General features: G+C 35.6%; 4 protein-coding genes and 1 long non-coding RNA gene across 11 annotated transcripts; 1 reads left to right on the top strand and 4 right to left on the bottom strand.

Moving 5' to 3' along the window:
• Positions 1-7,678: 7,678 nt before the first annotated feature.
• Positions 7,679-11,936, bottom strand: LOC110648659 (RNA-binding protein 1). Of its 2 annotated transcripts, none has more exons than XM_021802968.2 (7): positions 11,716-11,936; positions 9,693-9,814; positions 9,370-9,604; positions 9,223-9,284; positions 9,011-9,092; positions 8,056-8,176; positions 7,679-7,935 (listed from the first exon to the last, which is right to left on the bottom strand). In XM_021802968.2, the coding sequence occupies exons 1-6, from the start codon at positions 11,807-11,809 to the stop codon at positions 8,073-8,075; spliced, it is 699 nt and encodes a 232-aa protein (XP_021658660.1). In that variant the 5' UTR covers positions 11,810-11,936; the 3' UTR covers positions 7,679-7,935; positions 8,056-8,072. The 2 variants fall into 2 exon arrangements, with proteins under 2 accessions (XP_021658660.1, XP_021658659.1); XM_021802967.2 differs by having other exon boundaries at positions 9,011-9,095; positions 11,716-11,927.
• Positions 11,937-54,214: 42,278 nt separating this feature from the next.
• LOC131183452 (uncharacterized) lies at positions 54,215-54,734 on the bottom strand. Its single transcript, XR_009151524.1, has 2 exons — positions 54,597-54,734; positions 54,215-54,461 (listed from the first exon to the last, which is right to left on the bottom strand). It is a non-coding gene; the product is annotated as an uncharacterized LOC131183452 (long non-coding RNA).
• Positions 54,735-55,554: 820 nt separating this feature from the next.
• Positions 55,555-57,272, top strand: LOC110669182 (protein yippee-like At4g27745). Of its 2 annotated transcripts, none has more exons than XM_058154060.1 (4): positions 55,555-55,689; positions 55,930-56,062; positions 56,172-56,282; positions 56,748-57,272. In XM_058154060.1, the coding sequence occupies exons 3-4, from the start codon at positions 56,190-56,192 to the stop codon at positions 56,973-56,975; spliced, it is 321 nt and encodes a 106-aa protein (XP_058010043.1). In that variant the 5' UTR covers positions 55,555-55,689; positions 55,930-56,062; positions 56,172-56,189; the 3' UTR covers positions 56,976-57,272. The 2 variants fall into 2 exon arrangements, with proteins under 2 accessions (XP_058010043.1, XP_058010044.1); XM_058154061.1 differs by having other exon boundaries at positions 55,676-55,694.
• A 207-nt stretch (positions 57,273-57,479) lies between these two features.
• Positions 57,480-60,334, bottom strand: LOC110669183 (pentatricopeptide repeat-containing protein At2g13600). The gene has a single exon (XM_058154059.1). The coding sequence runs from the start codon at positions 60,262-60,264 to the stop codon at positions 57,709-57,711; it is 2,556 nt and encodes an 851-aa protein (XP_058010042.1). The 5' UTR covers positions 60,265-60,334; the 3' UTR covers positions 57,480-57,708.
• Positions 60,335-60,993: 659 nt separating this feature from the next.
• Positions 60,994-65,993, bottom strand: LOC110669176 (transcription initiation factor TFIID subunit 7). 5 transcript variants are annotated; one of them, XR_002497637.2, is made up of 7 exons: positions 65,789-65,993; positions 65,303-65,418; positions 63,297-63,430; positions 63,087-63,206; positions 62,389-62,458; positions 61,651-61,881; positions 60,994-61,245 (listed from the first exon to the last, which is right to left on the bottom strand). XR_002497637.2 is itself a non-coding variant. In XM_021830685.2 (6 exons), exons 2-6 carry the CDS (start codon positions 65,415-65,417, stop codon positions 61,718-61,720), a joined length of 603 nt encoding a protein of 200 aa, XP_021686377.1. In that variant the 5' UTR covers position 65,418; positions 65,752-65,993; the 3' UTR covers positions 61,426-61,717. The 5 variants fall into 5 exon arrangements, 4 of the variants coding, with proteins under 4 accessions (XP_021686377.1, XP_021686380.1, XP_021686379.1 ...); XM_021830685.2 differs by lacking the exon at positions 60,994-61,245 and having other exon boundaries at positions 61,426-61,881; positions 65,752-65,993; XM_021830688.2 differs by lacking the exon at positions 60,994-61,245 and having other exon boundaries at positions 61,426-61,881; positions 63,297-63,427; positions 65,752-65,993.
• Between the last annotated feature and the right edge of the window lie 6,096 nt (positions 65,994-72,089).

Genomic DNA, 72,089 nt, shown 5'->3' with positions numbered 1-72,089 from the left:
ATCAACTATGCACTTTCCCTGCGCGCATTGCATAGATTATTAATTATTTTATTTTTAATATTTTATAATTTTAAAATCATACTTTTTTATTAAATATAGTAAATATAACTTAAATTAGGAATGATTATGACTTATTATTATTATTTGCTATTGGCCCCATTAAAAACCTACTTTGGTTTAGAAAATAATAAAATTAAATATTAGCAATATTACAATTATTTGATTTTGTTATTATCTACATCAAACTCAAACAATAAATTTGCATTTTTTTTATAATTCATATCATAAAAAAAAAATTAAAAAAAAAAAAAAATCTGAAGCTCATGATATCGAATCAGCTAGTTTGTGAAATTCATCTTTTCCTTGCTTCCATCAATTTTATTAAAAAGGCATCTTAAAATTGTAGGCAAATTCGACCTTTTTGACAACATTCCCACGATTTACTTGAATCTACATTAGATTAGCTTTCTTCTCATTCTTAAGACTTGTGTCCTCCAACTCAATCATGTCACGAAGATAAAGAATAAGGATAAAAGACGAACACAAAATTTAATTTTCAAGTTTACTTGAAAGACTGAAACCGTAAATCTCTCTAAAAAGAGGATAAGAAATCAGATAGTGTTTGCTAGATTTCCTCAACAAATGAGAAATTAAATGTGTAAAAGAAAAATTAGAGCTTAAAAATTTGAAAAGGAGAATACCAGAATGTGCACCAAAATCAAATGACAGAGCAATGCTTCTTTATTTTCTCCAATTGAGATTGAATATCTTTCTTCCAATTTTCAGATTCAAACTTTTTGAAGTACTTGGAGAATGCCTTGAAATTACTCCAGGTACCAAATTTACAGCATACCTCTTCGAATTTGTCTATCAATACGCCTCGGAAGAAACTCAGTACCTGTACCATTAACTAAACCGGATCCAGGTTGCACACATCCCACAGGGACTGCACCAAAGCCTGCTCCTGGTTGAAAAGGAAGAGGCTGCTGTCTGCAGAAATAAATATAATTTGAAATTAAACTAAAAGATGCGGAGTCATGACGTAAACCATTAGAGGAATAGGACAAGATTGATTTATGAAAACTGCAGGACCAGAGCATTGGACCGCATGAGATGATAGCCTACCGGTGCTTGACCTAGTCGAAGAGTCACTGTAGTCCGTCCGAGTTCAAGTAGAAATGCACCGAATGTAACACTTCTAATTTTTTTTAATTTATTATTTTATGAGTAATATTAATATTTTATTTTATTTAAATTTTAAAAAAATATTTAAAATTTTTTAAATTTTAGAAATTAAATTTAATTTTTCAAAAATATAAAACTTTGATAATTTTCAAAAATTAATTTAAAGATAACATAGCAAAACTAAAAATATATTTAGACTCTATGAATTTTTTTTTAGTATTTTAAAATTTTTTCCAAATTTTTGAGTCTCATTTTCGATCTCAAGACAGAGTAAAAATACAAAAATTTTATATTTTAAATCGGACTGGCCGAATCGAACCGGATCGAATCGGACCGGTCGAATCTAACCGGCTTTCTTCTCCTTTTTCTTCTCTCTCACGCGTTCCCGTCGCCCTTTCTCTCTCTCCCATTTTCTCTCTCCTCCCTTCTCTCCACGTCACACCGCCGCCACCCAGCCCTCCCCACCTCGCCGACGCGCCGCCCCAGTGCCTCCCCACGGCCGATCGACGTCCTAGGTGGCCGGAAAACGCGCACGAAAACCCACCAGCGTGCGCGCGCCATTTCGGCCAAAATCCGGCCAATCCGGCCTCTGATTGGGCTGGGTCTTGTGTCAAACACCATCTACACCTCGAGAGCTTTCCATAGACACCAAGAACACCAAAATCCATAGAGCGGTTTGCCCAATTTTTGTCCATGAAGTTTTAGCCCATTTCGACTTTTGGGCTAGATTTCTCGCAAACCATGAACCCCACTAGAAAACCGAAAGTACCAGAGCACTCCACTAGTCGAGAGCTTCGCGACAATATAAATTTCAAAATTTTTCGACACCGTTTTTCGATGGGTCCCACGAAACTTCGTAGTGCTTTTTCGAGCATTAAATAAGCTTAGAAAATTCCGTAAAAATTTTGTACTAACCCCCGTGTTGTGGGCTTCGTATAAGTACCTTCAATTCGCGAAAATTCGACGGTTGCCTGGGTCTACAAATTTTCGGCCAAATAGACAGACTACCAAAAAAGTCTTGGAATTGGATCGAGATTTTGGCTACCCCATCATTGTCAGACGTCCCGAGCACGTCCCCGGAGTCGGTATCGGCATAGGTAAACCCGAACCTTACTTTTTTGTCATTTTCTAGTGCTTGAATTGGATTAAAAATTCATAAAATATTCGTGGTAGCTTAGAAAATTATAATTCCTTTTGCATTAGCTTAATAATGATGCTAAGGACCGCAGGGCAAAGTTTTAGAATTTTTAGAACTCATTTGGGTAGTTTTTGCAAAATGGTTAAATTATGAGGACTAAACTGCAATTTTACATATTGTGATTAATGACTATTTTGATGGGCCCAGGAGGGGCTGTGTGATGTGATTGAGTTGTGGGTGTATAGTTTGTGAATATAGAAGTGCGTTTTAAACCCTTTTGCAGGTTGAGTAGGTGCTAGGTATAGAGGAGATTCTGTCGGATTTTCGACACGACTTAGGACATCTTTGGTCTTTTTTTTAGCTTGTATTGAGTCAAATGTACTAAATAATTGTAATAAAAATTGTCAGGTGAGCCGGGACAACCTTCCTCCTCAGCCCAGCCGCCACAGTGACTTCGATTGAGTCTGTGAGTAAAATATTAATTTTAATTGTAATTTCGATATTATTATTTGTTCAAGCATGCCCATGCATCACTTATATGTATATATCTATGTAGTTAAACTCTAGGCACGTTTTACATTGCATTCATAAATGTTGAAGTGCCAAGGATATTGTTTGTGGTAATTTGGAGCAGTGTGTGTGCGTTGGCGTGCGTGTGGTATAGTGTTAGATATGGGCGGAGACGGTGAGCCACGGCAGAGATCTTCACTGAGACCCAATCCTTCGGGGTAAATACGGTTTGAGTTCTTCGCTGAGACCCCGTATTGGTTTATTAAGCGAAAGTCCGGCTTGAGTTCTTCGCTGGCAGAGGCTGGATTAAGAGAGCTGTATAGGGGATCAACTCCCATATATTTATGGTTTGACATTACCGGGTGTGTGAGTGCTCCAAATTACCTTTTTGCTGTTATGATATGAAAATATTGACGATGTTACATTTCACTCTACAAGGTGCATTAGATTTAGATAGCTATAGAGATTATAATTAAAATTGATATTTTACTCTCTGAGTCGAACGCTCACTCCTGTTCATTATTTTTTCCAGGCTACATGAAGATTATTATTGTGGTTAACCTGCTTTTCTTCTTCGCAGGTCGTTTATTAATGTTTGTATAATTCTGTTAACTCCTAGAATTTTCGCATGTGTTAGAAATATTTATTTGATTGGGTCTGTAATATAATTGCCATGTTGGACCTGTAAACTTATTATATGCATATATGTTGGACTGGATGAGGGAGCTGAGCTCCCATTTGACTTTATGTTTTTATGAGTATGTGGAAGGTGAGCTAAGCTCCCCAATTGATTATATATTGTGTTTATAGTTTGGGTGAGTCAAAAAAACTCTCCGTTAAAAGGTCCATTTTATGGCTAGACTCTGTTCGGTTGAATTCTTGAAATTGAGCCCAAATGGGCCTTAGAGTTGAGTTGAGGAATAGTTAGGCTTACTACAGGCCTCGGGGGCTTTAGGCTAGCCCAGGTCCTAGTGCCGGTCCAGCCCATAGGTTGGGTCGTAACACCTAAATTATTAAGTTGATGAACACAAAAACTATAATAAAATGCAAGATTCCTGTGGCCTTCGGTGGCAAAGCTTTAATGAATAAATTTTAACAACTGTCTATGAACTTATATAGTTATAACATTATAATACTTCAGATTTAAAATGTAACATGAAATCTCCTTAACTTTCAAATGTTGCATAATAAAATCCTCTAACTTCTAATTACTGATTTTCCAGTTAAATACTGACGTGAACAGATACAATATGATGCTTAATTAGCATTTTCCCTCCCTTTCTTATGCAAAGTGTGAAATTATTCTCTCTATACATGAAAAATTATTTTCTCTATGGAGAATAAGATGATTCAATTTACACATGGCTTGATAGAAGAAAGAGAAATGATGACCAAGCGTTACGCTAAAACTATTCAAGTCAATGTCTAACTAGAAAACGGATAATTGAATGTTAAAGAGATTTTATTTGTGCAAAATTTGAAAGTTAAGAAGTTTTTATGTTACATTTTAAATTGAAAGACTATAATGTTATAACTATATAAGTTCAAGGACATTTGTTAAAATTAACCAAGCTTCAACAGTAACATAACATGAAGTTTACTGTGTTTAATATTTCAATCAAAGGACAAATCCGTTAGAGGTAATCTCTTTAATTTTAATTTTCAAACGATGGTAATTGGATTTTAATAAAACAAATTCTATAAAAACTTATTTAATAAAACTAATTTTAATTTTAAAAATAAATATTAAATATTTTATTCACACCAAAAAGTAAAAAGGAATTTTAAATATTTTATATTTTTTTAAATAAAATTACTATTTTTTCTAAATTATGCCAAGTATTGATTAATAATAAATACACTGATTAATTTTGGTTAAGACTTTTAAAGTTTTTAGCTTTCATATATATATATATATATATATATATATATATATATATATATATATATATATATATATATATATATATATATACTAGTTATTTTACTCATGCGTTGCATGAATTATTTACTATTTTAATATATGAATTTATATATTTTTATATTTTTCACTGAGTGGATAAATGAATTTTAAAAATTAAAAATATAAATTAGCTAAATTAAATTTCAAATAATTATTATTTTTACTTATATATTAATTAATTAATTAATATCTTTTGCCAAGTGTCATATTAATTAATAAAAATCATTTGTCAATATCCTTTGTTAGTTGGCTTGTATAAATCAACAAAAAATAATGACAACCGGCTAATAAATGACATTTTAAATTAATTAATTAAATAAATAGCATTCATTTGAAAGTTTATGTATATGCTTTAATATATATATATATATATATATATATATATATATATATATATATATATATATTGATTAAACTGTATCTTTGACGAGATATTTTTATTTATAAGTAATAATTTTACCAATCAGCCATTTTCAATATATATTTAATTTTCGATATATCAAAGAAATTGATTCTTGATACAATTGAGAAAAATTAACATTATATTCTCATTATTTTCTTTTAACGCTTCAATAGAAAATATTTTTTCAAATTTTTTAGCATTTAGGGCATTTAGAAAAATAAATCAATAAAAAATATTATCCTAAGAAAAAAAAATATGTTATTTTTAAAAAAGATAACATCCTCTCTTCAAAAGAGAGAGTTATTTTCCATTCTCTATATTTTAATATTACAACCAAATAACTAAAAAATATTTTTTATATACAAGAATCTTCTATAAAAAAATAAATAAAATCTGAAATTACAAAAATTAGTAGAGCATATCATTTTATATGTAATTAGAGGTAAAAAAGACATTAAGGGATTAAATATTTTACAATATTGGAAATTAACAAATTTTAAGGTTGATTCAGAAATAATAAATAATTAAATAGCATAACTGTTAAAATAGACTGCTGAATAAAAGAAGCCAGATTTCTCAGGAGACCTGCTCAGAAGGTCAGAAATAAATGAAATTCTTTCACCCTTCTCCTAACCTAGAAGGGCGGGCATCTTAGTTTATGCGTCGTGAAGCCATTGAATTCAGATTGAAAGAGCTCCGAGTATGGAACTTCCGACTCCGATTCCAGTGGCAGCCCGCCGCAAGTGTATGTTGATGGAGATACCAAATAGTCTTTGCATGGTTTTATCTTGGCTGCAATAGCCCTTCCCGGGTGGTCTTATTTCTTTGAATTTAGATCTGTTTTGGCTGGCTGGAGTCATCTACTGCTGTAATATTCTCTGACTGAATGCAATGTTTCTTTTTTATATTTGGTTTTCCTTCCTAACCTCAACGTTTCAAGCATTTATTTTTATTATAAAAACACAAAAAATGATAAAACAAAAACAGTGCTTTTCTAAAAAGCTTCAATGCCTTGAGAAAAACATTTCTTTAAATATGTTGGTTAGGATATTAAAAATTAATTTAAAAATAAATTACATTTAATTACAAAAACTTCAAAATAATTAAAATGATGCTTTTTCAAAAAGTACTTTTTTAACTTTCCAATCCCAATCCCAAACAAGGCCAAATAGTATATAGTTCAACTTTGACATTGGTTATTGCTTCTTAAAGATTCTAATCGATCATTCAATAAAAGTAACTAGCAGAATAGAGATGGGTTTCATACAAACAAAAGAAATTAGCACAAGTAATATTCCAGTACAAGAAGCTCATTAGAATCCTTGTTTGTTTCTTATCCTTCGACCACTACTGACTCAAGAAATTCATAAAGACAAAGCACAAAATCGTATGCCAGATAGTCAACATTTCAGTGGATAAAATTCATTTAGATGCTGAAAAAACAGGGTTAACTGCCTGAGTTTGATATCTTGAGTCCACATTTTTCATAACTGTAATGCTCAAAATATCAAGCCAGTGCCTGAAACTTCATATCTCCTATATTCACACGCTTAGCTTGTTTTCCCTGAAACTTTTACTAGCTACAAGAATCATTGCTTTGAAGCAGTAAAAAAAGCAGTAGCAGCTCAATTGTCAATGAAATAAATCTCTTGCAATTTCATTCCTTTACATGGTGACACGAAGTAGCAGTCATGCACAAAAACAAATAGATCATTCTTCAGATAGTCACGCATCATATGTCATCCTATTTTGATCGCAGAAATATTTGGATGATTTGAAATATATTTTGCGCATTTCAGCTTATAATTGCTGCATACTAAGTAGTGGCACTGTTCACCACTACCTCAGTTATGCTTGTAAACTACCAGCACACATGATGGGGATTGAAATTGAATTACTTCATGATGAGAAAAAAATATATATATACATATATATATATACTCATGTTTCAAAAATCACAATTAAATCAAGTTCTCAATCCAAAAGCAGACTGGACTTGGTTGAGCCTTAAGGAGGTAGCAAAAGCGAGTTGCCATGCATCCCACATCCATCAAGACACTCAAAAAACTAAACCCATCAAAACGCACTCAAGGGCTGAACTGCTCAACCATGACCCCAAAAAATTAAATGAAATAGGATGATAAACGAAGCCAATCGGGTATTGGATAAAACTTTCAAGAAAATATTAGAGAAATAAGGAAACAGAAACAGTTACAAAACCTGAAAGATACACCACAAAATCAAAATCTGAAGAAAGACCGAGCAAAAAAACTCTCCCCCCTTTTGTTTCCACGACTAAACATTTATTTGTTTTGAATAAGTTTCAGAGAGAAGTTACGAAAGTTAATATTACCATTTTCGTGTGTCAACCACATTAGAACTACCATAGCTACATGTTTCGTCAGTGTGTGTATTTCCATGAACGTAGATTGTGGTCACTAACTCCCAATCCCAACGCAGACATTCAAAAGATATTCACTGCTCATCTAGAAATAAATTTACTAGTATCTTCCAAAATGCATATGGACACAGTCTCAAGCAATCTGAAGCAAATAAAATTGGCAATTTTCTAACAGAAGCACACCATAGTCTCTACTAATTGCCCCATAATTATCAAAAAACACAATTCATTTTCATCCTAACGAAGGCGTCCATTCATAGATTTGTGTAATTCTTGTAACTGCAACGCTGTTGTATCATCCCTCATTATCATAACCTCCCCAGTTTGCGCAAATCCTACAGAGAAGCGTCGTTCCATGATTTAGCTTGATTCATTGTTTTACAATAAAGTTTTTCTTACCATCTAACCGCGAAGAATAATAAGAGGTTGAGCGGATAAAGGAAAGTATTAATCACCTGCATAACTGCATTATTTAACGTTTTCCGCGATGCCCGCCACCTGACCTCGCACCAGGATAGCGAGCAAATTGCAACCTTAAATGGACCGAGTCACGGTCATGCTCGTCAAATTTATAACCTGCAAAATCCAGCTCGACTATTTACGCCGCACAACTGACTGCGCTTTGCACGCCGAATTAGGGAGCAGATAGAGCATATAAAACGTTCAAATTATCTACCGCAAGTTCACACTCGACATTTACCAAATGTTCATCATTACTTTTGAAACGCACTAAGTCGTAAATGTCGAGCCACCAATTATACCTGATTGAAAAAGGCACTGCAAAAGAGGAATGGACAATATAGCTTTTCTGCTTCCTAAGGTAACTTACCAACAACCTTTGTTTCTGCCCATGCATGATAGAGGGAGAAATTAGCTAGCCCCTTTGCTTAACATGGCAGAAGGAGATCAGAAAATGATGAGGCTAAAGAATAAGATAACAGCAAGATTTAGATTCCAGCTAAACCCTCGACTGAACATATAATCGGACAGACCCCAAATATTTTAAGTAGCATGCCTGACTAGTTCTTTATGATCCATTGAATCCAAGCACACACACACAAGAGAGAGAAAGAGAGAGTATCCCACCAACAACATCCATCAACCACCTGCATTCTTAACAAGATGTATTGCTAACAATCTTGTTATTAGTTAATTATTTAGTGTGACCCCCACGCTCTGGCGTTTTAGGTAAGAATTGAATCTCAAAGCCAGCTAACATTACCAAAGGTCTTTAATAGCACAAAATTCAGCCTAGTTGTAGGCATTAAACCACCACTAAAGCTGCTATACAACACAACAAATAACCTCCACCAAGTGCAGAAAGCAATAAACAAACAGAAAGAGAAACGATGGATATGCAAAATTACAATACCTATAAGGGGTAAAAACAGTAAAGTATGTTAAGCTCACCTTGCAAGGCATCCATTGCAGTGGCAGCATGGGCAGGACTCAAAAAGTCAACAAAACAAAGTACTAGTGGATCTCCCCCCGGCTGCTATTTTTCAAGTCAATGAATCCATGAATATACTAAATTTTCACTCCACATAATAATAATAATAATAATAATAATAATAATAAGAGAAAGAGAGAGAGAAGAGGTGGAGGAGGAGAAACAAACTTACGCGTCTTGATTCCTTGCTCACAAGTCTCACTTCTTTGTAGCCAACAAAAGGGCGAAAGATATCTGTTAACCAAGGTGAAGGAATAAAACTAGAAGGGCAAAGTCAAGTAATAATAGGATTGACTCATGGAAGCCAACTGAAGGATACGTGACACCTCCCGTCGCGTACAATCAGATGGCAAGCCCTCTACAAACAGTGTACTGGTAGCATCAGGAGGCAGTGGGGCCTCAGGTCTGCCACTTCCCAATCCCATTGTCCTGTCTTTTACAGTAGCCCCTGGGTCCAGTCTCCCAATACCTACAACACGCGAATCATCAACAGGACGACTAGGCACTCCACTTATTGGTCTAGCAGACTGTCCTCCACTGTAGGCCGACATAGGCTGAAATATATCATTGATGGTTAGTTTCAATGCTCAAAAGCAACAAAACTGGAAATAAAGTTGAAAGACTTTAAGAAAAACCAAGCACCGTGCCACGAAGGTATCGATCATAGGATACTCCGATGGAATCTGAATCTCTAACTGCACGGAGAGCCGCTCTGTCATCATCACGGGGATAATAATTGGGCAGCTCATGGCCACTAGGGACATCTACAAGATTAAGTATGTACTCCAATAAATAAACTATTTAAGAAAATCAAGGGCCCAGGTGAAAGAACAAGCTAAGGCACATTATTCCAAGAGCAGATAAATAGCATTTCAGTATAAAATGGAAATCAAAATACCAAAGGGAAATTTATAAGAGAAAAAAGTTCTAAACTAACCAGGATTGTTGATCTCGTAAATCGTAATGCTAACAATTACTAATGATACTAAAAACTACTAGTTCATCAGAATCAGCTGGCCTGGACATCCTAAATTGCCAGGCATGGAGAAGTTATTGTATATTTATCAGCAGAGTGTTTTGAAGATGATTTGCAGTCAATGCAAAGGCAGATTTCCTATTGAATTTTTAGTGAACATAAATTATTTACCAAATTGAGGAAGTTTTAAAAGCTCCCCCCAAAAACACAAGGAGAAAAAACATATCAAAACAAGACTTTAGGAGAGGTAAAAGAAAAGAAGAAGTGGAGTTTTCTGTTATTTACAAACATATAATTTCTTCAAGAGAATAAACTTCCTATGCTCTTGAATTTTTCTTTATTTTAAACATTGCCCTCCAAGAGAGAATTGATAGCTCATAAACAGCTGAGACTGTCATTAGGTCCTTTAGAAATGCCAGGCTACAAGAACAAAGTTAATGAAAGACTATGCCAATAGCTGCCCCTTCCTTTTGAAAACAAATAACACGAGAATACACGATTATTGGGACTACCCCTTTACTTGTATCACATATGGGAGATAAATACAAGTTCAGCAGCACTTTTCATCATATGTACAAAATAGTATGATATAGTAACCGACGAGTCCTAAATTAGAATAATTAATTAGGAGATTGCCTACATTCATTTATAAGGTTATCAAATGGTTTCTTAATTGGTACTAATTGATCATTTTTATCCTTGTTTGAGAAATTACTCCTTGGACAAAAAGCAAATAGAAAGTTCCAGATTTTCTTCAATGATTGGCGATAAGAGTTAAATAAGATCCACAAAATCAACAGCAAAATTTGCTAAAACCTATTGCGTATATATAGAAACTGATCCTCTCTTGGGCACGTGGCTGCGCCTTGCGTCTAGGTTTAGAAACCCCTTTGTGCCTTTAAAACCTATGACGTATATATAGAAACTCATCCTTTACATTAACTAAAGTAAAAAAAGACCAAATGCAGTTCCTTTGCCAATAAAGCCATTCCAATATTTTTGGGATTCATCACACCACATTTTGGAAGCAAATAAAAGTTATCATAAAACCCTCCTCATGCTAAGTAAATTGCCAGTATTACTAATTTAAATTTGACCACTAAAATCTATCATCGATATCAAACACATATAAAACATGGTTTTTGTAGGGAGCAATAAGTTTTCGAATAATTCAAGCAATTATACAACAGACAGAACAAACAAATAGTTCCATACATATAAAACAAAAGGCTGAGACGAGGCTTCAGTAATAAGCTAAATCACACACCCATGTTTGGAAACTAGAATTTTACAAGGATTCAATTTAATTAATTTATTTTTCTCAATTCTCATGGAATAAATTAATTTAATTCCTTTTAAGTTAACAAAAAAAAAAATCATTTTGAGAGAAATAGAAATCTAAGAATGGTTGTGTGAGAATTCAATGTGACACAATTCAATCAAACATTATGAATGGGAATAGATTGAACTAAAAATCGAACAGAAAATAAATCAAATTTCTCCATTTCCTCAAAGCTCCGTTAAATTTTCGAGAAATTTAAGGAAAAGAAAAGAAATTGAAACCCTTCTTTCAGAAAATTTTATCGGGAACTTAAAAAAAAAGAAAACCCTAATTTCTGCAAAAGATAGAAGTAGAAAACTTAATAGGGCACAAAAAAAGAGAACTTTGATAAGAGAATCGTCACTTACCATAGTCTGAGCGAGGACGTTTTCCAACGAGAGTAGGAATGGCCTGCTGTTGCTGCTGCCGTGCTTCGCTGTATCTCCAATACGCATCGGCCATAGCTTGATGAGAAGTTTTGAGAGAGAGACAGAGAGAGAGAGAGAGAGAGAACAAGTGAAAAGCAGAAGACGTTACAGAGGAAGAGTCGAGGGTTGGATTTGTTTCTCCTCACAAAAAGAACAGGACTGAAAGAACTGAACCGAAATCAGAACCGACATCAAAAGAACCGGATGAAACTAAATCAAACCAAATTAAAATCAGACGAAATTGCACAGCCTACGGTCTGATCTCGGACCCTCAACTCTAAGAATCGTGACCGATACCTTAGAATGGTACGTTGGTAAATACGGAAAAATTATACCATAAGCCAGTGATTCCATATAAACAGTGTTATTAAACCAGGCCAATATATTGACTCGGCGAAAGAACCAAGTAAATAGATCAATGATTTAATTAGTAAACCAATTATTCAACTAATAAGTCATTAAAAATTAATTAAAATTAATTAAATATAACACTTATTAATATAAATAAATATAATTAATTAAAATTTAATTATTTAAAATAAAATTTTAACATTTATTAAATTATATTTAATAAATTTTAATAGTATTTTTAAATTTTATATAAAAATATTTAATAATATAATGCATAAATATTTTTATAAATGTATAATTCTCTTTTCAATATTTATAAAATATTAAATATATATTAAAAATAAATATATTAAAATAAAATACATAAAGCTACTAATTTAGTTCAATTATTTTTTATTTTAAATACTTTTTATGATATTTAAATTCAATTCTTTACATCAAAAATTAGAAAAAAAAAAGAATTTTATTAAATAATTGAACCGGTCAGATCAATCAGATTACACCAGTTTAACCGTCGAGTCACTGGATTACGTCAAGTCACTTTCTTATCAAATTTAATTACAAATCCAAACCAATTTGAGAATCGATTCACTGATTTACTGATTCAACTTGCAGGTTTGGCCTGGGTTTAATAATTGTGCATATAGATTTGCACATATAGAATGATAAATTAGTAATAAAAAGCGAAATGAATGATAATGGGATTATTTGTTTCCAAAGACTTATATAATATATTTTTAAAAATTTAAAAGAAGTATTTGATTTTTTTTTAAGTTAAAAAATTTAATTTTATTATGAAATAATTAAAAAATTTTATGACTATTTTACATAACTTAAAAGACATAAATAATTTTTTTTGCCGGATAAGGGATAATGATATTTTAGTCATATAACTTAAAACACATTAATAAAATTTGTATTTAGCTCCAATCTATGGATTTGATGTTTTATTATGTTTTTTTAAAGGAATTAGTTGCATTTAAAAATATAATAGTTATATCTTTTAAATTAAAAATTAGAATTTATGGTCTTTTAATTAGATTTAATGATAAAATATCAAGAATTTTCATTTTTTATAATTAGTTAATTTTTTGATAATTTTAATGTTGGTTAATTTTTTAGTTTACAATCAAAATTAAATTAAATCATCTAACATGGCATGATTTTGATAATTGATCTCTTAATTTTTAAGATTAGATTGTTTGTTAATATGATACTAGAGTGGATATATATATATATATATATATATATATATATAATGAGTTCATTTAAAATAAATAACTTACAAGAAAAGAATTTAAAAAAAAAAATTATTTAATTATATATAAATACTATTTATTTTAAAATGAAAATTTTTTTAAATAAAAAAATAAATTCTTATAAACTTCATATGCATGATTATATATATATATAAATTTCAAATTTAAATGTTATATATAGGAGTTTTTTTTAGAATATGAGCGTGGCACGATTTATTTAATTTTTTATATAACTTTTTATTAATTTATTTATATATTATATAATATTATTAATATTATATTTAATTATTTAAATTAAAATATTTATTTTAATTTCAGTTTAATTAATTATATAAATAAAAATATTTATTAATTTAGAAATTATTTTTTTATTCGAACGCATTTTTAGGAAAGTTATGTATTTTATTATTAGCATATAATATTAACATAATTATAAACATAAATGCAATATAATAAAAAAATATATAATAACAAGTTTTAAAAATATAAATAAGTAAAAATATTTATAAATTAAAATAAATTAATAATAAATGTAAATTAGCTAATTGAATTTAATTCATTTAAATTTTATTATTTTAATTTTTTTAAAAAGGTTTGATTTGTATATTTTTATTTTAAATTTTTTATAATTTAAAATAATGTTAATTGTATAATGAAATTGCATATCTAAATTAATGAGAAAGAAAATTATTTGTAAAATTAAAAAATAAAATAATTTTTAAAATGAATTTTTATTAATTTATTACATTATCATTATAAATTTTTATTTTTATTATATTGATATCTTGAAATTTTATATTGTTATATCATTTAATAAAAAAAATTAAAATTAAATTAATATTTTAATTATTTTATATATTATATTTTTATTTTTTAAATTATATATTATTATATATGTTATAAATATAAATATAAATTTAATCATATATGTTTTAATTAAAATTGACTATACATATATATAAAAGGTTTCTAATATCTAAATTAAAAATTATCATAAAATTTCATTAAAATAATTTTGAAAAAATAAAATTCATGTCGACACCATATTTTGGCCGATCCCCAGAATCAATAAACTTCGAAACCGATCCCTAGCACTAAGTCTCTCCTTGCCATCTAACCACGGTTCCGATCTCTCTTCACAGAAAGTTGAGTCAATGATAAGCTCTCATATCCGTTAAAGTCTTACCGGTCTCTCAAATCGTTCACCGATCTCTCAAGCCAATTGTCAAATATCCTGACCAGTTAACTATATTCCCGATCTCTCTTGTCAGACGAAATTGAACTAACACTAGAACCTTGCTGCCAATATTTATGATCGACCTCTCTTTTAAAAGTTTAGGAATAATCAAGCTAAGGTTCTAATCCGGTTTAATGAAGATCCCGATCTTAGATGTTCAAGCCAAAATTTTCAATTAAGTCCCGTTTAGCAATCTCATGCATGTTGTATTTTCCGATCTCTCACACTTGGGATAATAATAGTTTTCAGTTGTTTCAATATACTCAGACAATCAAGTGTTTAGAAATTTTCCGATCACAACCATTCATCGAACAAAAAGGCATTCTATTTCATTTCATTGCAAAATTTGTACAAGTTATTCGGCTGGGGGTGATCCCCCAGCCTGATCTACATTTCGCTCATCCTCTCCTTCCTCTTCACTATCCTCACCCTCGCCCGGGAGCAGTCGGCCATCGAGAAGTCCTCTTAGGTAGCAGCTTAGGTTCGGTCAAGAGGTCCTTGTAACATTCACATAGGCACCGGTATCCCTGTCACCATCTCTTCGTCTTTCGCCTTAAGCTCCTCGATAAGTTGGCGACACGAGAAGCTTCATTGGCCCGGGCGCTGGACTTCCCAGAGCACGATCCCTTTCGGCGAACATGATTACATTCGGCGGCCACTGTCTTCATAGAACTTACGCCCCTCAACTTGAGATATGTAATCCACGAGCGGATGCGAGTTAGGATCGGAGGAAGTCATTTCCTGATTCTTCTTCTCGATTTCCTTGCCCGAGCGATGAGCCTTTTCGAACTATGGTGCAGTTCACGGACACTCCGCGATCGAGCTCATGGATCGAGTCAAGATATCGTCAAGGCTATCAGGGATAGCTTGTCGATCCTCCGGCGGATGGAAGACCCCAAAACTTTGGCAAAGCGGGGTTCTCCGGACAGTCGGTATTCTTGAGGACTCGATCAGCGTTTGAGCACCACGAGAAGAGGCTCTCACGAGAAGATTGAGAAGGACCCCTTTACGTGCTTGGAGGCGGTGGAGGAGGTGGGCCGCTCTTCTGTTGAGGAGGAGATCGGACGGCTTGGTGATCGGAGGCCCGAAGGTCGGGGCGGGCCTCCTTGCGTCTCCACGGTTCATGGCGGGAGTTGAAGCATTTACGACGCTTCATCTCCTTTACTTTACGGAGATCTCTCTTTCTTTCTTAGCTTCCTAGAACCCTCATCACCCGCCATACCGCACAAAGAAGAGTCGGTGAGATCGCTAAGGTCTGAGATCGAGATGTAGAAAATACCGATCTTGAAGTCGAGAGCGAAGTTCGCGATCTTGGCGGTGGCGGTATAAGGTCAATGGTGCGGCTCGGCGATCACGCATCTAAGCAGAATACTTTTGAGTGGCAGCCTGATTCTTCAGATCCATCACTATCAAGCTTTCCTCCTGGTTCAGGGTTATGCGCTTCGGAAGCAAGGGCCCCTGGTGCCACCAGCTACGAGGGAAGTCCTCAAAGTAGGTCGGATTTTTGCTCCTCAGAATAAAGAAGTGGTTCTTCCAATTTTTAAGGGAGGAGGGCAGATCAGTGAAGAGCTCGCAATGAGGCTTCGCCTGAAAGAACCAGTGCTCGTCGTCCTTTCGGCGAGTTAGCCTGTGTAGTTTGGCGAACACCTTAGCCGTAGGTCTGATTCCCTTAGCTCGGCATAGGCCTCGGAAGGCTACTAAGATCCGCCACGAGTTAGGGTGAACTTGAGCAATGCACACTCGGTGAAGTTTTAGGACCTCCTTGAAGAAGTCATCCAGAGGGAACCGAAGACCGGCCTTTAACTGTTCCTCGTATACCATAACCAGGTCATTCTCTTCAAAGAAGTGATCGGCTCGGTGATCGCCATGACACCGGATAAGTTCGTACGAATCAGGACGAATATTGTACTCCTGGTGAGCGATTGCGGTCGGACTCTTGCGAGATCGATGGCGGCTTCGTCCATAGGAGATTCTCCCTCCACGAAGAAGGTGCGTGCCTTGATGGTCGATCCACCCCGGTGGAGCGGAGACCCTAGGAGGTTACGTTTGCGCGCTTGGCACGACCACCTCTTCTTCGTCGAGCGACCACGAGGCCCGAATGGAAGGAGGACTCGCCGCTCTTTGACCCTCGGCACCGCTCATTTTCAAAGAAAACAAAGAACTTAAACTAAAAAGAAGATCAAAGCCCTTACCGGAGTCTGATCGGCGTCGGAAGAACTTAAGTAAATGAGAGAACTTTGAGGTTGCGAGCGAGAGAGTGAAAATGACATACAGGAGCAAATGGCTAACCCCTCACCCCTATTTATACTCGTCCGAGCATTTAATGCTCACGAGGTTCGAGCGATGCATCGGTTAGTGGGACTCGCCGGTTACGACACGTCTCACGAATATTCCCAAGATTCCATAAAGAGATCGGTTAATTATAGGCGGTAGATCCGGTGTTTGAATTACAGATCGGATAATCATATTAGAGCTCAGAAAATAATTAATAAGATAATAATTGGCAAAATAAAATCTTTATTTCCAAAAGATCGGATTACATCATTTGGGCGATCTCAAGAGATCGGAGTACATTTTCAAAAATCAGATTACATCATTTGGGCGATCTCAAGATTAGATTACATCTGATTACATCAAAAGGCCGACCTCTAAAGATCAGCGGAACATCCTATCTAAAGAAGCCTATGTCAATAGCCAACATTGTGGTGATCCACGAGTGTCGCCGTCGAGCTTAACCGTGTCGGAACACCCAATGTGGAGAAACGCTGTCGGAACACGCAATGTGATGAAGCCGAATAAACTCGGTTGGCGACTCGAGATCGGCGAGTCGAGTCGCAATCGAATCGGTCAATTGATCGTTCCCTCACCATCATCGAGACAAGGTTATGCGATCACGAGTCGTAAATTTTGATCGAGGAGTAAGGAAGTCCATCGGAAAAGGATCAAAGCCACGATTGTAGCGGAACTTCCATGGGCAGCTAGGAAGTAAGAAGGAAGAGAGGAAATGGGATAAAGGAAGTCTCTTTAAATGCAGGGTATATATAGGGAAAAGCAGGCATTTATTGCGAAGCGGCAAGCGGCGGGCGCCGGAATCGAGAAATTAATGCTTTGACGAACGAGGGTGATTAAGGGATCGAAATAATAGAGATCGGAGGATGGGAGATCAACATGAGAGATCGGAATAGAAGCGTGTCAAGAAGATCGAGAAGGGGGAGGGATCGGAAGACAAAGAGAATAAGACAAATCCCAAATAACCGTCGTCAGAATCGGTAGAGGTAGTTAAAGCGTTACTGGCGAGATCTCCACCGCACGCCTAAGAATCGCGCTTAATCTTGGCAGTGCGAGGGTATGTCATGTGATCCTGTACATCCCAATCCCACCGTTGATCTCACTGGTAAGGACAAACTCGGAACCCTTGGATCAAGAGAAAGGCGACAATACCGGCGTCTTTCGCTCTTAGCCCTCTGATCTCTCCGGACAAGAGGATTTAAGACCGTCAGATTGAAAGCAGAAAAGGACAAATATTCTGAAGAGTGATCTCAGCCATTCATTTTGATTCTCTTTAATTCCTGAACATCCGATCATGTCCTTCGAAATCTTGACCCTCCATCTCCCTCAAAATAAATCCTGACCCTTCATGGGGAGCACCCGATTCCTATAAATACCTGCATGAAAAACTGTTCAAGGGACGGGCAAAAAAAGAGAGGTAGTTATTATAGCGGAAGAACTTTGAAACTTGAATTAGAAAGACTTTTGAAACTAGTTTTCTGAAGTGTTTTCTTGAAAAGGATTCTGAATACTGGAACTCTACATTTTCAGTTTGTTCATTATCTGGTCATAACTCTCACTTTCAGCCCTTTATCATCTCTGTCTTCATTCCCATTATCCAAGCTCAACTTCATTTTACTCGGTTTTCATCTTAATCTGATTGCATTTTAGCTAAGCACCCTTCATTTCACAACGAACATCAGCCCTCAAGCTAATCAGTCCGCTGTCTTATTACTATTTGTCACCCCATAGTTATTTCAATAGATTAGGCTCCTTACAGGTAAGAGCTCATATAGCCATTTTATTAAGTGTTTACGTTTACTTTCTGCATTTTCTTTGTTCTTTTTATGTATGTGATTTTCTCCAAGTTTATTTAGTGCCAAAGAACCTTAAAGAATGTTACTCTCGAGTTTATTTCTTTAGTGATCAGTCCATCATTTTATTAATCTTCGTCATTTCTGAATGCAAGTTTTCTATCTCCTAGTAGCGTGTAAGTGGTTTGGGTAAAACGTAGGTAACTACAACTAAAGAGCCTCTTTTAAGAGAGAGAGCCTGAATAACACGTCAGAAAAATAGCCAAACTATTAGGCTGACATAAACGGCAATCCAGCAAGATGCCATAAAGTGGAATAAAACCAAAGTAAACGAAACAGAATAGATCGGACATTAATAGGTACTGGTAAAGTGACCTTAGGGGAAGTCAGCAAAATTCAGTCCAGCTTCTCTTATTTAGTCACAAATTATCATTTAGAAGCCTTACCCCCCCTAACACCTTAGAACGTCAGAATCCTTAGTTTTAGGACCTTATGACATGTAGCTGAAATTAAAATTTGGGAGATCGGAAAAATCCCATTAAGGTTCCTGTTAATTTAAAAAGAGATCGGAAGAGGGTTCTTATCCGATTCTCAACTCAAAACTTTAATTAAATAGAGATCGGAGGAGAGTTCTTATCCGGTCTCAAATCAAAATTTAAATAAATACCTAATAGAGATCGGAAGAGGGTTCTTATCCGATTCTCAACTCAAAACTTTAATTAAATAGAGATCGGAGGAGAGTTCTTATCCGGTCTCAAATCAAAATTTAAATAAATACCTAACAGAGATCGGAAGAGAATTCTTATTCGGTCTCAACTCAAAATTTTAATAAATATTAAATGGAGATCGGAGGAGAGTTCTTATCCGGTCTCAACTCCAAATTTTAATAAACATTAAATAGAAATTGGAGGAAAATTCTTACCGATCCCTGAGCTAAAATTTTAATGAATACTTCAAAGAGATCGGAGGAGAGTTCTTATCCGATTCTCAATCCCAAATTTTAAATACCCCAAAAGAGACCGGAGGAGGATTCTTATCCGATCTCCTCTCAGAATTTAAGAGAGATCGGAGGAGAGTTCTTATCCGATTCTCACACCAAAATCTTAACCTGTACGTAAGATAATCCCAAAACTAAAAATGATTCGCGACGTCAATTCACTAAGGTTGTCTCATTTACTTATGTATCTGGGTAATCCGAATTTAGTGAAAGATCAAATATTCCTTTTGACAAAAGGATTAACATGTCCATTTAAGCCCTCCTAACTGATACAAAATTAAATCTACTTACCCTTATTAAGGGACGAGGTGGGGCGCCTAACACCTTCCCCACCCGTTTACGGACCCCGAACCTAGAATCTCTGTCTTGAAGTGGTTTCATATTTAATTTATCTTCCCAAATGGTTTTCTTTAGTTTCCCTCAAAACTAAGGTGGCGACTCCTTACTCTTTCCCACTTCGATGAGGGTTCGTTCAGGCGACCGCAAAATCCCTTGCGACAGCTTGGCGACTCCGCTGCGGACTGGAAGAGACTGACTTAACCCCGGTCTAGTGGTCCAAAAGTAGATTTAATTTTCCAATCAAATTATAGTTAGGTGGGCTCACCCGGTGATAGTTTACATGTTAATTTTTGTTTATTCCTACTAACTGTTCCTCTTGTTTTGCTTATTTTATCCTCCTTACAGTGCTCTTCGTTCAAACAAAAAAAAAGAGAAAAGAAAAATGGAAAAATAAAATCCCCCTAAATTGGGAAGAGGTAAAGGTGTCCCTTCACACACTGAACACTCACACGATGTCCTCACACACTTTGGCCCTATACCCGGGCTTTCTTACCCTTCTAGGAAAGTAGGAGGGAGTCATGTAGCGGTACCCGTGGGTTCTACCCCGTTAGTATCCGTGAAGGCTTCTGCTCAAATTGAAACTCGTTCTATCCACTGTGATACTCGTGGAATTTTCCCGATAACATCATGGTTATAGAACGGGGCTCTCTTACTGATGAGGGCAATTTGGGAACCTGTGGCTTTTAGAAAATTAGATCCTGAGCTAAACTATCACGATAGCTGAAAGCCGTAGTAAGCTACCTTATAAGATAGAACTATCCAATTAGGTAGCACTCATCCGGTATCAGGAGTCTCCCTATTATAGGACAGAAGGGGCATACTTACTCTTACCCTGCTCTGCTTTAATTTCCTTTTGTTCATTTTTTTTTGTGAGGGTAATCTTGAATTCTACTGAAACACCTACACATTTTCCTACTTTGATAAATGTGTATGTGTCACCCTGTCAACAGTATAATTCAAAATTACCCAAATTTGTCTAGCTAACGAGTTTTTCCGCAGGCATCACTAAACCAAGAGTCTGTGAAAAGGATAGGCATCATTTTTATCATGGCATCCTCGAGTCAGTCGGCAAAAGAGGTTCGGAATGCTAAACTTTGGTCCAAGTCCGCTCATAGTCGTGTATTCTCGCAAAATGATGTTTCCAAGGCACATGCTAGCTTACTACCTTCATTAGATCTGAATAAAATTGAAGTCAGAATGAACAGCCTCGAGGGTCTGTCTAATGGATGGAGGTCGCTTCGATCAGTCAAGTGCGATTTGAAGAGAAGTATGGGAGGATTGCAACCTTAATGCGAGTCAAGGTCCAAATCCAGGCATTAAAGGCCATGTTGTCGGTTTGGAACCCTAAGTGCACGGTATTCTCTTTCAATGATATTGATCTGATTCCCACTCTGGAAGAATATCGAGGTATTACTAGGGATCCCTTATTCAACAGAATCGGATCTACCTACACCTTGAGCATAGGCGGACACAGAAGCGATTAACACATTTGTTGGGCATCCCTTCGGAGGAGGCAAAGTCAAAAGAAACTGTCAAAGGAAACACACATGGTTGGTATTGGACATATCTCCAGAAGTGGTTAGATCAGTACCTCCAAGAGAAAAAATGGAATCAAGCTTGATGCACTCGCCAGGGATCTATGGTCTGATTTTGTTCGGGACCATTGGGAATCGTAACTTGCGGTAGCGGTGGAAGCATACGGATGGTAGAAAGGCGGGAGATCAATCCGATCTGCGGCAATTCTTGCGAAAACCTTGTTAACCCTAACCTACTGCAGACAACAGGGGAAAGGGTCCATTAAGTGTTGTTCTCAGTTGCTATACCTCTGGATTATCAGTCACATGTGTCCTGTGGAGACAAAGGGATTAACTTGGTACCTTGACCAGCCTCCCATCAAAAAGATGACCCGGTTAGTAATCAGTCCGAAGAATGAACAGCAGTGGTGGGAACGGATTTTGAGTTTCAATAGCCATGATTACTGTTGGAGGAAGCTGTGGATGCCAGGCCAACCCATTTTGATCGGTACGGGAGGTAATCAGTCGGTATCCCTAATCGGAGTAACCAGATATACAAGTTACACTCCGGCATTGGTAATGAGGCAATTTGGCTCAACGCAGTCCATGATCAACATTGAAGAACACCACCAAGGTCACTTCTACCATGAGCTCAAGGAAGAGGAAGGATTGAAACTGGCTCGCAAGTCTTGGGAAAACATTACTCTGATGGAGAGATCGCCTAAAGGCCCAAGTGCCTCGGGCGATTATCTTGAATGGAGAGCTGACAGGGACCGAGAACACTCAACTACAGAATTCGAGGACAGCAACCCTCGCCAAAACATCCTATTAGAAGAAGCTGATAATCGTCTGCTTGACTCACTACAAAAAGCAAACACCGAGAACTCACAACTGCAAGAACAAATAAAACAGTTGGAGGACCAACAGCAGAAACTTAAAAGAAAAGTGAGAAGGCTCAAGGAAGAGGCAAGGGCCGTAAGGATGGGGTTCGAAGAGCAAGAGGAACAGTGGGAAAAGGAAAAAGACTCTCTCCAAGTTGAGGTAAAAGAAGTAAAAGTGCAGAATAGTAAGCTTCGGGAAAAGATGGAATATCAAGAGGTGCTCATTGAAGAGTATAAACAGGAAAACAAAAAGAAGAAGCTCGAATTAAAAGAACAGGCACTACTCATCAACGATATCTTGAAAGAGTGTGCTAAGGAAAGGAAAGAGAAAGAAAAACAAGCTGCTCTCTATCAAGGACTGAAAGAGAATGTTGACCAGCTGGAAAGAACGATAGCACAGGGAAAACAAGAACTATTACCTGAATCCGAATATGCTCTCAAAGCATTCGACCCTGCCAAGCAAGAAGAAAGGTTATATGAGTATCTCAGAAGATGTCATCTTATTATAAAAAACCTTCCAGAGCCTAGGCCAATGTAGAGGATACGATGTACAAATTATTCAGTTAATGAAAGGATTTCTGGACCATTGTTTAGTAAATTTGTGAATGAATAATATGGCTCCCGTAGGAACTCCCTCGCTAGGGTTATGTGAAAAATTGAATGTGCTATATGGACAGGTATCATAAATACGCATTCAATCCAGTCATTCACAGTCAGACTATCGAACGATGCCATGATAAAATTGATGCGATTATCCTTTTACAGATTTCAACCTGGCTTTCAAATGCCACTGTATCCTTCGTCCAGACCAGGACTTTTAGTTTCTTTGCAAAATTCAAAGTTCATCTAAAATTTTCTTTTTTACTCCTTACAGGAAATCAATATTGCTTCAAACAAGGCAAGTATGACCAAGCACGCGATTCAACCCCAGCGAGTGTACTTAACAAGATCTCGAACAAGAAAACTAATGGAAGACCAGGAACAAGTACAGAACCTACAGGGGCAAGTGTCTGAACTAAAAGACCAGGTTTCAGAACTTATGAAACTGATGAGGGAGATGTCCCAAAATAAGCCAGCTTCAGACCTTAACCTACCATTACCTCCCCCACCTCCTACAACGGTTGATTCTCACTACGCTTCAACCTCTTTCACTTTCCAGCCACCAATCCAGGATCCAACGGTCACTGTCAATCCGGTTCCACTAAATAATGAACCTCCTTTCTCTTATTACCCAACCATCCCAAATGCCGAACCATCCCTTTCTGTCCCGAACCCTCCAATTCATTCTGCCCCTCATTTCCCAGTCGGGGGAGTACCTCACACAATAGGAGGGGAAAGTAAGATGAGAGAAAATGAGAAGCTGTCCGCTCTGGAAGAGAGATTGAGAGCTATAGAGGGCCTGAATATGTATGGTTCAGTCGACGTGGCATCGCTTAGATTGGTTCCCGATGTGGTGGTGCCTCCCAAGTTCAAGGTCCCTGATTTTGACAAGTACACAGGGAATTCAGATCCTCGCATTCACTTGGCCACCTATATCGCCAAGATGTGCGCTCACGATAGAGGGCGATAGGCTGCTGGTCCACTTCTTTCATGAGAGCCTCTCGGCGACTTTGAGGTGGTGTATTCAGTTGGACAGGAGCAAACTGCGCTCCTGGAAGGATTTAGCTGATGCCTTCTTAAAGCAGTACAAATTTAACTGCGATGTGGCCCCCACAAGAAGGGACCTCTAGAACCTAGTACAGAAAGAAAGAGAAAGCTTCAAGGAATATGCCCAGAGATGGAGAGAAAAGGCGGCAGAAGTGCATCTCCTGGTGACCGACAATGAGCTATGCTCTCTGTTTATCAAAACTTTGAAGGCTCCCTACTTCAACTTGATGATTGGGAACACTTCCAACAGCTTCTCTGACATCATACAGGCTGGCGAAAGGATAGAGGCCAACCTAAGAATGGGACGATTGCAGGAGTTGGCTGAGAACCCTGCAAAGAAAACTGCCAATTTTGGCAAGAAAAAGGAGGGTGATGTCCATTCAGTCACCCGGCAGAATAATTACTCCCCATTCCCTCAAAACAATTATCGGCCATATCCTCCCCCTCATGGCCAAACAGTCACCAACATCCCACCTCCTTTCCCAAATTATCCACACCCGTGCCCACAATATCCCCCACCTACAAATTACCAACCAAGACCGCCTCCTCCTCCTACTCAACCAAGACCACCACAAAACAACCCAAGACCCCCAAGAAACCCTGATCCACCTCTTCCCCTCCCACTCAGTGAAATATACCGATACCTTGTCGGTATAAACCAAATCGTACCAGTTCCCCTAGATCCAATTCAGCCTCCATACCCCAGGTGGTATGATACCACTGCCCGTTGTGAGTATCATGGAGGGGCACAAGGGCACTCAACCGATAACTGCGGGGCACTCAGGGGGAGAGTGCACGCTTTAATCAGAAACGGGTGGTTGAAGATTGAGGGAAATGGTTCCCTCCCCAATGTTACCTCAAACCCACTGCCTAACCATAATGCAGGCAGTGGTGTAAATATGATAGAGCCTGATGAAGAAGGATCAACGCTGGAAGTAGACAAACTGGCTCCTTACTTCAACGAAATTTTTGCTGTGGCAATGAGGGAAGGCTACCTTTGCCCTCAGGTAGCGGGATTGGAAGAGAGTACGGGGTGTCCTTATCATGGAGGGGCAGCTGATCACGAGCTGCAGGGCTGTGAGGGATTCAAGCAAGAGGTTCGGAACTTATTGTCTCTCAAGGTTCTCAGATGCCAGACGAGGTCTAAGATGGAAGAGGGAGTGAATACCACTAGATATAGCCAAAATGCTCCCATCCTTAAACCCAGAATCACTTTCTCACCCCCGGTAGCCTCACCACCAGTAACGGTTATCCGAGCCCCATCTCAGCTCCCTGTTACCAACACCCACGCCATACCTTGGAACTACAATTTCCAAGTCTTCACTCAAGGAGCGCGTCAAGCGATGCAGCTCCTAGCCTTACTTCACCGCCGGCACCTCCTAAGCCATGTTTCACTCCTCATGCACACTTTCAGATGACTTATGCTGGACCTACCACCAGTGCTACTCCCCAGATCGATCCCCAACCCGTCACTACCACAAAGCCCTCCTCCCTTGAGCAAGAGGTCGAGTTCATAACTCGAAGTGGGAGGTGTTACAGTAACGAAGAAAAAGAAAAGAGAAAAGGGAAAGTAAGAATGGGAGAGTCATTGAAGAACACTGAAGAGGAGGTTGAGAAGACAGAGGAAGCAGAGCCTGCTGAGCATAAAAAAGAGGAGGAACTGCTGCTCCAAATAATGAAACAGAGCGAGTATGATGTGGTGAAGCAGTTGAGGAAAACTCCTGCCCGAATTTCGCTGTTATCGCTGATCTTGAGTTCGGAAGTGCACCGACAAACCTTGCAGAGAATCCTGGATCAGGCCTTTGTAAACCCCGACATTACTTCGGAGCAGTTTGAGAAGATAGTGGGACAAATCCAGGCATCCAGCTTTGTTACTTTCTCGGAGGACGAGATAGACCCTGTGGGTTTAAGGCACACTAAGGCCCTACATGTAACAGTGAAGTGTAAGGGTTGTATAGTAGCCAAGGTACTTATTGATAACGGGTCAGCTCTCAATGTACTCCCTAGCGCTACCTTAGCTAAGTTGCCAGTTGACCAATCGTACATACGTCAAAGTGCTATGGTGGTAAGAGCCTTTGACGGTACCAGAAGAGAAGTGTTGGGAGATATTGACTTGCCGCTTCAGATTGGCGCATGCACTTTCAACGTCACATTCCAGGTGATGAACATTGAGCCGGCCTACACTATGTTGTTGGGGAGGCCATGGTTCCTTTCTGCGAACGCCGTTCCCTCAACTCTGCACCAGAAAATAAAATACATCATGGACAGCAAAATCGTCACAGTAAAAGGAGAGGAGGCCTTGCTAGTCACCAAACCGCAATCACTTCCCTATGTGGAGGCAGCTGAGGAGTCATTAGAAAGCTCCTTTCAAGCCCTCGAGTTATAAGAAACCATCTCAGGAAATGGAGGGGCTATGGCTATGGTAGCCAAAATAATGACAAGGAGTGGAGTGCGAAGAAGGCAAAGGCCTGGCGCCACATTACGAGAATCGTTGAACCCATACCGGCTATCGGAAGGTAGGCGCTGCGGTTTGGGTTATGAGGAAGATGCCCTTATGGATGGGCATTTCTGGATGAGGAAAATGCTCCGGGATCAAAGGTTCGATCGGAAAATGGGAAAGATGAAAGTAGTCCCGAGAATTACGGAGATCTTCACTAAACCGGTCATTCAACATCCGGCAAATACAGAAGAATCACCCGATGATCCATCCATAGATGTCATCCAACTGGATTCCTTGTATGAGGCCCTAGTCTCGCCAATGACTGAGGGGCAAGAGCTGAACAACTGGACGACCGAGGACATCCCTGTACTCAATTTCGAGTAAAGTACCTTTGGTTATCTACACTTGATCATTTTGTCCATGGTGACAAGTGTAATACTGTAAATGGACCTTTTCTTATGGCACAAACGTTAATGAATTAATAGCGCATTTTAAATCCAATTCTCTCTTTCTTTTGAATTCCATCCTTATAATACATTTTTTTATTCATTCAGGACTATTCATCAATTAACACCTAATAATCCAATAGATTCAGAGATTCCTCTGGTTAATTTTGAAATCCCCATAACTGCCATTACTTCAAATAATTCTGAGGAAGACCCTACACAAGAAGACAGTGAAAAGGATGAGCCCTCCCTCGTGCCTTGTGGAGACGAAACGCGCACCATAAATTTAGGCACAGAAGAAGTAAAAAGGGAATTCAAGGTAGTGGAGAGTGAAGAATTGGGAGATATGATCAGTCTGCTTAAAGAATTCCTCAACGTATTTTCCTGGAGCTATGATGATATGGTGGGTCTGGACCCCCAGATAGTGACGTACAAAATTCCTCTAATTCCAGGGACAGTCCCGGTAAAGCAGAAGTTAAGAAGAATGAATCCCGACACACTGCTCAAAGTTCGGGATGAAGTCAAGAAACAGTATGACGCTGGGTTCCTGGAAGTGGTCAAATATCCCCAAAGGATAGCTAATGTGGTCTCGGTAATGAAGAAATACGGGAGAGTTCAGGTATGCGTCGATTACAGGGATCTCAATAAAGCGAGCTTGAAAGACGATTTCCCTCTCCCTCACATTGATGTGTTAGTTGACAATGCTGCGGGATTGGGCAGGTGTTCGTGTATTGATGGGGCATCAGGGTACAATCAGATCCCGATGGACGAGGAAGACAAGGATAAAACTGCTTTCATCACTCAATGGGGAGTATTTTGCTATCGGGTCATGCCTTTTGGGTTGAAGAATGCTGGTGCTACCTACCAGCGTGCAATGGTCACATTATTCCACGATATGATGCATAAAGAGGTGGAAGTGTATGTGGATGATATGATCATCAAATCCCGGGGAGAAGAAAGTCATGTGCAGGTACTGAGGAAAGTATTCGAGAGACTCAGGAAATACCAGTTGAAACTGAACCCTGCCAAATGCATATTCGGAGCTAGATCGGGAAAGTTGTTGGGATTCATAGTAAGCGAGAGGGGAATAGAGGTTGATCCAGACAAGGTTCGAGCTATTCAAGAGATGCCATCCCCAAGAACAGAAAGGGAGGTGCGCAATTTTCTGGGAAAGTTGAACTACATTTCGAGATTTATTTCTAATCTCATTGCCAAAGCTGAGCCAATTTTCAGGCTACTCCGGAAGAACAACTCCACCCAATGGGATTCAGTTTGCCAAGAGGCTTTTGAGAAGATCAAGCAATACTTGTCAAGACCACCAGTATTGGTCCCACCCGTGGCAGGGAGGCCTCTTATCTTGTATATGGCAGTCCAGCAGAACTCGATGGGATGTGTTTTGGGACAACATGATGATACCGGGCGAAAGGAGAGGGCTATTTATTACCTAAGTAAGAAGTTCAATGATTGTGAGTCAAGGTACTCTTTCTTAGAAAAGATGTGCTGCGCGTTAGCCTGGACAGCAAATCGCCTCAAGCACTACATGTTGAATCACAAGACATGGCTCATCTCCAGGATGGATCCTATCAAATATGTATTCAAAAGTCTATTCGTGCCAGGAAGGATAGCCAAATGGCAGGTTATACTCTCCCAATATGACATAGTCTATATGACCCGGAAAGCGGTGAAAGGTAGCGTGATTGCTGACCTCCTAGCAGAAAATCCTATCCAGGATTATGAAGCTCTGGATTTTGAGTTCCCTGATGAGCATATTAATGAAGTGGACTGCGAAGAAGAGGGGCCAGCCGATGTATGGGAAATGTATTTCGGCCATTTGTCAATTTGTCCGAATGGAATTGGAGGCGTATTGATATCCCCGGATGGAAAGCACTTCCCGATAGCCGTTAAGTTGAGATTTGTTGCACCAACAACGTCGCGAATCTGAAGCTTGTGTGATGGGTCTACAGCGCCATCGAAATGAAAATCGTGAAGTCGGAGGTATACGGAGACTCGTACGATTATTTATCAAGTCAAGGGAGAATGGCAAACCAAGGATCCCAAGCTAATCCCGTATCAGAAGTACCTATTGGAGCTGATCAAGAAATTCGAAGAAATCTCTTTCACTCACCTTAGTAGGGACAAGAATCAATTTGCTGATGCCTTAGCTACTCTAGCTGTTATGGCTCAAATCGAAGAGGGTCAGATGATTCAGACATTGAAGATTAAAGCAAGAAGTGAGCCAGCATATTGCTTCATGATTGAAGAAGAGCCCGATAGAAAGCCTTGGTATCATGAAAACCTGGTCTCTTCAGAGAACTGCAGAATTCCCTTTGGGGGCAAGCAAGAATGAAAAGAAGATGATTCGAAGATTAGCATTGGGATACTTCCCCAGTGGAGAAACCCTATACAAGAGGAGCTCCAACGGCGAATTATTGAGATGTGTGGATGCAAAGGAGGCGAAGAAAATCCTTTTTGAGACTCATGAAGGAAATTGTGCAACCCATGCCAATGGGCACATGATGGCTAAGCAAATCGTGCGACGTGGGTATTTTTGGACCACAATGAAAAAGGATTGCGTCCAGTATTTCCGAAAATGCCATAAGTGTCAAATCTATGCCGATCCAATCAATGTGCCACCTCACAAGTTGTTCAACCTCGTCTCACCATGGCCTTTCGCAATGTGGGGCATCGATGTGATTGGTCCCATAAATCCCAAGGCATCCAATGGACACAGATTCATCCTTGTGGCCATCGACTATTTCTCCAAGTGGGTCAAGGCGACATCCTATGCGCATATCACACAGAATACGTTTCTCAAATTTCTCAGAAGCAATATTATCTGCCGGCATGGCCTCCCTAATGAAATCGTCACCGATAACGCTAAGAATCTGAATGGTCCGAGGATTCAGAAATTGTGTGATCAATATAAAATCCGACACCTCAATTCCTCCCCATACCGTCCCCAGATGAATGGAGCGGTGGAAGCTGCAAACAAAAACCTCAAGAGGATAATCCGGAAAATGACGGTCACGTATAGGGATTGGCATGATATGCTTCCTTACGCTCTCCACGCATACCGAACTTCCGTGAGAACCTCAACCGGGGCAACTCCATACTCGCTGGTTTACGGCATGGAAGCAGTATTGCCTATTGAAGTTGAAATTCCTTCCCTAAGGATTCTGAAGGAGTCAGGAATTGATGAGTCAGAATGGATCCAGTCAAGGTTGGATCAGTTAAACTTGCTTGATGAGAAAATGTTAGCAGCAGCATGTCATGGGCAGTTATACCAGATGAGAATGGCTAGAGCATTTGACAGAAATGTTCGCTCGCGCAAATTCCAAACCGGGGACCTAGTTCTGAAGAAAGTGCTGTCGAATCAAAACGATCCCCGGGGCAAATGGTCACCAACCTACGAGGGACCCTATGTGGTTAAAAAGGCATTTTCTGGAGGAGCCTTGATCTTGACCCACATGGACGGTGAAGAGTTTCTGAGACCTGTGAATGCTGACACCGTCAGAAAATATTATGCCTAAAAAAAAAAAAAAAAAAAAAGAAAAAGGGGTAGGAGTAAAAACCCGAAAGGGCGCTCCTAGCAAAATGTGTGAAAGAAGGCGAAAACCCGAAGAGGCGCTTTCTGTAAAACGAGTGAAGGATGAAAACCCGAAAGGGCACCTTAGAAAAGTAAGTAAGCAAAAAAAAAAATAAAAAAAAAATAATAAAAAAAAAAAAATCTAGGGGTGAAAACCTGAAAGGGCATCCCAAGAACCAAAAGGGAGAAACGAGGAATGGGGGGCATAAAACCAGGATGAAGAGGAAACTGTTACGGCATGAGGCTTCAGAGAACTTGAAATAATGGCATTTAAGGGATTTCAAAATCAGCCACAGGGAATATGTGAGATCTATCCTTGTACCCTTCTTCTTTGAAACTTTTTCTTGTTTATATTAAACCATAATAAAATCACACTTCATTCCCCATGTTTCTATCTCTCCCTTATATTTATCTTTCTGCAATCTCGTTATTTAATGCGCTAATTAAATCAGTTAAAATTTTTGCCATAAGATTAAGATTTGACAATTGATAACCTCACGTACTTTACTATGAGATTTGCAGGGAATGTAAAAAAAAAAAAAAAAAAAAAAAAAAAAAAAAAAAAAAAAAAAAAAGTGCGAGTGCTTTTCGGGAGAAAATCTGAAAAACAGAAATGGGGCATTTGAAGAAACAAGGCCATAGGTCAAGTTTTGCAACTCGTCCTCCATTCGTCATTGGTCTTCGGGATTTTGTTAAGTACACTTCATCGGGGAAGAACTTCTTGTGTCCGGATCAGACTTGCTTTGTGAGTGCAATTTAAATTTCCTGCCGATTTTAATTTCCTGCAATTTAAATTTCCTGTTATCAACCTCTGGTTCCTTGATCTAAGTTGATTTTAATTTCCCGCATTTAAATTTCCTGTTATCAACCTCTGGTTCCTTGATCTAAGTTGATTTTAATTTCCCGCATTTAAATTTCCTGTTATCAACCTCTGGTTCCTTAATCTAAGTTGATTTTAATTTCCTACAATTTACATTTCCTGTTATCAACCTCTGGTTCCTTGATCTAAGTTGATTTTAATTTCTTGCAATTTAAATTTCCTGTCATCAACCTCTGGTTCCTTGATCTAAGTTGATTTTAATTTCCCACATTTAAATTTCCTGTTATCAACCTCTGGTTCCTTGATCTAAGTTGATTTTAATTTCTTGCAATTTAAATTTCCTGTTATCAACCTCTGGTTCCTTGATCTAAGTTGATTTTAATTTCCCGCATTTAAATTTCCTGTTATCAACCTCTGGTTCCTTGATCTAAGTTGATTTTAATTTCTTGCAATTTAAATTTCCTGTTATCAACCTCTGGTTCCTTGATCTAAGTTGATTTTAATTTCTTGCAATTTAAATTTCCTGTTATCAACCTCTGGTTCCTTGATCTAAGTTGATTTTAATTTCCCGCATTTAAATTTCCTGTTATCAACCTCTGGTTCCTTGATCTAAGTTGATTTTAATTTCCCGCATTTAAATTTCCTGTTATCAACCTCTGGTTCCTTGATCTAAGTTGATTTTAATTTTCCGCATTTAAATTTCCTGTTATCAACCTCTGGTTCTTTGATCTAAGTTGATTTTAATTTCCCGCATTTAAATTTCCTGCTGATTTTAATTTCCTGCATTTAAATTTCCCGTTATCAACCTCTGGTTCCTTGATCTAAGTTGATTTTAATTTCCTGCATTTAAATTTCCCGTCATCAACCTCTGGTTCCTTGATCTAAGTTGATTTTAATTTCCCGCATTTAAATTTCTTGTTGTTGACCTCTGGTTCCTTGATCTAAGTCGATTTTAATTTCTAGCAAGTTACATTTCCTGTTGTCGACCACTGGTTCCTTGATCCAAGTTGATTTTAATTTTCTAGTCTTTTAACTTCTGTTGCCTGTCTCTAGGTCACTGATTTAGGTATGCTTTAGTTCCCTAACTTCGAGCACTTAATCGTCCAAAATATGGGTCTGAATCTTTACATAATTCTTACACAGGAAATTCTTTTCCCTTTGATAGAAATTATGTAAAGAGGGGCAGCTGTCGACACCATATTTTGGCCGATCCCCAGAATCAATAAACTTCGAAACCGATCCCTAGCACTAAGTCTCTCCTTGCCATCTAACCACGGTTCCGATCTCTCTTCACAGAAAGTTGAGTCAATGATAAGCTCTCATATCCGTTAAAGCCTTACCGGTCTCTCAAATCATTCACCGATCTCTCAAGCCAATTGTCAAATATCCTGACCAGTTAACTATATTCCCGATCTCTCTTGTCAGACGAAATTGAACTAACACTAGAACCTTGCTGCCAATATTTATGATCGACCTCTCTTTTAAAAGTTTAGGAATAATCAAGCTAAGGTTCTAATCCGGTTTAATGAAGATCCCGATCTTAGATGTTCAAGCCAAAATTTTCAATTAAGTCCCGTTTAGCAATCTCATGCATGTTGTATTTTCCGATCCCTCACACTTGGGATAATAATAGTTTTCAGTTGTTTCAATATACTCAGACAATCAAGTGTTTAGAAATTTTCCGATCACAACCATTCATCGAACAAAAAGGTATTCTATTTCATTTCATTGCAAAATTTGTACAAGTTATTCAGCTAGGGGATCACCCCCAGCCTGATCTACATTTCGCTCATCCTCTCCTTCCTCTTCACTATCCTCACCCTCGCCCCCGGGAGCCAGGTCGGCCATCCAAGAGAAGTCCTCTTCTGGGTAACGCTTCTGGAGTTCGGTCAAGAGGTCCTTGTGAGCATTCACATAGGCACCAGCTATCCCTGTCACCATCTCTTCGTCTTTCGCCTTAAGCTCCTCGATAAGTTGAGCGACCTGAGAAGCTTCATTGGCCCGGAGCGCCTGGACTTCCCCGAGAGCACGATCCCTTTCAGCCAGAACATGATTCTGTTCGGCCAGCCTGTCTTCATAGAACTTCGCCCGCCCCTCAACTTGAGATATGTAATCCTGAGCGGATGCGAGTTGGGATCGGAGGGAAGTCATTTCCTGATTCTTCTTCTCGATTTCCTTGCCCAGGCGATGAGCCTTTTCCCGAACTATGGTCTGGTTCACCAGACACTCCACGTTCAGGCTCATGGATCGAGTCAAGATATCGTCAAGGCTATCCGGGGATAGCCTGTCCCGATCCTCCCGAAGGCAGATGGAAGACCCCAAAACTTTGGCAAAACTGGGGTTCTCCCGGACAGTCCGGTTATTCTTCAGGGACTCGATCAACGTTTGAGCACCACGAGAAGAGGCTCTCACAGAAGATTGAGAAGGACCCCTTTCTGTGCTTAGAGCAGCTGGAGGAGGTAGAGCCGGCTCTTCCTGTTGAGGAGGAGATCGGACAGCTTCAGTGATCGGCGGCCCCGAAGGTCGGGACGGGCCTCCTTGCGTCTCCCCTGGTTCATGGCCGGGAGTTCGAAGCATTTCCGAACGCTTCATCTCCTTTACTTTCCGGGAGATCTCTCTTTCTTTCTTCTGCTTCCTAGAACCCTCATCACCCACTATACCTGCACAAAGAAGAGGTCAATGAGATCGCTAAGGTCCTGAGATCTGAGATGTAGAAAATATCAGTGCCGAGGTCAGAGAGCGGAAGTTCGCGATCTTGGCCGGTGAGCAGCTGTAAGGTCCAATGGTGCAGCTCGGCAATCACCGCATCTAAACAGGAATACTTTTGAGTGGCAGCCTGATTCTTCAGATCCATCACTATCAAGCTTTCCTCCTGGTTTAGGGTTATGCGCTTCGGAAGCAAGGGCCCCTGGTGCCACCAGCTACGAGGGAAGTCCTCAAAGCAGGTCAGATTTTTGCTCCTCAGAATAAAGAAGCGGTTCTTCCAATTTTTAAGGGAGGAGGGCAGATCGGTGAAGAGCCCGCAATGAGGCTTCGCCTGAAAGAACCAGTGCTCGTCATCCTTTCGGCGAGTTAGCCTGTGTAGTTCGGCGAACACCTTAGCCGTAGGTCTGATTCCCTTAGCTCGGCATAGGCCTCGGAAGGCTACTAAGATCCGCCACGAGTTAGGGTGAACTTGAGCAATGCACACTCGGTGAAGTTTTAGGACCTCCTTTTAGAAGTCATCCAGAGGGAACCGAAGACCGGCCTTTAACTGTTCCTCGTATACCATAACCAGGTCATTCTCTTCAAAGAAGTGATCGGCTCGGTGATCGCCGTGACACCGGATAAGTTCGTACGAATCAGGACGAATATTGTACTCCTGGCTGAATGATTGCAGATTGGACTCTTGCAGGATCAATGGCAACTCGTCCATAGGGAGATTCTCCCTCCCTAAAGAAGGTACGTGCCTTGATGGTCCGATCCGCCCCCGAGCTGGAACGGAGACCCTAGGAAGTTCTTTTGCGCGCTTGGCCCGACCACCTCTTCTTCGTCAGACGACCACGAGAACTGAATGGAAGGAGGACTCGCCGCTCTTTGACCCTCGGCACCGCTCATTTTCAAGGAAAACAAAGAACTTAAACTAAAAAGAAGATCAAAGCCCTTACCGGAGTCTAATCGGCGTCGGAAGAACTTGAGTAAACGAGAGAACTTTGAGGTTGCGAGCGAGAGAGTGAAAATGACATACAGGAGCAAATGGCTAACCCCTCACCCCTATTTATACTCGTCCAAGCATTTAATGCTCACGAGGTTCCAGGCAGCGCATCGGTTAGCGGGACTCGCCAGCTGTTCTGACACGTCTCACAAATATTTCCAAGATTCCATATAGAGATCGGTTAATTATAGAGCGGTAGATCCAGGTGTTTCGAATTACAGATCGGATAATCATATTAGAGCTCGAAAAATAATTAATAAGATAATAATTGGCAAAATAAAATCTTTATTTCCAAAAGATCGGATTACATCATTTGGGCGATCTCAAGAGATCAGAGTACATTTCCAAAAATCAGATTACATCATTTGGGCGATCTCAAGATCGGATTACATCTGATTACATCAAAAGGCCGACCTCTAAAGATCAGCGGAACATCCTATCTAAAGAAGCCTATGTCAATAGCCAACATTGTGACTGATCCACAGGGTGTCGCCGATCGGAGCTTAACCCGCTGTCGGAACACCCAATGTGATGAGAAGCCGAATAAACTCAGTTGAGCGACTCGAGATCGGCAGAGTCGAGGTCCGCAATCCAGATCGATCAATTGATCCAGTTCCCTCACCATCATCAGACAAGGTTATGCGATCACCAGGGTAGTAAATTTTCAGTCGAGGAGTAAGGAAGTCCATCGCAAAAGGATCAAAGCCACAGTTGTAGCCGGAACTTCCGCCGGAGCAGCTAGAACTGGGAAGTAAGAAGGAAGAGAGGAAATGGGATGAAGGGAAGTCTCTTTCGTCTAGGGTATATATAGGGGAAAACGGGCATTTATTACTGAGCAGAAAACGAAGCGGACGCTTCGGGAATCGAGGGAAATTAATGCTTTGACCAGACGAGGCTGATTAAGGGATCGGAATAATAGAGATCGGAGGATGGGAGATCAACATGAGAGATCGGAATAGGAGCGTGTCAAGAAGATCGAGAAGGGGGAGGGATCGGAAGACAAAGAGAATAAGACAAATCCCAAATAACCGTCGTCAGAATCAGGGCCAAGGTAGTTAAAGCGTTACAGACGAGATCTCCACCGCACGCCTAAGAATCGCCCGCAATGCTGACAGGTGCCAGGGTATGTCATGACAGTCCTGTACATCCCAATCCCCACCGTTGATCTCACTGGTAAGGACAAACCCGGAACCCTTGGATCAATAGAGAAGACGACAATACCAGCGTCTTTCGCTCTTAGCCCTCAGATCGTTCCGGACAAGAAGATTTGGGACCGTCAGATTGAAAGAAGAAAAGGACAAATATTCTAAAGAGTGATCTCAGCCATTCATTTTGATTCTCTTTAATTCCTGAACATCCGATCATGTCCTTCGAAATCTTGACCCTTCATCTCCCTCAAAATAAATCCTGACCCTTCATGGGGAGCACCCGATTCCTATAAATACCTGCGTGAAAAACTGTTCAAGGGACGGGAAAAAAAAAAGAGAGGTAGTTATTATAGCGGAAGAACTCTGAAACTTGATTCAGTTTGTTACTCTGCTACTTGGAAGTTTTGATTAGAAAGACTTTTGAAACTAGTTTTCTGAAGTGTTTTCTTGAAAAGGATTCTGAATACTGGAACTCTACATTTTCAGTTTGTTCATTATCTGGTCATAACTCTCACTTTCAGCCCTTTATCATCTCTGTCTTCATTCCCATTATCCAAGCTCAACTTCATTTTACTCGGTTTTCATCTTAATCTGATTGCATTTTAGCTAAGCACCCTTCATTTCACAACGAACATCAGCCCTCAAGCTAATCAATCTGCTGCCTTATTACTATTTGTCACCCCATAGTTATTTCAATAGATTTGGCTCCTTACAGGTAAGAGCTCATATCGCCGTTTTATTAAGTGTTTACGTTTACTTTCCGCATTTTCTTTGTTCTTTTTATGTATGTGATTTTCTCCAAGTTTATTTAGTGCCAAAGAACCTTAAAGAATGTTACTCTCGAGTTTATTTCTTTAGTGATCAGTCCATCATTTTATTAATCTTCGTCATTTCTGAATGCAAGTTTTCTATCTCCTAGTAGCGTGTAAGTGGTTTGGGTAAAACGTAGGTAACTACAACTAAAGGGCCTCTTTTAAGAGAGAGAGCCTAAATAACACATCAGAAAAATAGCCAAACTATTAGGCTGACGTAAACGGTAATCCAGCAAGATGCCATAAAGTGGAATAAAACCAAAGTAAATGAAACAGAATAGATCGGACATTAATAGGTACTGGTAAAGTGACCTTAGGGGAAGTCAGCAAAATTCAGTCCAGCTTCTCTTATTTAGTCACAAATTATCAATTAGAAGCCTTACCCCCCCTAACACCTTAGAACGTCAGAATCCTTAGTTTTAGGACCTTATGACATGTAGCTGAAATTCAATTTGGGAGATCGGAAAAATCCCATTAAGGTTCCTGTTAATTTAAAAAGAGATCGGAAGAGGGTTCTTATCCGATTCTCAACTCAAAACTTTAATTAAATAGATATCGGAGGAGAGTTCTTATCCGGTCTCAAATCAAAATTTAAATAAATACCTAACAGAGATCGGAAGAGAATTCTTATCCGGTCTCAACTCAAAATTTTAATAAATATTAAATGGAGATCGGAGGAGAGTTCTTATCCGGTCTCAACTCCAAATTTTAATAAACATTAAATAGAAATTGGAGGAAAATTCTTACCGATCCCTGAGCTAAAATTTTAATGAATACTTAAAAGAGATCGGAGGAGAGTTCTTATCCGATTCTCAATCCCAAATTTTAAATACCCCAAAAGAGACCGGAGGAGGATTCTTATCCGATCTCCTCTCAGAATTTAAGAGAGATCGGAGGAGAGTTCTTATCCGATTCTCACACCAAAATCTTAACCTGTACGCAAGATAATCCCAAAACTAAAAATGATTCGCGACGTCAATTCACTAAGGTTGTCTCATTTACTTATGTATCTGGGTAATCCGAATTTAGTGAAAGATCAAATATTCCTTTTGACAAAAGGATTAACATGTCCATTTAAGCCCTCCTAACTGATACAAAATTAAATCTACTTACCCTTATTAAGGGACGAGGTAGGGTGCCTAACACCTTCCCCACCCGTTTACGGACCCCGAACCTAGAATCTCTGTCTTGAAGTGGTTTCATATTTAATTTATCTTCCCAAATGGTTTTCTTTAGTTTCCCTCAAAACTAAGGTGGCGACTCCTCACTCTTTCCCAATTCGGTGAGGGTTCGTTCAGGCGACTGCAAAATTCCTTGCGACAATTCATAAAAAAAAAAAAACATATTATTAATATTTATAAGAATATTTTTATTCCGTTATTCTTACTTGTATATATATTGTAGTGTAATATTTTATTTTTATTTTATTTTTTATAAATTATAGTCATTAAAATATTTAATTTTAATTAATATTCATAATTTTATGAATATTAATATATTATTTCATTGCAATTCAAAAAATCTCAGATAAAAAATAACTTAAAAGATAATATAAAAACTATATATTATTTCATTGCAATTAAAAAAATCTCAGATAAAAATTAACTTAAAAAATAATATACAACTAATAAAATATTTTTAAATATATATATGTATAATAAAGTACTTTACATAATACGATCAGATTATATTTTTTATTTTTTTATTTTTTATTTTAATTAATTATTTTTTATTAAATTTTATATTTAATTAAAGTTAAATATAAATAAAACTAAAATTTTTAAATTTATATTAACTCTAAAATTAAGATTTTTAAATTTATACAAACTTTAAAACTACTTTAAATGATAGAAATATAATTAAATTAATTTAAAGAATAAAGGGCAATTTAGGCAAAACTAATATCCATTCTCCCCCTTCATATATATGTATAACCAATTTTTTAAACATGCTACAGACGTTATTTATACTCGTTATTTATAATTTAATTTAATTTTATATAAATTTTTATTATTTTTTTGTATATGATTATAAGATCAAAGGTTATTATTTCAATATAAATACTAATAAAATCAAATAATTAAAATTAAATAATAAAAATAAATATATTAGAATAATAATTAACTTTTGATAATAATTATAATGTCTTTTTTACTTCTATCTTTAGCTTATATGTTGATTTAAAACAAAAAAAGTGTATATGGAAAATATATTGATGAAAAGTTAAATTATATAATTTAAAAATAAATTATTATAATTATATATCATATATTAGTTTTATTATTTAATATAACTCTAAATACCCATATACTTACATAATTAAATAAGGTTAAAAGATAAAATAAATCAAAAAATTTTTTTTTGTTGATTATCAATTTTAGTAAAAATTTTTAACTATATCAATTTAATCATAAATCTTTTCAAACGTTTTCTATTTTAATAATAATTTAATTAAAAATAATTAACTCATTAATTAGTAAAAATAATTTAAATTTTTTCATTTATTACCAATTTCAGCTACTCCTTTTTATTAATATATTTAATAATTTTAGTACTTTTATTAATTAAAATAAACTTCATGTTGATAAAAAATAATTAATGAATAATATATCTAAAATTATTATCTAATTTTTTTTCCTATTTCTTTCTATTTATACTTTTAATTTACATCTTTTCTATTATTTTATTTTAAATTTAAGATAAAAAAAAGAAAAAAAATAAAAAATTTACAAATAAAGTATGAATAAATAATAAAACCAAAATAAATGTAATTATAATTTTCAAAATATCGATAAATGAATTAAAATAATATTTTATATCAATTTGAGAATAACTATAAAAATTGATATAAAAATAAAAAATTAGTTAATATTAATAATGTATGCAAATATTTGAATTACTTTTATCAATTAAGTAATCTAATTAGGCTATTTGTTAAAATTGAAACTAATGTTAAAGTTTGAGATTAAATTTATAAAATTAAAATGTTTGGCTAAAATTGAAGAAACTTATAAAGATTTTAATTGTTAAGTCATTTAGTCATTAAATAATAATATAAAATTTATATAAATAAACAAAAATTTAATATGAATAAGCATTTAAATTTAATTATTTTTATTTTAAATAATTATTTATCTCAATAAAAACTAAATATTTTTATGAATAGTATTTTTTTAATTTTTAATATATTTATAAATTATAATATTTTATTGATGTAAAGAATAAAATTAATTTCAAAATAGAACTAATTAGTTAAAAAATTCTAAGCACTTTTTAATTTTATTTAAATTTTAGTTGATTTTATTAAAAATAAAAAATTAGTTTTGGTTTCATTCTATTTACCTAAATTAGTTTAGTTTTATTCTATTTATCTAAATTATTCAAAATTAAAATGCAATCGTAATAATTTCATTAAAATTTTCAATACAAATTATTTTTTAATTTATTATATTAAACAATAATTTGAAAATATAAAATTATTTTTTTATTCACAAATTATTTTTTAATTTATTATATTAAACAATAATTTGGAAATATAAAATTATTTTTTTATTCTTATTGAAAATAAAATAAATAAAATTTTTTATGTATAAAATTAAATTTTAAGTTTGATTAAAGTTCTATTTTTATCAATATAAATAATTAAAAGAGGTTATAAATTTATAATCAATAATGTGATTCATCTACTTGAATTCAATTAAAATTTTTAATTTTTAATTTTAATATGTAATTAATGCTAAATTTTTATTTAATTAAATATATATATATATATATATATATATACTTAAATCTTATTAAAATAAATTAAATAATTTTTAATGAATTTATAATTATAGAATTACTATATTACGAAATATAATATATTTTTTTAGTATAAGTAGAATTATTAAAATAATATTAAAATTTTAATTTATATTAATTATTGTAATATTATAAAATAAAATTATCAGATATTTAGTGATAAATATTTTGTCACTAAAAATTATTAAAAATAATATAAAATATTATAGAATTGGCATTTTAATGGATTTAGCGAGAAATTTTATGTTGCTAAAACATTAGCAGCCTAATATTTGGAATGCACTCATTATTAAAATTATTAGTGATATATATTTTTATTGTTAAATATTATTAGCGACACACATTTTGTATAAATTAGTTTTTTACCATCTTTACCATGCATTATTAGTGACAATTTATTATACGTCGCTATAAATATATATTTTTATATTTTTATAAATAATATTTTTTATTTTTTAATTTCATATTTTAGTTATTTACTTATAAAATTTTATATTTAATAGAAGTTAGTACAAATAGGTTTAAGAAATTTAAATTTATATAAATTTTAAAATTAAAAATTTTAAATTCATATAAACTTTAAAATTAACTTCAGTAATAAAAATATAATTATAATTAATATATAGATTAATAACATTTGTTATTTATTAATTCTTTATTTTAGTTAATTAATTTTTATAAAATTTTATATTTAAATAAAATTAAATATAAATAGGATTAAAAATTTTAAATTTATATAAATTTTAAAATTAATTTCAATAATAAAAATATAATTATAATTAATTTAAAAAATAAAGAACAATTTGCACAAAGGAAATATTTCCCATATATATATATATATATATATATATATATATATATATATATATATATATATATAGCCATATTCCTCACGTGCATGCCGATTTGGCTACAAAGCATCTCTTAATCGGGAAACAATATGAATAAGTTATTCTTTATAGATAAGATAAGCATAAAATAAGTGTATATGAAATGACAAATTAATCATAAAGTAATAAATAAGTTGTAATGAATCTCATAAAATTTAATTTTATTTATATGTTAAAAATATTTTTTAATTATAACCCTTTTACATTTAATTATTATTAATATAAAAGGTTAATAAATCGATCCAGCTATAGCTCGCTCATCCGAGTTTAAAACAGAACAAAGCCCGCCCATTTAAGTTTAGAACCAGACAAAGCCCGTCCATCGAGCTCAAAATAGGACAAAGCTCGCCATCCAATCTCAAAACCCGACACCTACAAGGACTAAACTATGAGAAGATCTCTGATAACATTCTGACCTGTTTCAAGAGATCAAACAAATTAGAGAGATCAATACTCTGTTCGAGTTACGACCAAATGATGACCACGCCACTGATCATGCTTAATTTTTAACATAATTTAAAGATGATTACCGTTATTACTTAAATAGAAAATTGGTAAAGTTCTTGTCAAAATTTCATTATTATCACTGTATAAATAAGATAAAGTTTCAGAAACAAGTATGCAAATAAAACATTCACTTTTATCATATTGAATACTTAATTCATAATCTTATTACTTACTTGAGCGTCAAAGTGGTTGCCAACCACCACTGGCTTTTACTTATTCTTTGATTTTCAGGAGACTCTCAATCTGGTTAGTCCAATATCCAAAAAATCTACGGCAACATCAATTATTTTATGATTAATTTGTCATTTTATATTTAATGTTAAAATTAGCATCAGTTCCACTCTGTTGCCATCCTTAATAATTCATATGTTAATTATTTTTAATAATTATTTTTTACTTCTATCTTTAGCTTATATATTGATTTAAAACCAAAAAAGTGTATATGGTAAATATATTGATGAAAAGTTAAATTATATAATTTAAAAATAAATTTTTATAATTATATATCATATATTAATTTTATTCTTTAATATAACTCTAAATACTGATATACTTACATAATTAAATAATGTTAAAAAATAAAATAAATCAAAACTTTTTTTTTTGTTGATTATCAATTTTAGTAAAAACTTTTAATTATATGAATTTAATCATAAATCTTTTCAAACGTTTTCTATTTTAATAATAATTTAATTAAAAATAATCAACTCATTAATTAGTAAAAATAATTAAAAATATTTCATTTATTATCATTTTTAGCTATTCCTTTTATTTTATTAATATATTTAATAATTTTAGTATTTTTATTAATTTAAATAAATTTCATATTGATAAAAAATAATAAATAAATAAATAATATATTTAAAATTATTATCTAAATTTTTTTCCTATTTCTTTCTATTTATTCTTTTAATTTACATATTTTCTATTATTTTATCTTAAATTTAAGGTAAAAAAAATAATAATAAAATTACAAATAAAGTATGAACAAATAATAAAACCAAAATATATGTAATTATAATTTTTAAAATGATTGAAATGAATTAAAATAATATTTTATATCAATTTGAGAATAATTATAAAAATTGATATAAAAATAAAAAATTAACTAATATTAATCATGTATGTAAATATTTGAATTACTTTTATCAATTAAGTAATCTAATTAGACTACTTGTTAAAATTCAAACTAATGTCAAAATTTGATATTAAATTGATAAAATTAAAATGTTTAGCTAAAATTGAAGAAACTTATAAAGATTTTAATTGTTAAGTCATTTAGCCATTAAATAATAATATAAAATTTAAATAAATAAATAAATATTTAAAATGAATAAGTATTTAAATTTAATATTATGATTTTTTTATTATATTTGAATATAAAATTAAAATTTATTTTTATTTTAAATAATTAATTATCTCAATAAAGACTAAATAATTTTTATGAATAGTATTTTTTCAATTTTTAATATATTTATAAATTATAATATTTTATTGATGTAAAGAATAAAATTAATTTGAAAATAGAACTAATTAGTTAAAAAATTCTAAGCACTTTTTAATTTTATTTAAATTTTAGTTGATTTTATTAAAAATATAAAATTAGTGTTAGTTTCATTCTATTTATCTAAATTAGGTTAGTTTTATTCTATTTATCTAAATTATTCAAAATTAAAATGCAATTGCAATAATTTCATTAAAATTTTCAATACAAATTATTTTTTAATTTATTATATTAAACAATAATTTGGAAATATAAATTTATTTTTGTATTCTTATTGAAAATAAAATAAATAAAATTTGTTTATATATAAAAATAAATTTTAAGTTTGATTAAAGTTATATTTTTATCAATATAAATAATTAAAAGAGGCTATAAATTTATGATCAATAATGTGATACAATTACTTGAATTTGATTAAAAATTCAAATTTTTGATTTTAATATGTAATTAATTTTTAAATTTTTATTTAATTAAATATATATATTTACTTAAATTTTATTAAAATAATTAAATAATTTTTAATAAATTTATAATTATAGAATTACTATATATGATATATTTTTTAGTATAAGTAGAATTATTAAAATACTATTAAAATTTTAATTTATATTAATTATTGTAATATTAAAAAATAAAAGTATTAGATATTTAGTGACAAACTTTTGTCGCTAAAAAATTAGCGACCATAATATTTGAGATACACTCATTGTTAAAATTATTAGCGGCACATATTTTGTTGCTAAATATTATTAGCGACGACTTTGTATAAATCAGTGTGTATCTCCTTTAAAATGTATTATTAGTGACGAATTATTATATGTCGCTATAAATATATATTTTTATATTTGTATAAATAATATTTTTTATTTTTATTTTTTATTTATTAATTTCATATTTTAGTTATTTACTTATAAAATTTTATATTTAATTGAAGTTAAGTATAAATAGGATTGAAAAATTTAAATTTATATGAATTTTAAAATTAAAAATTTTAAATTCATACAAACTTTAATATTAACTTTAATATTAACTTTAGTAATGAAATATAATTATAATTAATAGATAAATTAGTAATATTTTTTATTTATTAATTTTTTATTTTAGTTAATTACTTCTTATAAAATTTTATATTTAATTGAAGTTAAGTGTAAATAGGATTAAGGATTTTAAAATTAATTTTAATAATAAAAATATAATTATAATTAATTTCAAAAAATAAAAATAATAAAAAGTAAAGACTAATTTGCATAAAATCAATGTTTCCCCACACACACACATATAGGCATATTCCTCACGTGCATGCCGATTTAGCTACAAAGCATCTCTTAATCGGGAAACAATATGACTCAGTTATTCTATATAGATAAGATAAGTAAATATGAAATGACAAATCAAACATAAAATAATAAAATAAGTTGTAATGAATCTTATAAAATTTAATTTTATTTATACATTAAAAAATATATATATATATATATTTTTTTTTAATTATAACTTTTTAACATTTAATTATTATTGATATAAAATGCTAATAAATAGACTTAGCTATAATTCGCCATCCGAATTTAGAACTGAACAAAGCCTGCCCATCCGAGCTCAGAACCGGGCAAAGATCAAACAAATTGAAGAGATCGGTATCCTCTTTGAATTTGGACCAAACGACGACCACGCCACTGATCACCCCTAATTTTTAACATAATTTAAAGATAATTATTGTTACAACTTAAATAGCTAATTGGCAAAGATTTGTCTAAGATTTCGTCCCAATCACTATATAAACAAGGTAAAGCTTCAGAAATAGGTATATAAACAAAACACTCACTTCTATCATACTAAATACTTAATTCATAATCTTATTACTGACTTGAGCGTCAGAGTGGTTATCAATCACTACCGACTTTTACTTGTTTTTTGATTTTTAGAGACTCTCAATCCAGTCAAATCCAATATCCAAAAAATCTACGGCAACATCAATTATTTTATTATTAATTTGTCATTTTATGTTTAATGTTAAAATTAGCCTCGGTTCCATTCTGTTGCCATTCTTAATAATTCAATAATAAAAATAATTTAATATTTTCATTAAATTTTATAAATTTTTACATTAATATCATTAAATTAATAACTTTTAATTAATTAGATTTTAATTAAAATTTAAAAACAATTCGAATATTATCAAGAGATGACTTTTTTTTTCATTTTACTTCAATTGGCTTTCAAATCAGATACTTTATAAAAGTACAAATAATTTCAATATCATTAAATTAAAATTTATTAATGAAAAACATATTTAATGCATGTCATTAATAATTGAATAATCAATTTTTTATCTTTGCGTAACAAAAGTGTAATATTATTTTCTAAAAATTTGAAAACAATTAAATTTTTTTCCCGAAGATAATAATTTCATTTTCAGAACAATGAAAATCTTCAGTAGATGAAGAAAATGCTAAGAGCAAAGGATAAAAGGACATAAATGGTGTTTGCCGGCATCCCATTCGCACCTTCTCGAGCTAATCTCCTGGTCTGCACCTCGTGATCCACCACCTCAGCTTCTCCTCTCAAACATGCACCATCGAATATGAACCTGCAAGAGGAGAATACAGAACAAGAACAAACAACACAAGAAAAACCAGCACAAATCTCTTAAGAAAACCCTCTCCAAGTAAGCACATAGATTTATCAAACGAAAGATAGCCACAAAACTATATAAAATTCATACCACAGTGAGGGGAGGGTTAAACCTACAACCAGATAGAGAGGAGGAGTCCCTCTGAGTTGGCGAAAGTCGATAAGCGCATGCCACGCTGTAATTGTTTGCCAACCCCAAACTCACAACGTGCGGCACTTGAACCCTCAACAAGTCAGCCTACTCAAGGCCCCAAAGACCTCACAGCAACTAATCCCCACAACAGATTCACAATGGCCAAAACTCAAATAAGCAACCCAGCAAACAAGCAACACAACCATGCGCAATAAACAAGCATAAAGAAAGGTAGAAGAAGAGAAATATGATGCAAAGACTACTTGTGTATTGCACTCCAATCTGCTGTACAATTGCCAAGTAACAAATGCTCTCCAATCCTCTCATACAAAGTGTTTCTCTCATATATAAATGAAGAGGGAACAAGTCCTTTATATACATAGCTAGCTGTCCCAAAGATGCCCAATAAGTGGCTGAACTTGTGTCACTCTAAAGCACTAAAATATTCATAGGGAAGGGCGAGTCATCATGGTGGACATGGGGAGGCATCTGCTCACGCCACCTAGCCCTCCTTGCCGCTGGAATTTGAAAAGGGGAGGGAAACTTGGGCGCCCAACCTGCTGGGCCCCATTTGGTTGGCTCCACATGGCGGGACTCCTTCCCTCCAAGTCTCACGCTGCATGGCTGAAGTTTGCCATGCACGTTGGTTCACTCCACCTTCCCATGTGCTACTCAACCTGCACTCATCACATGCGCTGCACCACTTAGCCAGCTGGACTTTATAGTGCGCCTCCACTATCTCAATTCCCATGCACAAGTGACAAGCTTCACGTGATGTCTTCCCATGCCATGCAGTTCACGTCCTTCTCCACTAAGTCCATGCACACAATTAAGCTTCATATGGGCAGCCAGTAAGTAGAAAATATTTGGACATTCGGGAGCAACAAAAAGAGGGTAACACTCTCCCCCACTCAATCCGGCAATGCCCCCATTGCCTCAAGCTGGTAGCTCCTCACTAAGTCCTCATGCTGCCACATTCTCAACTCATGTTCCCAGCTAGTTTCCTCAGCTCTACGACCTTTCCATCTCACCAAATATTCAGTATGTCCAGGATGAGTGCCCCAGGGTGGGACAGCTCTATGCGCTAAGATCTCTTCGGGCTCATGCTCAAGTGTGCTTGTGATAGCTACTGGCGCCCTCTTGGACTTGTTCCTGGCTGGGTGTTCTTCATCCGTGTGGTAAGGCTAGGAGACTAACGTGGAACACCGGATGGCACTCCAAATGTGCGAGCAGCTTCACATGGTAGGCAACATTTCCAACCCGTTACTCCTCTACAAAGGGTCCCTCATACTTCCACAAAAGTCCTTTATGCCGCTTGCCATGGGCGCGGTGGAACATCCTCACTAGCACCAAGTCACATTCGGCAAACTCCAAGTGCCTCCTCTTAGTGTCTCAGCCCATTTCTTCATTTTCTTAGTAGCTCTAGCCAAGGAGGTTCTTGCAAGTTCCACCTTCTCTTTCCAGTTCTTGGCAAAGTTGAAAGCAGTGGGGTTAGGACCTCTATATGGGATCATCACCGTGTGGGGAGTGAGGGGCTGTTGCCCCATAGCAATCTCAAAGGGGGTTGCTCCCGTTGCCTCACTCTTCTGCAGATTGTAAGAGAACTGGGCCACATCAAGTAGCTTAGGCCAGTCCCACTGGTTGGCACTCACAAAGTGCCACAAATATAGCTCGAGCAAGGCATTGATTCTCTCCGTCTGCCCATCCGTCTGAGGGTGAAAACTGGTGGAGAACCTCATCTTTGTCCCCATCAACCTAAACAATTTAGTCCAGAATCTGCCCGTGAACCTCGTGTCCCTGTCACTCACAATGTTCCTTGGCAGTCCCCAGTATTTCACAACCCCTCAGAAAAACAGCCTAGCAGCTTCCTTTGCATCAAACTGGGCCGGAGCAGGAGCAAAAACAGCATACTTGCTTAGCCTATCAACCACAACCATAATGTTGCCAAGCCCACTCACTTTCGGCAACCCAACAATAAAATCCATGGAGATGCTCTCCCATGGGCGGCTTGGAGTTGGAAGAGGTTCCAACAGCCCTGCAAGTCTCCTCTGCTCACTCTTATCCTATTGGCACACAAGACAAGTTCTCACAAACAATTGAATATCATTCAGCAATCTCAGCCAATAATAACCTCGTTCTACCAAGGCTTGGGTGCGCTGCGCACCTGGATGGCCAGCCTATATAGTGTCGTGGCATTCACACATCACCTCCTTCCTCAAACTGCCCCACCTTGGCATAAAGACTGCCCCTCTCCTAGTCCAAATCAGCCCTTGTTCATCCCTCCAGAATTGCCTAGTCTTCCCCTGCCCAATCAGCTCCAACAGCAGCTTGGCTTGCGGGTCATGTTGGAGGCCTTCTTCTATGTGCCCCAACAAACTAGGACCGGGCTGGGTGATAGTTGCAGCCAACTCCACCTTACAGCTTAGGGCATCCGCCACAAGATTGGCCTTCCTGGGTTTGTACTCCATGACAAAATCAAACTCCCCAAGAAATGCTTGCCATCTTGCTTATTTCGGTGACAGCTTCTTCTGCGTGAGGAAGTAGCTTGTTGCCACATTATCGGTCTTCACAATAAATTTGCTTCTCAACAAGTAGTGCCGCTAAGTCCTTATACAATGGACGACAGCTGTCATTTCCTTCTCTTCGACCGTATATCTCCTCTCAGTTTCATTTAGCTTTCAGCTCTCATAGGCTATAGGATGCCTTCCTTGCATGATCACACCCCCAATAGCAAAGTCGAAAGCATCCGTATGAACCTCAAATGGTGCGAAATAATCAGGCAGCTTCAACACGGGTTCCCCTTTCAATGCTTGCTTCAGTTTTTCGAAGGATTGCTGGGCCTTCTCATCCCATTTCCATGGCTTGTCTTTCCTCAACAAATCGGTCAATGGAGCGGCAATGTGAGAGTAGCCCTTTATGAACCTCCGATAGTAATTGGCTAAGCCCAAGAAGGACCTTAGCTCCAGCACTTTGCTAGGTAGTTCCCAATCCTCAATAGCCTGGACTTTGGCCTTATCCATCCTAATCTGCCCATGCCCAACAACATGTCCCAAAATGGCAACCTCCTCTTGCGCAAACTCACATTTTTCCTTCTTCACAAACAGGTGGTGCTCCCTCAATTTTTGGAAAACTAGCTGCAAATGCTCCAAGTGATCCTCAAGTGTTCAGCTATACACCACAATATCATCCAAATATACCACAACAAAGTGATCAAGGAACGGATGAAATACCTAGTTCATGAGTGTGTAAAAGGTGGAAGGGGCGTTGGTGAGGCCAAACGGCATTACCCTGAACTCAAACGAATCATAGCGCGTCACACATGCAGTCTTGGGCTCATCCCCTTCAGCTATGCGCACTTGGTAGTAGCCAGACCTCAAGTCCAGCTTTGAGAACCATCTAGCTTCCCCCAACCTATCAAACAAATCTCCAATGAGTGGGATGGGGTACTTGTTCTTCACCGTAATTGTATTCAAGGCCCGGTAGTCAATACACATTCTTAGGCTGCCATCCTTTTTTTTCTGAAACAAAACTGGCGCACCATAGGGAGCGTTGGAAGGTTGAATAAAACCAGCCTCTAACAGCTCCTTCAACTGCCTCTTCAATTCCTCAAGCTTGAGAGGAGCCATGCGGTAGGGTACACCACTAGGTGGCTTGGCACCGGGCAATAATTCAATGGAGTGATCCACTTCCCTCTTAGGCGGCAACTGTCTTGGCAACTCTTTTGGCATGACATCACTGAATTCATTCAACACACCTTGAACTTCACGGGGCACCACTGCAGCATGGTCACTTGCCTTGGCTTGCAAGGCCACAAGGAACGTTGGTTCCCTTTTCTTCACGCCTTTGGCCAACTGCAGGGCGGAAAGAGTGCTACTCCCTGCTTTCCCCCTCTTCAATGGAACAGTGCATGCGCCCCCATCTTCCACAATGCACAAGCTGTTGGCAAACGAGATAGGGATTGCTTTTACCCTATCCATAAAATCCATACCCAAAACACAAGAGTAGTCATCCATGGACACAATAGAGAAGTCAATAAAACCAGTCTACTCACCAAGTTTCACGGCAACTTTGGTAGCAACTCCATGCGTCGAGGTTGGCTTAAAATTCACAGCCTTTAACCAACCAGCCTGCCCATGGAAAGCAATGCCAAGCCTCTGCGCATCTTCTAACCTCAAGAAGTTGTCCAAAGCTCCTGTGTCAACCAGGGCCTGAACCTCATTCTGCCCAATCTTCAGTTGCACAAACAGTCTGCCTTTGTTGGTCACCCTTGTCTCAACTTGCTTACCCTTTACTATGGCTGACAACTGCAGAGATCTCATGCTGGACCCTTCCTGACGTGGGGTGGCTTCTTCCTTGTCTCTAATCAGTGCAGTGAGGGCGCTGTTCTTGGGGCAATTGACATCCCTATGTGGTCCATCACACAAAAAGCATTTCATTGGAGGCCTCTCGGTAGGCTTGTGGGACTTGTCCCATTTCTTTAACTTGCCATCCCCTGTGTCCTTCTTCCCGGTCCAACTCTTCTTCCCATTTCCTTCCTTTGGTCCCTCTTTGCTGCCTCCTTCCTTGCTATCGCCCTTATCTCCCCCATTCTTGCCCTTGCTGTCCTTGCTTTTGGTTTTGTCTATTTTCTTAAACTCCACAAGTGACTCCGTAATGGCTGTGGCAGTAGCAAGGTCTTGGGCTCCTTTTCATTCTATCTCAAGTTTCACCCAAGTCTGTAGTCCATCCTTGAAGGGGAACAAAGCTTCCAAATCAGGGTAGTCCGGGATTTCAAGCAACACTTCCGAGAACTCCTTAACATACTCACGTATGGTGCCTTTTTGTGTGAGCCTCCTCAACTTAGCTCTCGCCTCATCAGCTGCGTTTTCTAGATAGAATCATTTCTTGAGCTCCTTTTTGAACTCATCCCACGTAGTAATGCTGCAAGTACCCTTTTCCATATCAGCCATCCTCCTTCGCCACCAAACCATGGCACTCTCGGCCAAGTAAAGTGGAGCATAGTCCACCTTTCTCGCATTATCCTCAACTCCAAGAGCACGAAAGTATTGGTCCAATGTCCACAGGAAATTATCAATCTCTCGAGCACTTCTATCACCCTTAAATGAGTTAGACTTGGGCACCTCCACCCTTGCCGTAGAGATTGTGTGAGAGGTGTGAGGATCGGTCCCAACTCCCTGGGCCACCAATCTCCTTAGCAACACAAGCTCATCCTTCACATCCTTCATTTCCCCATTCACTCTTTCTACCTCTTCTTTAAGCACACGGTTCTCTTCCCTCATGGTGGACACTTCCTTGGCATGAGCAATTTTCAGGACTTCACTTTCACTAGCCAACTTATCAAGGGTCTCGTTGAGGGCAGCTTGCATCTCTCCTCGGGTTTCATCCAACCCTTCAGCAAGCTCCAACAACTGGTTCTCCATCTCTTCGAACCTTCCATCCTCATTGACCAAGTGAAGTTCTATTTTAGCCAGCCTTGTCTCCATGTCACCCACCTCTTCTCTCGCACTAGAGGGTTCCGTAGACTTAGCTTGGCCCTTCCTCCTGCCTCTAGCCACTGGTTCATCCACCATGGGAGTACCGCCAGCTTGCTCTTGGTCACCAGCATAAACCATGTTGCCGAGCACTTCTCAACGCTCTGATACCAACTGTCACGCTGTAATTGTTTGCCAACCCCAAACTCACAACATGTGGCACTTGAACCCTCAACAAGTCAGCCTACTCAAGGCCCCAAAGACCTCACGGCAACTAATCCCCACAATAGATTCACAATGGCCAAAACTCAAACAAGCAACCCAGCAAACAAGCAACACAACCATGCGCAATAAACAAGCATAAAGAAAGGTAGAAGAAGAGAAATATGATGCAAAGACTACTTGTGCATTGCACTCCAATCTATTGTACAAATTGCCAAGTAACAAATGCTCTCCAATCCTCTCATACAAAGTGTTTCTCTCATATATAAATGAAGAGGGAATAAGTCCCTTATATACATAGCTAGCTGTCCCAAAGATGCCCAATAAGTGGCTGAACTTGTGTCACTCTTAAGCACTAAAATATTCATGGGGAAGGGTGAGTCATCATGGTGGACATGGGGAGGCATCTGCTCACGCCACCTAGCCCTCCTTGCCGCTGGAATTTGAAAAGGGGAGGGAAACTTAGGTGCCCAACCTGCTGGGCCCCATTTGGTTGGCTCCACATGGCGGGACTCCTTCCCTCCAAGTCCCACGCTGCATGGCTGAAGTTTGCCATGCACGTTGGTTCACTCCACCAGCTCATGTGCTGCCCAACCTGCACTCATCACATGCGCTGGGCCACTTAGCCAGCTGGACTTCATAGTGCGCCTCCACTATCTCAATTCCCATGAACAAGTGACAAGCTTCACGTGATGTCTTCCCATGCCATGCAGTTCACGTCCCTTCTCCACTAAGTCCATGCGCACAATTAAGCTTCATATGGGCAGCCAGCAAGCAGAAAATATTTAGACATTCGGGAGCAACAAAAAGAGAGTAACACGCAGTAGAGACTAGTGCCTAAAATAGAGAACGACCAAAGAAAAAGGAAAAAGGTAACCACTCAGTGTTTGGTTCAATTTTTCCCTACAATCTTAACTTTATAAATAACTTTTAATAATTTTTAAATTAAATATTTGTATCAAAATTTATACACTTATTATTTTAATTATTTACACACAGTCAGCGACAGAGCTAGAATTATAATTTAGGGAGGACTAATTAAAATACATAATTTGTTAATAAATTACTTATTTAGATATTGATTGAAGGAATTAAATAAATAATAATGATAACCATTTCATAACTATAAAATAAAATTTATATAAAATTATTATTAAACTCACTTAAAGTTTTTAAAATCCTTAAGATCTCATACTCATCAAAATTAATATAAGAATAGAAAAAAAAAATTTTAAATTATCATTAAATCCTTGAAAATTTTTAAAATTTCAGGGGAGCCCAATGCCTCCCTTGGCTCATCTCAGACTCCGTTTCTGCACATAGTAATTATCTTATATGAATTTTTATATAAATATTTAATTTAATAATTTTCAGCATAATTTAAAGATGATTACCATTATAACTTAAATAGAAAATTGGTAAACATCTAGCCAAAATTTCATTCTTATCACTGTATAAATAAGGTAAAGTTTCATAAATAAGTATACAAATAAAATACTCACTTCTATTATATTGAATACTTAATTCATAATCTTATTACTGACTTGAGTGTCGGAGTGGTTGCCAATCACCACCGGCTTTTACTTATTTTTTAATTTTCAGAAAACTCTCAATCCGATTAGATCCAATATCTAAAAAATTTACGGCAACATCAATTATTTTATTATTAATTTGTCATTTTATGTTTAATGTTAAAATTAGCATCGATTCCACTCTGTTGCCATCCTTAATAATTCAATAATATAAATAATTTAATATTTTTATTAAATTTTATAAATTTTTACATTAATATCATTAAATTAGTAATTTTTAATTAATTAAATTTTAATTAAAATTTAAAAACAATTCGAATATTATCAAGAGATGACTTTTTTTTTTTTTTTCATTTGACTTCAGTTGGCTTTCAAATCAACTTCTTTATAAAAGTACAAATAATTTCAATATCATTAAATCAAAATTTATTAATGAAAAAACATATTTAATGCATGTCATTAATAATTGAATAATCAAATTTTTATCTTTGCGTGACAAAAGTGTAATATTATTTTCTAAAAATTTGACAACAATTAAATTTTTTCCCAAAGATAATAATTTCATTTTCAGAACAATGAAAATCTTCAGTAGATGAAGAAAATGCTAAGAGCAAAGGATAAAAGGACATAAATGGTGTTTGCCGGCGTCCCATTCGCACCTTCTTGAGCTAATCTCCTGGTCTGCACCTCGTGATCCACCGCCTCAGCTTCTCCTCTCAAACATGCGCCATCGAATATGAACCTGCAAGAGGAGAATACAGAACAAGAACAAACAACACAAGAAAAACCAGCACAAATCTCTTAAGAAAACCCTCTCCAAGTAAGCACATAGATTTATCAAACGAAAAATAGCCACAAAACTATATACAATTCATACTACAGTGAGGGGAGGGTTAAACCTACAACCACATAGAGAGAAGGAGTCCCTCTGAGTTGGGGAAAGCCGATAAGTGCAGCAGAGACGAGTGCCTAAAATAGAGAACGACCAAGGGAAAAGGAAAAAGGTAACCACTCAGTGTTTGGTTCAATTTTTGCCCTACAATCTTAACTTTATAAATAACTTTTAGTAATTTTTAAATTAAATATTTTATCAAAATTTATACACTTATTATTTTAATTATTTACGACGGCCGCTAAAATTTTAATTTAGGGTGATCAATTAAAATATATAATTTTATTTATTTAAATATTAATTAAAATAATTAAATAATTAATGATGATAATCATTTCATAATTATAAAATAAAATTTATATAAAATTATTATTAAATTCACTTAAAACTTTTAAAATCCTTAAAATTCATACTTATCAAAATTTAATATAAAAAATGAAATTTTTTATTTTAAAACTTATCAATAAATTCTTAAAAATTTTTAAAATTTCAGGGACCTAATGCATCCTTGGATTTCAATGTACACCAATATCTCAGACTTCGCCTCTGCACATAGTAATTATCTTATATGGATTTTTATGAAAATATTTAATTTAATAATTTTAATTTATTTTTTTATTAGATCAAAATCATATTAATTACACTTTAATTTTTTTCCATTTTATTATTTATCTCATAACTATACCATCAAAAGTTAAAATTAAAAAAATTTTCAATTTTGAAAAGGAAATTTGATTGTGGTAAAGTCAGTGATGTTTCTAAGAAATTTCTTTTAGCAATGTCTGCGTTTTACTATTAGTCGGTGCTAAGTCTAAATTTCTTCAAGTCACCAAAATTCTAAATTTCACCAACCAAGCAATGGACTAGGGTTTTCTTCAATTCATGTTTTTCTTTATTATTATTATTATTATTATTATTTGACTTGTTGGATTTCAATGTACACATCAGATCGTAATCCACTTCTATTATATAATGATCATTGAATACAGTATAAATTTTGGTTTTCTTCTCTCTCCTTACCCACTGAATCAGTTGCAAGGTTTTTGTAGCAAGTTTCTACGTTTCTTTGTCTTCTTCAGTTGGGTACTTAATATTTTTAATAAATTATAATAATACAGTGACATGATTATTTTTTTTTATGAATCTTGTAGTTTTACTCTTTCATTGCAATACTGTCTCTATCATAATCAAAACCCACTTTTTTTTTTCTCTCTTGAATTATTATATTTTGATTAGCTAATTCTAATCTTACATGGAATCTTTTCTTAACCCTGTTCTAATCTTTCACGCTAACCCTCCTTTCTCTTTTTGTTGGCAGACTTTTGGGTTATTATTGAATTTCATTGTTGGCAAAGAATATATTCCTTCTGTGACTCTTGTTTTGATCATATGCAGTAAAAGAACTGCAACTTTGCTTTCCACTTTCCATCTCTTGGGAATTTTTCTGCTTTGTGAGTGATCACTTGTGCTTTTGTTGTATTGGGTTTTGTTGAATTTAGCTGAGTTGTTTGTGTGATTTAATTTTCTTTTTTGGATTTTTTTTTTCTTGGTATTTATTAGACCTGAAATTGTTCATTAATGGCGGAATTGGTGGGTCCTCGACTGTACAGCTGTTGTAATTGTCGAAACCATGTTTCTCTTCATGATGATATAATTTCCAAGGCTTTTCAGGTGAAGAACTTGAATCCCTTAAATCATTTTCTTTTCTAGATTTTCTAGCTGTTTGTTGTAGAAATTGATCAATCAATTATGACGCTTGCTGTTGTATTTCTTTCTGTGATGTGGGTTTCTGTGTATATGATCATTTGATTGAAATGGCAAAATGTTATAGCAATTGTTATTGGTGGGGGCTTTCCTTTATGATCATTCGATTGAAGGGCTTGGGTGCTGAAATGAACCCATGACCCTCACCTGGAGTAAAGTTCAGGTGTACCTGATTGGTTTTTTCTGTCTTGAGAAATGGAAACAACAATAAGGAGAAGAAATTTTCATTTGGGATTGCTTTCAGTTAAATCTTGCATTGCAGGTTTGATCTAGTTACTCAGTTTTGTTCACCCTTTCAACTTCTAGAGGTTATTTTAATGGTAGGAAGTTATAAGAAGTGTTCAACAATCCCTTCTATCATTTTGTTCATAGGGAAAAAATGGCAGAGCCTTTCTGTTCTCCCACGCGATGAATATCATTGTGGGAGCTAAAGAAAATCGGCATCTCCGAACGGGTCTCCATACTGTTGCTGATATCTGTTGTGCTGATTGCCGTGAGGTTTTGGGTTGGAAGTACGAGCGAGCTTATGACGTATCTCAGAAGTACAAGGAAGGGAAATTCATTCTTGAGAAGTCAAAGATTGTTAAGGAAAACTGGTAGCAACTGGCTGAGATCCTCCTTCAACTTGTTCCACCATTGATTGTTAAGCATATAAACCTTGGTAATGCTCATGTTGTACAGAAATTGTTCATGGAATTGAATTTGTCATTGTTTATCTATGTTCATTCTTGCCGTGTTCCATATGTGAAAGATGTTTGAAGTCTGGAAAAAATTATTTTCCCAGAAGCCTGTTGTTGCTGATATTGTTGCTCCGGTGTTCTATCTCATTAAGTTAATTGACTGGAACTCCTGTATAGAAATTACAGAAATAATGAGAAAAGTCTCATGTTTATATCCTTTCATTTCGCATCTGCATGGAAATTATCTGGTGAAGCCAATGTATGTACAACGAATTCACCAAAACTATTGGCTATGGTGGAACCATCCACAATTAATGGTTAGAATAAAACCGAACATACATTGGTTTCACTGAAAATTTTTTGGTTCAGTGTAGAATGTAGTGCGACTGTTGTGCTTAGGTTTTGAATTTGAAGTGTGGGATGATTTAGTAGAGCTTCTTTAATGCAATTTCCTATTCATAAAAATATACATTGTTGTCCTGTTTGTAGACATTCATCTGTTGTTTGCAGCAATTGTTAGTCGTAAACGAGAATTGGTGCACCATACACAGGACAAAATGGCATTGTAAGGTACCCTGGGCAGACTCTGTTCTTATGTACAAAATGATTCAAAGTATTCTCATCCTAGCTTGTTTCAATGTAGAGCTAGTTAGCTACCTACTTGTTTTCATATGAAAGGCCAAGACATTTAAAGTAGTGTAGATCTCTTCTGTTCTCTTGTGAGATCTATCACATGCAACAAAGGAATGGACTTCATCCCTGTCCTCAATCCAACTGCATCCAGGGCTCTTGTTCAGTCCTCTATCCTTCATCATCTGTCTTATTCTTGCAAGGTCAGACCATCTCCTTGCATAAGCATATAAATTAGCCAATAAAACATAATTTCCAGTATTATTTGGTTCTAACTCTATGAGCCTCTCTGCAGCAATTTGGCCTAACTCAACATTACCATGAATAACACAGCCTCCAAGTAAAGCTCCCCACAGAACTGAGTCAGGTTCCATGGGCATGGGCATTTTTTTAATAACCTCGTAAGCTTCATGTACCTGTCCCGAACGGCTAAGGAGATCAACCATTGAAGTATAGTGTTTTAATTCAGGTTTCACGTTATAACATCCCATCAAATTGAAAAACTCATGGCCAGTCTCCACTGATCCAGCATGCACACATGAAGAAAGAACAGATAAGAAAGTCACTTCATTGGGTTGAAAACCAGTGGCCAGCATTCTTCGAAAGAGAGCTATCCCCTCTTCCCCATGTCCGTGCATGGCATATGCAGTAAGCATGGCATTGTGGGATACCAAATTGGGGTTTGATATTCTATCATACACCAACACCGCATCCTTTATACTTCCACCCTTTGAATACATATCCACAAGGGCTGCTCCTACATGGACATCAGAGTCATAACAACATCTAATTGAGTGCGCATGAACCTGTTTCCCTCGCTTAAGAGTGGCCAACCTCGAACATGCAGCTAGAATAATTCCAACTGTGTAAATATCAGGCCTTATATTTAGAGTCTGCATTTCAGAGAACAACTCAATAGTTAAGCCCAAGTGTCCATTGTCCAAATAAGCTGCAAGAATACCATTCCACGTATATATGTTTGGCTCGTAGCCATCCTCTCTCATCTTTTCAAGTAGGTTTCCAATTATTCCGTTCTGGTTGCAGCGGGCATAGCCAGAAATCAGAACGTTCCATGTTGGTATATCTCTTTCAATTACCTCATCAAAAGCCATCTGAGCAGCCCGTAGGTCTTGGCATTGAGAGTACATTTCTACCAGAGCTCCACCTACAAAGGTATTTGATTGCAAGCCCTTAACAATGGCATGACAATGTATTTCCTTTCCTAGTCTCAACGAAGCCATATCAGCACAAACAGTCAAAACACTCCCTAAAGTAAAAGAATCAGGTTCAATTCCTTCTACTTTTAGCAAGTCCTGAAACATATTCAAGGCTTCATCAAACAGGAAGTTATCCACATATCCTGAAATCATAGAGTTCCATGAAATTAGATCCCTTTTTAACCCTGTAAGCTCCATATGATCAAAGAGGTCGCTAGCCTTGGAGACTTCTCCACTCTCACAACAACCAACAATCATTGTATTATAAGAGACGCCATTTTTCAATGAAAACTTTGAAAAGATCTTAAATGCATTGTCCATATCACCACACCTCCTATACACATCAACTAATCCATTCACAACAAAAGGGTTAGACATAAATCCATGTCTTGTGACATAGCCATGGAATTTTTTACCAAGGCTAAGCTTTTGTAGTCTAGCACAAGCTGGAAGAACACTTGCCAGAGTTCGCGCATTTGGTTCAATCCCTTCTGCTAGCATTCTAAATAGCAGCTCCATGGCTTTCTCATCATAACCATTCTGAGCAAACCCCCCTATTACTGCACTCCAAGAAACAAGATTCGGCATTGAATTACCTGAAAATTTCATTTTCTCCAGAAACTCCAATGCCTCATAAACCATGCCATTAGAAGCACAAGCCGTAATGACAGAATTCCATGACACAGTATCTGTCCGTGGCATCAGTGTTAAAACTTTCTTGGCATCCTCTAAACTTTCACATTTACCATACATATCTATTAAAGCATTAGCCACATAAATATTAGAAAAAAACTGATATTTTATCACCATCCCATGCAATTGCCTTCCTAGTTCTACCGTGCCAAGGCCACTACATGTATTGAACGCTACTGGAAACACAAAGAATTCCAATCCTAAATCTTCCAACAGTAATTCTCGAAAGAGTGAAAACGCTTCCTCAAAGAGTCCATGATTAGAATAAGCAGTGAGAATAGCCAACCAAGAATACAAACTTCTAAGAGGCATTATCTCGAACAACAAATCTGCAGATTCCAAGCAACCGCACCTCGCATACATTTGAAGCAACTTGGTCTGCAAAAACTCATGCCCATAAAACCCAGTTTTGATGGATTGCACGTGAACTTGTTTCCCTAAATTTGGGCATTTACAGGAGTCGAGAACTGAAGCATATATGCTGGAATTTACAGGTTTAGTGTACAGAACGGAGACATGAGAGTGGTTAGTTAGCTGAGGAGCTTGTGTTGGTGCTTGAAAGGGAATGCAGGAGAGCTTGTGAGGATTGTTGGAGTCATTAATGGGTGGCGATGGCGGCAGTAATGGTGCAGAGATCGACTCAAAAAGCTGGGCGGGCATCTTGGCCATGGCTATCTAGCCAGCGAATGGAAAGGCGATGGTTCAAGGAAGCTCACACTTGTTCATGGGACGGGATTTAAAAATATATATATAATAAAAAAAAAACAAAAATTTTAAAAATCCTTGCAATAAGATTTAATTTAATTCAAATATTTATTTATTTGAATTTTTTTATATGGAAGTGATGCAAATATTTTATCTAAATTAATTTTAGATTTTAAATAGAAAATTTTATTAAATTTTGATTTTGATTTAGTTTTAAATCAAAATTAAATGGGATAATAAAAAAATTTCAGAAATTTGAGATTTATAATAATTTTATTTTAAATTTTTTTAATAAAAATATCTTAAATTTTAAATTTTTTATAATTATATTTTCTTATCTATTTTACCGTATTTTTTTAATTGTATTATAAACTATTTTTTTTTATAAATATACTTTAAATTTTGAAATTCTTTATAATTAGACTCTACTTAGTAATTGCCCTATTAAATGTTAATAAAAGAGTTAGATTATCACTTTTAATATCCAAATTAAAATTAATTAAATCCAATTTATAATAAAATAAACCCTAATTAATGAGCCATGTTTTAAGATTATCAGGATAAAAAATATCACAAATATTATGATTTGTCCAGATGATGAATGATGGTCGAAAGAGATTGTATATTTTAATGCAATAAGAAAGAAATAAATGTGTTGATCAAAGTGAAAGCAATTGATTCAATTTCGCACTAAAATAAAAAAAATTCCCTTCTAAAAAAATTTAAAAATTTTAATCGTTTTATTTGATCAAAAATTGGACAGAATTAGAAGGGAACGCCCAACCAATTATGATCCCCCAGCCCTGAAAATAGACCATAACGGAGTCTCCCTCCGAGTCCCAGACAACATATTCCGCAACAAGATACATGTTTTGCACTTTCAAACTTAACAATTTTGAGCATGTTCATTCCAATGTTGGTGAACCTTCCATAATGCTATATAGCCTGCAGTGCAAGACAACTTTCAGCAGAGATCAGAACATTCCTGTTAAGCCATGTGTTTGTTAAGGCTTAACAAGGGTGTTTGGAAAGTGAGAAAGAGAGGGAAAGTAAGAGAGAAAGAGGGAGAGATGAGACCACAGAGGGAAGAGAGTAGAAGAGAAATATGGTGCAGAAGGAGAAAGATTAAAGAAGATAGACATTGTATTGATTTTCTTCAGTGAAAGAATACAGCTCAGTTCTCTTTTAAACAAGTGACCGCTAAAGTTCCATTACTATGATCTGATAATACACCAATAACAACAGTTGCTAGCCCACATCCTTACCCTAAGGTTACAAATTCTCATTGTGTTTCAATATTTGCACAGAACAAAAGGAATCTATAACTTATACATAGGACAGAGATCATACCCTCATTTCCAACTCAGATGACCATCCACCATTGTAAATGTAACAAGTTGAATGTAAGGCATTTTTATCATATTGAATCGTCTGATTCATCAGAATCACTTCTCTCAGGCTCCTCAGCATTAGCTACTGCCTCTTGAACATCAGGCTTTGCTGCAGGTGCAGGTGAAGTTTTCTTACTTGCTTTACGGGCATTCTGCTCAACATCTTCCTCTTGCTCATTCACTTCAACATGTATCCATACTATTAAGGATTAAACTGAGGATAAAATGAACAACCACAAAATCCCATCAAAACATAAAGTATAAAAGAGGTTGAAATCTTAAACACAATGATGCAGGACCTTGTTCTACTAGAGATTCTCCATCACACAAGCCTCTTATATTGCATTGTCGATTAGCTTCATATTAAGGCAATGGTAGGAGGTTTCACTATTAAGAAAATTTGAGATATTTTCCAAATCAAATTCAGTTTCCAATGAATACCGGTGCCATTCCATACATAAGCAGATATGCTCAAGTTGGTTATCTAGATGTTCAAGTAACAGGGAAGGCGGGAACCCAACCAAACCCAGTTTCAATGTGCTACATTCTCAGTCCCTTGTGCTTCTCTCTCTCTTCCCCTTTTTTCTAAATGATATATGCTATGTCACCAAAAAGCACCAACTACTGAGAGCTAAATATGGAATATCAGAACCTCTGGGATTTAACAATAAAGGTGAGAACAATAAAAAAAGGATATCAGCATTTTCAACTGTTCCACCAGCCATAATGTTCAGCAGATCTTTCTCCACACGCTGGACAAGCTCAGGCTGTAGAATGTAACACCACTATCATTAGTACAGACTATGCAAAGGAAAGAAAAAGGCACATTGTAATTTCAATAAAAACAGATCTGTTTATTTTGAACCACCTTACTTGAACCATTTCTTTGTAGTTGCAAAATGTCATTAGCAGGCAAATAAAAATATATGCTACAGTTGTAGCAACTTTTTCTTATAAAAAAGAATGGCTTAAAGATCAACTACACCCTTGTACTTATTAAAGGAGGTTCAGTTTAGCCCATTTTTAACTTTTTATCCAATTTAGTCTATAAGTTTCAATTTAAGCTCAATTTAGCCTAGAAATACATACATATAAAAAAAAATTTAGCTTCTTTATTTTTGAACTTAAATCAAGAAATTTAGTCCCAAAAAAAATAACAAATTAAACTTCTTAATTTTTTTTTATTTAAATCAAAATATCAAGAAATTTAGCCCGTAAAATTTGATTTTGGACTAAATCGAACTTAAATTGAAACCTGTTGGCTAATTTGGACAAAAAATTAAAAATGAGCTAAATTGAACTTTCCCAATAAGCACATAGGCTAAATTGAACATTTTGCCGAAAAAGAATTGATTCAATAACAAAGCTCTAAACAGTAATGAGGCCACTTTGTACATTTAGGTCTGGCTCCCTGCGAAATCTTCGTTTTCGAGCATCCCTCATAGGAGGAGTGAGTCCATGTCTGTACTCCACTACATCTGGAGCAATGTCACCTGCTTCTCTAACCATAATCATCTGTCAATAATAGTTGTAATTGCATTTAGAAATGAAGATTCATGCCTTTAAATAATAAGAAACCAAAAATCTTTTAATGAGCAAGCTTACCTGACCAACATCTGCAGTTTTGACTAGCGCACAGTCATCATAAGTTTTGTAGGACTCCACAACACAAGGAAGATCCAAGAGAGAAGCAGGAAAATGGTCATTGCCAATGACAAATGTGCCACTCCTGCCATCTTCTGCACAGAAAGATATTTACATTCAAGACTATACATGGGCGCATGGCAAATAAGAGACTGGAAGGCCACACAAAAAACAAGCCGAACCCATAACAGCACATGAAACTGGTGTCTTTAAAATCTCTTTCAAGTTTCACCGCAACGCAACAATCAGTAGTTTTCCCTCCTTTTGCTACAGCCTCATGCAGAGTTAATTTTGACAAATGTCACCTGTTATTCCTAGTGAACTCCTGAGAGCTATTTTTTCAACCTTAGTCCTTTTTAGCAACAAGCTTCTTACAGAGAATGTAGCAAGCAAAATGAAGTCAATGAGCAAAATGAGGTCAATGAGCAAAATGAGGTCAATGAAAGTGTAAATTTGGAAATGCCAAATGTTCAGAGTAATTGTAATCCAGACAGAAGTTCTATAGAATTGGTTACATTGTTCACAAAGTTATTTCTTTAGGTTTGATATAGATGAAGTGGGCAAATTATAATTTGCCAAGGCTAAGCTTTTGGTAGTAGCACACTTAAGTGCCAAAGACCACAAGGCATTAGGGACAAAGCACAAGCACACACCTAAGGGAAGTTAGATGCAGATCTTTCAAGTAAAATGTGTACTACTTTTTTTTATGAAAATGATTTATATAATGCTTAATTAGAAAATAGCTAAATAGACCTTTGTACTGATTTGTTTGGTCTATAAGCTACTAAAGAAAGGTTTAAACTGTCTAAAACTTCCATCCAATGGTTTCCAAAGCAATTAAGTAAAACAATCATCAAATCATGTAATCTTTTTTTGAACAACAAATCATGTAACCTTGAAGCATAGCTTTTTATATTCTTGCACTTGCAGAATATACGCAATCCTGTAGCAATGGCAATGAGGTTCTATCAAACATGAACAGTATTTTATTTTTTCCCCCCTGTTGGTTGTTTTGGAAAGAGTACAAATATAACTAGCAAATTATTTGGACCACAAATTGAGCTTCAAACAAGAGAGAATTGCACCCAGAAATCTCTTGGTCCCTATATAAGAACAATCAACGTCCCCTGCAGACTTATCGCAAATGCCAGTATATCTAATACGGGCAACGCCTCTTTTCACCTTCCATCAATGACACAACACAAAGAACACCTCATTTCAGCATCCATTAAATGTATGATAGAAAAGAAAGCTAGTGAGAGCAGTATCACTAAACATTTTGCTCAAGCAAATCACATTATAATATTCTTTAAGAACAGCGCATCATCAAATATAATCTCTGTGTAGCCATAATTCGTAATGTTTCCTTGGGTTCACAATCTTGTGGTCCAGAATTTAAAAAATCATCTCTTAAAGCTTAACTCCCTAGTCCTTTTATTGAATAGAACATGAAAACCACATAGTCAAATGTAACCGAGTCCTTGAGTACCCAATGTAACTAGTATTCTCAAATAATTATTTTCTAGAATGGAAAACTAGGAAGGAAACATGTCCTTTAAAGCTTCTGTACTATAAAAAAAAAAATGCATACAAGAAATAGAACTCTATTTATATACCTCACTTCCAGAAGCATGAAAGAAAATAAAATAAAATAAAACACAACAAAATCAAACCTGTAAAATAGATCAAAGGAAGAAAGCCAACATCACTATCGATTGAATTGAGTGTATAACAGTACCACCTCAACCCAATACATGCTGAAATGCAGAAAATAATTAATGCAAACAACTCCAATTATTTTGACTTGGGAATAATAATCTTACAAATACAAAGAGCAAAAGCAGCATCCAATAGAATAATAAGAGAAAACAGATAAACAAATTAAAACCCCATGGTATTCATGTCAATATCAAAATGTTAAAACTTCCCAAATGCAATGCAATGCAAGGAAAGAAGTGTAATCTCACCAGAAAAAGACAAATCCAATGATTGATCTTCAGAAGAAGAAGCACTTTCACTCAAAAGACGATCCAACCGCTCCGCTATGGAAGGTGGGACTCTTAGTATGAACTGCTCCTCCATGCTACAAAACAAACCAATCATATCAATTTATACTTCACTAAATCATCCCAATAAAATTCTTCTCCTCAGCAATCCATACACACATCAAAGTTCAAGCGCTGGCTACAACAAGATATTAAAAGTCTACAAATCTCTGCTCCTCAGCAAGTCTCTGTTTATGGGTATAGGAGATTCTTCCAAAATCAGAATTAACGTCAATCAATGGGCATACAAGACATATCCAATAAACTAAAAAAAGGGTATTGTGCAAATCAGAAGAAAATCTAAAATCCCAATACCAATCCAATAACCATTCATGCTAACATTCATAGCTATATAAAAACAATTAAAATACCTTTAAAACCCATGAGAGAGAGAGAGAGAGATTGTACTTGAAGTAAGGGAAAGGATAGAGATGTGATGTTCTTCCTACTCTTCGCTGTTCACCTCAACTGTGTATCAACGAGATTGATTGCAACATCAAAGGAGTTTCTAGGTTTTGAAGCCTTTTGTTTATTGCAAAATGGGTGAGCAGGAGAAAAGCAGAGCAGATATGGCAAATCAAAAGTAATCTCCACCAGTGTACAAACAGTATTCCAAGAATATATTTTTATGTTTATCATTTTAATTAAAAAAATAATTATTAATTAATTGAATACATATTTAAAATATATCGCGAGTAAATTCTTGGCATTAAAATAATAACAAATTATAATTTTAAATAGAAAAATAAAATTAAAAATAATCTAATTTTAGATAGTATAATTTTATATATTTAAAAATTGAAAATATTGCATTTTAATTTATTAAATAAATATAATTTTTAAATATTATTTATCAGATATATCTATTATTTTGTATTTAATTTTTTTCAAAATTAAAAATTTGGAATTAAACTTTCAAATAAAAAGTTTATATATGCATATATGTGTCTATAATTTTAATTATTCTTATATTAATAATTTAGTGAATAAAATATTTTATTTAAAATTAAAATAATTTGAATATAAAACTTAATAATATATTAGAAAACTTTTTTTCATAACTTTTTATACTTATTTATATATTTATATAAATATAATTATTTTTAAACATATTTTAAGTAAATTGTAAAATCTTATAATATATATATATATATATAAAGTTTAGCCTGTAAAATGGTTCCACCACAGTGTGTCACCCGTGTTAATAAGAAGTTTTAAACAAAACTTTCTTTTTTTTATATATAAAATTATCTTATCATATTAATTATTAACTTTTTATTTAAATCTATTCAAATTTCAACTATCAAAATTTTATCTTATAAAAAAATAATTATTTAAAATTCTTTTTATTACGTCTTTTAAAAATTTTTAAATTTAAATATATATTTTAAATTTTTTTTATTTAAAATCTAAAAATTTTAATAATAATACTTTAAAAATTATCACGCTATATATGTATTCTTTTTATTTTATTTAACTTTTCATAATATAAATAATTTATTAATCAATTTATTTTAAAATTTGAGCCTTATAAATGACTCTACGAGAGGGTGTCAGCATATCCTAGTTTTTTGAGAATTTTAAAATTCATAAGTTTATTCATAAATTTTAAAAAATAAATTTTAAAAATATTTTTTAATTTAAAGTCTAAAAATTTTTCTAATGATATTTTAAAGATTGTCATGTTTTGACCCTTTTTTTTTTACTTTATTTCTCATTTTATCGGTACATGACTATGTTAATTAATTTAAAAAATAATAAAAAAATCTACTAATAACTTATTTATTTATCAACACTTGAAACAAAATTATAGTTAATTAAAAATTTTATCATAACAAAATCTTATAATGTGCTTATGAAAATAAAAAAAAAAACATAATAATTTTATTTAAAGAATATAAAATATTTAAAATTTTATTTTAATTTATCTTCTTTATTTTATAGGTGTATAGAATTTAAAAATTTTGGTCATATTTAAATTTTTTTTATTTTTAATAGAATTTACAAAATTTAAAAATATTTAAATTTTATTTTATTTTATTTATTTTATTAATGTATAAAAATTTTAAAATATAAAATATTTAAAATTTAAATAAAATAATTAGATGTTTGGTTTATATCATTATTCGGAAATATTTTTTTAATTATTAATTATATAAATGTTTAAATTTAAAATATTAAATAAAGTATAACTAAATTAATTTTTTTTAAATTATCTTTTTATTTTAACTAATCTCCTAACAAGATTATATATAAACATTTTATATATAATTATTTAATTTATCATTTATTTCTTTAGCAATTATTAGTGTGGCTTCTATTGCAGCTTTAATCAATAAGTAAAGTGTCATAAATTTTGAATCGTTTTTAAATACATATCCTGTAAAACGTATAGAAAACTCTTCTAATTTAAGAATTGAATCAAATGCAAGCATTTTCAGTACACACAGACTGTCAGGAGAAGCTCCAAGTCAAGTAGAGTTGTCTGAAGTGGTGGATGATTGTGAAAGAAACTTATTATGAGCATATTCAATAAGTTAATAGAATTTTGAATTTAGATAAGACAAGGGTAACATTTTGAAAAGAATGCTTAATTGAATTTAAAATTTCATTTTAACTTATATTTTTTTATTATAAATATATATATCTAAAAGGTGAATATTCAAAATCAAAATTTGAGTTTTTAACATTAATTAACACTTGACATAATTAAAAATAAATAAAATTTATTTGAAAATATAAAATTGTAACACCATAAATTTTTAAATTTATTATTTTGTGAGTAATATTAATATTTTTATTTTATTTAAATTTTAGGAAATTATTTGAAATTTTTTGGATTTTAGAAATCGGATTTGATTTCCCGAAAATATAAAACTTTGATAATTTTTATAAATTAATTTAAAGACCACATGGCAAAACTAAAAATATATTTGGAGTTTACGAATTTTTCTGAGTTTCCTAGAATTTTTTTCGGAATTTTTGGACCTCGTTTTCGGTCTCAAGGCAGAGTAAAATTTTAAAATTTTATATTCTGAATCGAACCGGCCGAATCGAACTGGACCGGATCGGACAAGCCGAATTGGGCCAGCTCCTCCTTCTTCTTCTTTTTCTTCTTTCCGCGCGCGTTTTCCTCTCTTCCTCTCTCTCCTGTTTTCTCTCTCCTCTCACCTCCCCTTGCCGGCTAGCCGCCACCCAACCTTCCCCACCGCCGGCTGGAAACAACACACGAAGACCCACCTGCGCGCGGGTGCAGTTTCGGCTTCCCGGCCGAAATCCAGCCGATCCGGCCACCGATTGGGGCGAGTCTTGTGTCAAACACCATCTACACCTCGAGAGCTTTCCATAGACACCAAGAACACCAAAATCCATCGAGCGGTTTGTCCAATTTTTATTCGGGAAGTTTTAGCCCATTTCGACTTTTGAACTAGATTTCTCGCAAACCATGAACCCCACTGTAACAACTAGAAAAAAAAAGGGGGGGATGGGATTTTGGCGTGTGACAGTAGTTTCCACTGTCACATGCCAGCTTTTTTTTTAAAAAAAAAAAAAAAATTTAAAAGAAAAAACGGGATGAGGAACCCCCCCACCCCCCATTTTCTCTTCTCTCCCTCTCCTTCCCTCTCTTCTTCTTCTTCTTCTTTCTTTTTTCGGTGACTGGTCGACGACCTCCCGAGCAGCTCCCCACCCGGCCGGCGACCCTCCGGCGACGGCCAGACACCAGAAACGGCGGCAAGAGAGGGAGAGGAGAGAGAAAATGCGCGCACAGTGGGCAGCGGCTTTCCGGAGCGATTTCGGCTTCATCCGACGTCTGATCAAGGCGATTCAGGTAGCGTTGGAAAGCTTGTTCCGAGAGCTTTCTTTTGATACCCATTTTGCAGCAAATGGAGGTCGGATGAGTGAGATATGGAGGAGAGAAGTTTCGGGTTTTTCAAGCTTTTTCGTCAGATCTACGACGATCCGACCGTTGGGTCGACGATCCGAGACCACCTATGGAATGAGGAAGAGGAGAGGAACATGGTGGTATGATCAGATCCTGCAAATGTCGCCTGCGACCGGCGACCAGCCACCGCGCGCGGTGGTTCCGGCGGTGGCTCCGGTGGGCTATGGAGATGATTTAACTTCCAGAGGCTTCCTCATAAATTTTTAGAATTTTTGAGACACAAATAAACTTCGGGTAAGACTATTTTCATTATTTCGCTGTCTGTGGAGCATAAATATAGTGTTTCTTAAACAGGAAAAATTGGAGAAAAATTCTAAGAAAAATATATGATGAAAGTAAAATTATTTGGAGATATTCTATGGTGTTAGTTGAATTTTTGAGTGATTGTAGAATATTTTTGAGAAATATGGATGGATTTTAATTAGATTTTTAGCATATGGGCATATAAGATTGTTTGAAATTAAGATGTTTAAATTTTATATGATTGGTTGAAGCTTGAGGATGGAGTTTTAAATATGTGAATATTAAATTGGGTTGAATTAAGAATATGTTAGCTGTTGGAAACTTATGAAATTGAGTAAAATTCTTAAATAAAATATTCATGGGTGACGAGAAAATTACAATTCATTTTGTAATAGCCTTATAATATTATTAAGGACCGCGGGGCAAAATTTTAGAATTTTTAGAGCTTGTTTGAGTGGATTTTTAAAAAAATGTCAATTATAGGGACTAAAACGTAATTTTTAAGATTTTAAGTATTGTCTGATTTGGAGGGCCCAGGAGGGGCCATGTGATATTGATGAGATGTGGTTGTAGAAATTAAGAATTTAGAAGTGTTATTTGAGCCTTTTTGCAGGTTGGGTAGGTCCCAGGTATAAGGGAAACTCTGCCTGATTTTCGGCATGAATTAGGCTGTCTATTGCCTCTTTAGAGTTTTATCTTAACTTAGTACTAATAAATTTATAATTTAATTATTAGGTGATCAAGATCAGCTATTTTTCTGCATCCAGCAGCCACAATAGTCATCGGTGTACTGTGAGTAAAATATTAATTTTAATTGTAATTTCGATATTATTATATGTTTAAGCATGCCCATGCATCACTTATATGTATGTATCTATGTAGTTAAATTCTAGGCACGTTTTATATTGCATTCATAACTGTTAAAGTGCCATGGATGTTGTTGTGGTAATTTGGAGCAGTGTGTGTGCGTTGGCGTGCGTGTGATGTGGTGTGTACTATGGATAGGACGGGTAGTCACGGCTTGAGATCTTCGCTGAGACCCGATCCTTCGGGGGTAGTCACGGCTTGAGTTCTTCGTTGGGACCTCGATTTGGTTTATTAAGCGAAAGTCCGGCTTGAGTTCTTCGCTGGCACTAGGTTGGATTTAAGAGAGCTGTATAGGGGATCAGCTCCCATATATTATGATTGATATTATTGGGTGTGTGAGTGCTCCAAATTACCTTTTTGCTGTTATGATGTGAATTTATTGTTGATGCTGCATTTCACTCTACAGGGTGCATTAGTTTTAGATAGTTATAGAGATTATGGTTAAAATTGATATTTTACTCTTTGAGTCGAACGCTCACTCCTGTTCAATATTTTTCCAAGCCACAGGAGGAGTTATTTTATAGAGCAACCTGTTTTCTTCCTCGCAGGTTTAACGTCGGTTATTTAATTGTTTTACTTTCTTTTCTAAATTTAAAAATCTAGAACTCCGCATGTGATAGTAATAGTGTGGACCTTATTAGGAATCGTGTTAATTTAAATTTTTCAGATTAATAAATGAAGATTTGTATGGTATTTAAACAGTTTGTAAAATGAGGTAACAGGGTTAAGCTGGGCTCCCCTAATTTTAGTCTCTGATGATTTCTGGGCTAAGTTGGCCCGAAATAAAATTATAATAGTTTATTTTAAATTATTTTTATATGCATATTGGGCCTAAATTGTGGGCTTGGTTATGGGTTGAGGAATAGTTAGGCTTACTACGGGCCTCGGGGGCTTTAGGCTGGCCCAGGTCCTAGTGCCGGTCCGGCCCATAGGTTGGGTCGTGACAAAGTTGGTATCAGAGCTTAGGCTCTAGATTCTTGGGAAAGAATATACTTGGGAGTGTAAAAGGAGTCTTGTTAGGATGTTACATGCGGAGTATAGGATTCTGTTTTGTCTTTTCTGTAATTCTTTGTTTCTAGATTCTGCGTTATACCTCGGGAAATATAAAAGTGCCTCAGTTAGTGTCTTGGTTTTCGTGGAGTACATAGAAACGTGAAATAGAGTTAGCAGACATGTTGAGGTTTGTCAAGAGGACACGTACTCCAATAAATACTATATTTCTGTCTGTATGGGTTTAAACGGTATGCCTATTTCGTGCAAGGCACGAGTACATAAAGGTGAGTCTTGAAAGTACAGTTGCCCTAGATAAGGATGAGGATACCACTGCTGGCAGTCATCAGTGGATGACCTAGTCAGAATAAGTTTATGATAATAGCATATTTAAGAGAGATAAGAGATTAAGAGACCTAGTCGATCAGGACGTATTGTAGTAACTATACAATATTCTCGATGTCTGCTCTGTAAGCTGCAGATTACAGTACCGACATGAGATTATTGTGTAGAGCTGCGTGCATCCCCGTGGTGCTGCATAATGAGGGTGTTTGCGGATGGCTTCTGTTTTGGTACAGTTATGCCAGAATAGAGTTCTATGTCTGCAGAGGAGTTGGGAACTCCTGGTTAGGAGTCTAGAGTTAGAATATTGAAAGGTCACAGTTG

The sequence above is a fragment of the Hevea brasiliensis genome, chromosome 9 (assembly GCF_030052815.1).
Source record: "Hevea brasiliensis isolate MT/VB/25A 57/8 chromosome 9, ASM3005281v1, whole genome shotgun sequence".
Classification (NCBI taxonomy): domain Eukaryota; kingdom Viridiplantae; phylum Streptophyta; class Magnoliopsida; order Malpighiales; family Euphorbiaceae; genus Hevea; species Hevea brasiliensis.
Note: the sequence above shows the minus strand (reverse complement) of the source record. Positions and strands in the feature narration are given on the sequence as shown.

Bases quoted from the DNA above. Each gene is read 5' to 3' on its own strand.
- LOC110648659 (XM_021802967.2), bottom strand. From the start codon at position 11,809: ATGGCCGATGCGTATTGGAGATACAGCGAAGCACGGCAGCAGCAACAG. The intron at 9,096-9,222 runs GTAAGTTTGTTT...CTTGAAAAATAG, and splicing joins TGAGCAAGGAATCAAGACGC to CAGCCGGGGGGAGATCCACT. The intron at 8,177-9,010 runs GTGAGCTTAACA...TGGATTTTGCAG, and splicing joins TGCAATGGATGCCTTGCAAG to GTTATAAATTTGACGAGCAT.
- LOC110669182 (XM_058154060.1), top strand. From the start codon at position 56,190: ATGGCGGAATTGGTGGGTCCTCGACTGTACAGCTGTTGTAATTGTCGA. The intron at 56,283-56,747 runs GTGAAGAACTTG...TTTTGTTCATAG, and splicing joins TAATTTCCAAGGCTTTTCAG to GGAAAAAATGGCAGAGCCTT.
- LOC110669183 (XM_058154059.1), bottom strand. From the start codon at position 60,264: ATGGCCAAGATGCCCGCCCAGCTTTTTGAGTCGATCTCTGCACCATTA.
- LOC110669176 (XM_021830685.2), bottom strand. From the start codon at position 65,417: ATGGAGGAGCAGTTCATACTAAGAGTCCCACCTTCCATAGCGGAGCGG. The intron at 63,431-65,302 runs GTGAGATTACAC...CTTTCTGTGCAG, and splicing joins ATTGGATTTGTCTTTTTCTG to AAGATGGCAGGAGTGGCACA. The intron at 63,207-63,296 runs GTAAGCTTGCTC...TATTATTGACAG, and splicing joins AAACTGCAGATGTTGGTCAG to ATGATTATGGTTAGAGAAGC.